Consider the following 72,089-nt stretch of genomic DNA (forward strand, 5'->3'; position numbering starts at 1 on the left):
TTCCGAGGAGAGGTATATTTTGGCTTGCCAACTTGTTGGTGCTGCTGTGGCTCTGCCCAGGGTATTTAAAAGATTAGGGTTTAGTCATTTTGCAATTGGATGTCTCCTAAGCCAAATGGTATAGCTCGTGACCGCTTCAATTAAATTTTTGGATCTAATTTAATAATCAGTTTCTATGAATATCAGAATCGCAGGTAAGACTGATTGCGAGATTTAGAAATTCCTATTTCTATCTTTGTTAAGCTATAGGCAACAAAGCGCCTTCACAGCTGTCTGAAGCTTAAACTTAGCTGTCTAGTGTGCGAAGGGACTTTTACAACGTTTACTAGAAATCACTTCACTAAATCCATTCTAAGTTTTCCTTTGTCACTCTTACAGTGATTAATTTTTTTAAATTCAATAACTAAATGAACGTCGGTATTAAACTATTTCTAAAATTTAGCATTTTAATATGATATATTTATTCTTAAATTTTTTCCCCGTAAATTTCACTTACCTCAAATTTAACTTTAGAAATTTTTATCTTCCACGAGACACAAAGAAAAGCTTGCACATGACGTAGAGTGTCTGCAATTAAAATACCTCTGAATGTAACGTAGCGACGTCACCAGGGTTGGACATAAGGCACTAGTCATGTGATAATAAACTCCTTTTTTAATTCTGACGGGTAAAGCAGAATGTTGGCGGTCCTTATTGTTTTTATACCCCCTTTTTACCCCCACTACTCAGTGAATACTAAAATAAATTAAGATAGGAGGCTTACTAGTCAGACTGCCTACTAAAAAAATATCCTTATGTCCAACCCTGGTCGTCACTGCATCGTGAAAGCATGGCTGCCGGCCTCAGTGCTTCGTGAATTCAATATTTTCTGAGGTTATTTCTGCGGTTTTCGACGTCTATAATGTTTCTGTTCAACGAATAATTTGCACCTTAATTTAACGAGTTCAGAATTATAGCTTAATTTATAATTAAACGGACATTTTGTCACGCCTATATTTCCAAAATAACTATTTTACTTAGATGGCGTCACGTGATCCATAATAAAAAGTGTCTGCGCGCACTCAAATATAACCATTCAGCTGTTCAGCTAACAGCGACGGTTAAAAATTGCAACCCCATTTTTTTAGCGTCTATTACAACTTCGCGAGAGTACAGAATTTACATTAAAATTGAAAATTGATGACGTCACAACTTGGAAAAATGAACCTTAATTATCGGGTTTTTAATATTTATTAGATCCGGTTATGCAAATAAAGCAATAACAAAGACTGACGCGCCATCTACAATCAAACTAGCTTCCCGTTGTTGTATTTCTGCGTCGTGCTCTTTCGGTGAGTTTCAGCCGCAGCGGGATTGAAGTGGATAACGTGATGCCCATTGAGAACACCAGCTTGTCTCGCTGGTCCAAGGATTCGATCCAATAAACTCGCAGTATTGCGCTGATCATGGTTAGCATAGCTTTCATGGCGTAAGCAGACCCTGAAACAATATAATATTAATTAATAATAATATGAATCAGGAATCCATAGCTCTACTTGGAATGCTTATCGTGGCCGATTTTCATATCGATGTGGCTGACGGTTTTTTTGACGTCACTATGTTAACTCAAATAACAAGAACGTGAGAGGGGAGCGCGCGCATAGGGGATTTTCTCTCTCGTAGGCGGGGCCAAAGCCGTCAGAGTGATCTCACCATACGCGATACGGAAAGATAAGATTTCCAAATAGAGGTATGGATTCCTGCTTGAATCAATTTAACCCATGAATATTCAACTGGAATACACTAGGTCACCTCCAGCGAGGCATTAGGCCGGGTCAATTTAGTGGAAATAGAACTCAGTTGTTATTTATAAGCAAACGAAGCCTTATTTCCGAAAATATGATTAGGTTTCCTTTTTGCAGTATTTATCATGAATTTAAATAGATACATGTATTTATTTCATATAATTATAAGAATAGTTATTATTATAATAAAATTATAACAGAGCATTTATTATTAGCCTTTCAGACAGAATTATTATGTTGAAATTGTTAAAAATCTCACAGGCACCCTATAGAATCGCTTTCAAAAGATCGGAGTTACCTACATTCCTTAATTTTTTTTTATTCGAGATTCTAGAAATATTTATAATTGTTAACCTTATTTTTAACAAAATACCGCGAACCGTCCTTGACAAGTTATTTCTAGGCTATTAGTGTTATCGTAAACTATCTTTCCGTAAAATTACATCATTTCCGAATTCGTTCTCATTGGCGTAAATAAATCCGTTCCGCCCCACGATCTCTCAGAGTATACCGTAGCTAATGATAGAGTGTAATGATGGACACTATCTCTAACCGGACGGGAAAAGCAACCTAAAAGAGGTGCCCCTCACTGTCCGTTTGTCGACCACGTGACGAATTATATGGCCTTGACAGCCCGAAACTTTCAAAATTCTTGAACCTCCCCCTTTACAGAGAGACAGTGGCGGCGGCAGGTAATTTAGGTGGAAGCTACAGCTTTTCCCGTCCGGCTAGAGATACAGTGTCCATGGTGTAATATTCACGGGTTAAATAAAGTCATTATAATAAAAATCAATTAAGCTTATACCTAAGGAACTACAAGTTAATCGCGAGAAAGGGACACACGGCATATACGATCCTACAATGGCATTTGAATTATAATAGTGGCTTCCCCACTAACGTGGCGCCATACCAATGTTCATTGCTGAGCTATTAATTATAAAAAGCTAGCTTGATTATAGAAATTGTCGTTTCCCTACTTACGTAGTGGTCTAATCGCCAAATTTCGTCTACTACGACAGGAAATTACCGTAGGCTAAATCTTACCATAGATTGGTAGTGGGACATATGTCGTAAGCATTTCTTACCAATGCAACTTCTGGGACCGCTCGCAAATGGTATAAAGGCGTAAGGATGCATGTTCTTCCGGTTTTCGGGGAGAAATCTTTCAGGAATGAATTTCTCTGGCTCTGGGTGGTGCTTTGGGTTCTTGTGGATGGCCGAGATGATAATGGCCACTTCCGTTCCTTTCGGCAAACGGTGACCTTCTACAATAGTTAACGGAAACATTTTCACCATCGTCAACCTCAATTTGACTAGCTATTAGCAAATAGGTCTTTATTTCTACTTCGGGAGGATGATATTGTTGAGGCCATTCTAAGCTTTGTTCCCAATTCCCCCTCATGCTCCCCCAGAAAGCTCCTTCCCCTTAAAACCAATCAAATCTGTGCGGTCTGTCATTGGCTCCCTAAATCTGTTTCTGAAGCGATTGGAGCGCACGCCAGTGACGCTTTCCCGTCCCCCCATTTCGTGTCGGGGGTTAATTCAACCATGATGGCCGCGGGTTCCCTACACCGGCATTCGAACTATAAATAAAAACCTTTTGGCTAAATAACATTTGTTCGAATTTCAGTCTAATTCAAAACATGTGTTAAGACAAATACTAATCCAAATGTTCGATCATCAATTATTAATTATTTTATAAGTCGAAATAATTTCTGGTTGCATATTCAACATAATCACTCGTAATTTTTAGATAGAAAATATTTCAATGGGACCTTGATTCACACGTAACATACTAGAGTTGTTAATTTTCCGGATAAATATAATGCGGAAAATATTCCGGAAATCGGAAAAAATAAAAAATTAACTAGACTAAATGCTTAGTTTTACTTTTGGATGCGAAACAATTCCGCGAAATTTAAATTGGGGAACAATATTTATCTAATCAAGGAATGAAAACCTTGTGTTATTGAAAAGGTCGTGTTCTGTATTGTGTTTCTATTTCCTATCCCCTAAGCCATAAACACCAATAATAATAATAATAATAATAATAATAATAATAATAATAATAAGGCTTTATTTGGATATCCAGTTCAGTCAAAGAACGATTTCCAACTGGGTCCATAGATTAATATTATTTACAAATAACAAAAAGTTATAAGGTATTTACAAAATTAAATATTTCGCGTTTAAATTTAGATAATGTTAGGTTATCTTGAAACAATCGCGAAGGAAGGGAATTCCACAAAGAAATACCCCTCGATCGCGGACTTTGTTTACGAATCGTCACGGTGAGATTTTCAAGATAAAATGAAACCGCGCTTAAGCGAGTTGGAAAATCATGAACGGTAGAGACTGGTTTAAAATGGTTGATGACATACGGCGGTACTTGGTTAGTATGAACCTTGAACATGAACAATAAGAGATGAAAAATATATCGTTGGTTAAGTGTGAGCCACTTTACGGCATTACGGGCTTGCGTAGCGGAATACCGCCGATTAGTACCAAGGATAGTTTTGGCAGCTCTGTTTTGAAGAACCTGAAGAGGTTTAAGGCGATGTTCTGGCGCAACATGATAGAATATATCGAAATAGTCGAACAGCAGTTGCACCAAAGTCTTGTACAGTGTGTTGAGCAATGGCACATCCAAGGTTGGTTTCATAGTACGAATGCACCATAGGCGTTGATTCACTTTTTTCGATACATAATCGGCGTGGGTGGCAAAGTTAAGCCCTTCGTCAAGATGAACTCCCAAATATTTCACGGAAGTTACGCGAGGAACTCCACTTTCAGGTAGCTCTTGAATATTTTGAAATGGGGAAAGTCGACGAGGGGAGCCAAACAACATAAACACTGATTTGTTCTTTTGGAGAGATAAATGTAAACCCTCATATGCACTGTCCATATTTAAGACATCACAATCCATCTTCCGTATCAGCTCAGTTGGCGAATTGGATATCGTTACTGTCGCATCATCATCAGCGAAGAGATGTGCGACGCTATTTTCAAGGTGCCGAGATATATTGTTAATGTGCAGTGAAAACAATAATGGACCAAGAACACTTCCCTGAAGAACACCAACCATCGATTCCGCTTGGTCAGAGGAATGGCCATCAACTGTTACAAATTGTTATCGACCAGTTAAATAAGAATCGAACCATAATATTGTTGTTGAAGAGAAGCCTAGTCGTTGTAAAGTATGTAGAAGAATTTTATGATCAACAGAATCAAATGCCTTGGCGACTTCTAGGAAAACAACACCAACGTACATGTCATGTGATAGGGCATGCAAAATATCTTCAACGAGGTTAAAGATGCAAGTTATTGTGGAATGATGTGGACGAAATCCCGATTGAAGCGGGTAAAACAATTTGTGTTCCATTAAAAAATCTACGACCTATTGTTGAACTAAACGTTCAGGCACTTTGGAAACCGTCTGTAAAATAGCAATTTGTCGGTACATATTCGGATCTGACTTGTCACCTTTTCCCTTGTACAGAGGACAAATACGGGCATTTTTCCACTCGGCCGGAAAATACCCAGTCGAGAAACTCAAATTAATCAATTTTGTCAAAGGCTAGGCTATTAAAATGGATGTCCCCTTTAACAGCTTTGAAGAAAATCCATCCGACCCTGTGGCCTTATTTGGAGAAAGCTTCTTCAACAAATCAAACACCTGCTTAACCGTTACTGGTTGTAGTTGAAATGTGTGATCCGTTTCAATGTTTTGCAATGGAATAACGCTAGGCCAAGGTCTAATATCTGTAAAATGTTGATTAAATGTGCAAGCAATATCATGAGGATCATTGAAAATACTATTTCCAACCGATAACTGCGATATTGGTAGTAAGGGAGTTTTAAGATGTTTTTTGAACGTCTTCCATAAGAGACGAGAGTTTCCTTCGCAGCGCTCTATTTCACATCTTATATAAGAATTTTTTGAAGATTTGAGATGGTTATTAACCAAATTTCTATAATATCGATATTGTTCGTTGTGAAATCCCGCATTCACTCCATTACGGCGCGATCTATGGTGATCACGATGGTAAGACAATCTCCGGATTGACGAAGTGAACCAAGGTGGATTATTTAGAGTACAACGTCGCGATACAATTGGAGCGTATTGATCAAGTGTGAAAATCAAGCAGCGTTGAATAAAGAGCCACAGCTCAACCACTGAATCATCAGTTATTACGGTTAGTGCCTTCGCGAGAGCTGTAGCAAAAGATTCCGAGTCGAAGTTTCGATAAGTCCGGGTGAGACAAAATTTCGTGACTCGTCTATTTAGATGCCCTTCGAACACAGAGTATAAGATCGTGATCCGATAAACCAAGTGGAATTACGCAACTAAAACAGATCTTGCTTGGAAGGCTTACATAAATATCATCAATAAGAGACGCATTAGATAGAGTGATTCGGGTTGCTTGTTTTATGAGTTTGAATTGCTTTCCTCTAGCATCAAGAGGACGGAAAAGATCTGTATTGAAGTCACCCATCAATATTAAATCGCCTCCTTGTTTACAATAACGTAAATCGTCCTTTTATCTGACCCTATTGTTATATTCTGGGAATAACGTGACAAGCGAAAAAGCGGGACGAAAAAGGTCAGAGATAGCAGCATTCTAGATGTAGCTAGATACTATTTTAATAAAGTTGCTATTTTATATGTTATGAATCGAATCATTAATATAAGAAGCTAACACTACATTTGGCGACGGAGATGTTATCGTTTCCGTGTGGGAATAACACAGGAATTTACAACCGTAAATCGTATGTAACCAATCTCTGCGCTCGTTCAACCGCCAAAGGCTTAGATTTTGCTTTTGTCTACCACCATCATCATTTTCACCGGATAATTTGTCGTTTCTCCCAAGTATGGCATTATCATTTCCGCCGATTTTGCCTTGCAATATTACCAGCAATAATGAAAATCTTAACGCTGCCTGGACCAGATGGTGCGTTAAATTTGAAAACTATCTTGTTGTTTCTGGAATAAAAGAAGTGGGTCGAAAAAGCAGTTTTCACCGTCATTCGAACTATAAATAAAAACCTTTTGGCTAAATAACATTTGTTCGAATTTCAGTCTAATTCAAAACGTGTGTCAAGGCAAATAATAATTTCTGGTTGCATATTTAACATAATCACTCTTTATGTTTAGATAGAAAATATTTCAATGGGACCTTGATTCACACGTAACATACTAGAGTTGTTAATTTTCCGGATAAATATAATGCGGAAAATATTCCGGAAATCGGAAAAAAATAAAAAATTAACTAGACTAAATGCTTAGTTTTACTTTTGCGTTGGCGAACCTGTACAAGGCGTATTTTACGCTCTTCCTGGGAATGAATCTACTCGTAATTATTCGGATGCTCAAGCATTACTATAACTGATCATTTCGTTCCAAAACAAAACGTTGACTATGAGATTTTCAAATTTAGAGAGGCGAAACAGCTTGACCAAGAAAACATTGATGCATATCACATTCGTCTTCATACTCTGTCTAAATTTTGCGATTTTGATGACGTGGACTTGGAAATCAAACGGCACATCGTGCAAGCCTGTTTACTGAAGAAGTTGAGACGTAATGGATTACAAGATCAGTCTCTAAACCTGGATAAACTTTTACAAATGGCTCGCCTACTGGAAATGTCTGAAACACAGGCTTGCACCATCGAACAAACTAACCAAATACCTGATACCAAAGCGTCTCTATTTTATCTGAAGAAACCTTAGTCTCGACCATCATTCCAACCGACCCCACAGCTTACCTCGTCGCATCGTAGTCCGCACCAAAGAAATAAGGGTGTTCCTAAAACCAAGTGTGGGTTGTGTGGAGGCACCTGTCCACGACCAACCCAGTATCCATGTCCAGCTAATGGAAAAAAAATGTAATAACTACGGAAAGCTCAATAATTTCAGCAGTGTTTGTCGCTCTTCATTTACTTCGTCACAATCGTCCAAGAAAAAAGCTAATCATTTCCCTAAGAATAACTCTACCAAATCAAAAAGTACGTAACGTACAAGAACTGGACGAAGATAAAGATGAATCAGTATTTCTTTTTGCGTTGGCAAGCACGAAGAAATCGACTACTTTTTAACCTCGTGTAAGCATTCGCATTGGACAAAGCGTAGTGAAACTCCTTATGGATACCCGATCCGACGTCAATATCTTAAATAGCTCTTTTTCTCGCTCTTTGCTTCACAAACCACAGCTACAACCGACATTACATATTCGAGAAATATAATATAGAGATATTGGTGTCTACACATAACAAATTGTCGTTAAGAATCATAGTACCAATGGAACATTATATGTAACGAGTGACGAAGGTCAAATAACGCCGTCCTTACTTGGGTATCCAACACTCCGAGAGTTAAATATATTACCATCGCATGAAGAACTCAATCACACCATTAAACTTGTACGCTATCCAGAAATCACTGACAGGTATCAAGACCTCTTTCGTAGCATCCCCAAAGTAAAAAATCTTCAAATTAATCTTGCTATAGATGAGTCTGTTACACCTGTTATTCAACCTTACCGACGGGTACCTTTCCATCTGAGAAACGTTTTAGAAGGAGAACTTGATCGTCTTCTTCCCTCCGACATTATCGAACCTGTATCCGGTCCAACCCTTTGGGCATCATCTCTCTTTCTTGTAATGAAGGGTACCAAGATTCGTGTTTGTGTATAGACATGCGGATAGCAACCAAAGCCATTATTCGAGTAAGGAACGTGTTGCCTACCATAGATGACATCACACATAAACTCAATGGCACTACTGTGTTTTCCAAATTGCACCTGAACAAAGGTTATCACCAATGGGAATTAAATTAAAGTTCAAGACCAATAACCACTTTCAGTACACATAGAGGTCTTTATCGACACAAACGGTTGAGTTTCGGAGTAAGCTCAGCGGCAGAAATATTTTACCATACTATTTACAGCCTTATACAATACACAGAGCCTTAACATCTCGGATGATATTTTAATCTATGGCTCCGACGTTCAAGCTCATGATATCGCACTAGAGAAACTCTTAAGGCCCCCTTCAAGAAAACAACATCACCCTCAATCCGGACCTTCTTTGGCCACACATTTAGTAAATCTAGGTTGTCAATTACCAAGGACAAACTCAAGGCTATGCAAACCATCAACCAACCGTCTACACCTGACGAAGTCAGAAGTCTTGTAGGACTAGCCACATCCTGCTCACGGTTTATTACACGCTTTTCTGATGTAACTTTTTTCACTTCAAGTTTTAACATGGAATAGGGGTGACGAACAAGAGACCGCTATGTCAACCTTGAAAACATATCTATCTAAAGAAACCACTATCTCTTACTTTGACCGTAACAAGAAAACGAAAGTCTTTGTGAATGCTAGTCCCACAGGACTGGGCGCTATCTTATCACAAGTGGATTCTCAGAAAAATGTGGAGATTATATCATTGGCAAGTACGGCCCTCACTGAGGTCGAATATCGATATTCGCAAACAGAACGCGAAGCATTCGCGTTGTCTGGAGTTGTGAACATTATCACCTTTATCTATATGGCTCCACATTCACAGTCGTTACGAACCGTTTGCCCCTCCTTACGCTTCTTGGAAACCCCAAAGCTAGGACCTCAGCTAGGATTGAAAGATGGAATTTGCGTCTCGCACCTTATGATTTATCTCTAGAATATAAACCTGGGAAGTCTAAACCAGCTGACTATCTATCACGTAAACTTCTCGCTACTAACATTTAAACTCTTGGCATACCACCTGCCACTGAATGTCATGACAGTATGATCCTCCGACACGCTACACCTAAACTAACTAACTAACTTATGAAGAAATTGTTTAAACCTCGAAAAATGATCCGACTGTTAAACGCCTTTTTGACTGTTTTCTCACCAGCCGCTGGCAAGTCAGTTCAATTGATGTCAACCACGAGACCATTAAAGCTTTCGCAGTGCATAAGAATGAACTTTCGGTAATTGACGGAGTTATTCTTAGACAACATCCCATTTAATACCACCGGTTCTTCAAGACCGTGTACTTGCAATCGCGCACGAAGGATATGTAAGCTTAGTGAAAACGAAACAACTTTTACGCACTAAAGTCTAGTTCCCAAAGATGGACGCCCATGTGGGCCAACTACTCAAACCTTGCATTCCTTGCTTGGCCGTCACACCACATTCCAACAGACAACAGCTACGAATGACCCCCCTACCAAAAAACCGTTGGTCAGAAATAGCGGTTGATCACTTAGGTCCTTTTCGGAATGGCAACTATCATTCGTAATGATGGATGAATCCTCGCGCTTTCCTCTAGCGGAAATGATTTCTTCTACATCGGTCGAACCATAGACGAAAAACGGGTAAACCCTGGACACGCGACGGACGCCTCTCTCCGCGAAAAAAATGTTAGTGCCGTCAGAGGCGCAGCTTGTTTGTTTGCTGGTGCGCTCGCGCTCCACCCTCCTCTCTAATCAATTTCCGGTTTCGAATCACATGAGTCGTGGAGATCCCACACGTTTAAACTAAGGCTCAAGGCAATTGGACTTGAATAAACGATGAATTCAAACGATAACGATGAATTTATTGATGAAATGTTTAATGGTGAGAACTATTAACATTTCTGTATTTCACTCTTCCTAACTGCCTCAATATTATATTTTGTTTGTAATTTAGACTGTGATGGCTTTAGGCATTGTAATGATGTTAGGTGACACAGGCCTATTAGTAGAAAATCATGCGATTATAAAATTAATCACTTTCTACAATCAACACAGGATAAATATAAAAACAGTCTTAAAATGATAAATTCACGATGTTTTATTGCTTTAGGGAAAACACACGGTAAATGGTCGATTATTTCTAATAATCAATTTACAAATAACAAACTAAATGCAAGACTGATTCAAACTGACAGGATGATGCTAACAAAACGGCGCCACTAACCTCGAGTTCTCGACTAGGACCCCGAGACTGGAAAAAAATTAGAGAGAAACAAAAGTTCGCGCTTGCGAAGTAGCCGTTATTTTGATGACGGCCATTAGAGGCGCCAGCGTCGCGCACCAGCAAATTCCTAACAATTTTCAATATCTCTCTACTGTGAAAGGCGTACGTCGCGTGTCCAGGGTTTACCTGTTCTTCGTCTATGGTCGAACCAAACCTCCAAATTTTGCACCATTTAATTATTCCGTGTTCACCGCCCACTTAACTTACCTGGGTATTAAGCACCGCAAGATCACGCCTAGATGGCCTCGAGCAAATGGCTCCTCCGAGAAATTTATGGTCTCGCTTAATAAAGCTATCCGTGGAAATAAGTGGAACCGAGTGGAAAGTTGAAGCGCAGAATTTCTTCCGCAATTATAGCAATACTCCGCATTGCACTACCAACTTTGCTCCCTCGACCCTTATGTTTGGACGATTCGTTCGCGAGTAACTTCCTTCTAGTGGACGGACACTTCCACCGGCCTTCTAAGAAATTGAACAACAAAACACCCCTGCAAAGGCACAAATGAAAGTCTATCAAGATAAACGCAATCATGCCACGTCTCATTCGTTAAACATCGGTGATACCGTTCTAGTCAAAACCCAACGTCCAAATAAACTTTCGCTCCATTTCAGTCCTCTTCCATACAACATCACAACGATAAAAGACCCAACTGTACGTGATGGGCATTCCATTACTAAAAATTCGTAGTTCTATAAACCAGTAATGGAACCCGAACTTTCGGCTGCTACGCCGATTAAACCAAACTCGAATTATCTCCAGGATGGTCACCAGTCTTCATCTCCCATGTCACCTTCTACGCCACAAGAACCACAACCCTTTCAGAGTCGTTATAACTTACGAGACACTCGTGTAAAACCAAGACGACTCAGAGAAGAAATGTAGTTTTAACCTAAACGAATGTCATTTCTCAAAGATAAGGTAGATGTCGTGTTCTATATTGTGTTTCTATTTTCTATCCCCTAAGCCATAAGCACCAATAACGTAAATCGTCCTTATATCTGACCCTTTTGATATATTCTGTGAAAAACGTGACGAGCGAAAAAGCGGAACGAAAAAGGTCAGAGATAAACACCCGAGGGGTCCGTCACTTCGATGAATCGTGTACGAGATTCCGAATCAAGGAATCTGGAATCAAGATTCTTGATTCTGCTAAGATTCTAGATTCTAGCCAGATTCCGTGATTCCACCACGATTCCTTAATATTCCGTGATTACACTCTTGATTCTTTGATTCTTATTTGATTCCGTGATTCTTGTTTGATTCCGTGATTCTTGTTCGGTTACACACTTGTACAAGGTTCCTTGATTTATCTATTCTCAACCAAAACCAATCTAGCCGTTCGAATATTATAGAAAAGGCGGTGTGACTACACAAATGACCAGTTAAAAATTGTCTAGGTCAGTTTAAAAATTAAATCGAAGGTGGTCAGTTGAGGGGTAAGTGGTTCACTGGCGCACTTAATAAAAGGGCCTCTATGGTGTTTGAAAAATCCAGCCCGAAAATCGAGTAGCAGGTGACTTTTCATTCCCTACATCATAGTTTCGCACCGGAAATTGTAATAATTAGAAGGCTGGTGTGGCCTTTAATTCAACTTGGTCTACGGATACATTGTGGATTAGCTCAGGTATTTCAGGGCACGGGGTCGTAGGCTAAGTCGATGGTCACTGCCACTCACTGGTTCACTTTAAAAAGTTCCTTATTTCCCACCCTGTAAAGGGGCTCACTTTATTTTCCGTCTGCTTGAGATTCAAACCTCGCCTTCAAAGTTCCAAATTCAAGCCAACGCCGGGAGAAGTGGCTCACTCCTGTAATCCCAAGTGTCAGGGAGGCAGAGTTTGTGGATGGCCGTGTGAGGACGACCACCAACGGGTGGTCGGCATACTTCCGCCACTGGTGTCCCCACCCTTGTTTCCACATATCCCCCGTTAGCGTGGCCGTTACACATACCTCGCCCTGATTAATCAAATGGACGAGAGGACTGAACTGTCCCACACGTTACAATCGCAAAAAAGAAAATCCGAGCCAAGCAAATGGTAATCGATTGTAATACCCCTGAGAATACGACGAGTTAAAACCGAGGCTAATACGCTCGGTAATACGAATATGATTCAACTATAGCCACGTTCACACATACGCGATACGTCTAAAAAGGTTTCGAAGCTCTTCAAATCGTTTTCGACCAAAGTATGAAACTAGTTAAATCAGAGAAAATTTATAATATAATATTGTAAATTATCTCTGGTTAAATCGCTTAAAACCGTTTGAAATCACTAAGAAACCGTTTTCGGGCCTTAAAGCAAGTGTCGGCTCGACATCAAGTAGCTCTTTTTTCAACAGATGTCGCTATCGTTGACACCAAAACAAGATACTTAAGTGACATTTTGACCCAAAAGGTGATAATTATAGGTACAACTCGCGTTGATTGGATCGTTTGTAAATTGGTGAATAACATAAATTACAGCAATTACAAACAATAATAATAATTTAGGTTAAAGTCCACTAAATAGAGTATAAAATGTCTAAATATATTACTCAACAACGGCTCTCTGACGACGTTATCATGGGGGGGGGGCAGAATAACGTGTAAAAGGTTGGTGTATATGGCTGGAAGCCTTCACACCATGCACACAGGAGAGGGACTCATTCACTACAATACCATGAAGTAATCCAAAAGGCCCAAACAAACAAAAGAGTTATAGTTAAGCTTGAATGGTTTTTCGTAAAATGTCACAGGTGGCCGCAACGACGTCGGAGAATCCGGCGTGTACGGCACTGAGGACGTCTACTAGATTGCTCAGCAGAGCCCTAGACGTAAGTGCCCGAAGAAGAAAATCCCGAGCCGTCCGTCGCGATGGGCAAGCGAATAAGGCGTGGGAAGTGTCATCCACTGCGGCTCCACAATGAGCGCGGGAGGCCGTGGGACTTAAATTACAGCGATGGAGAACCGCCCTAGTGGGAAGTCTGCCACAGCCGAGGCGTTAGTAGCGTGTCATCCCGCCGCGTTAACGTTATCCGCATAATGGCTTGAGAGACAGCAAAAGACTTCGCGTCCAGAAGAGGCCATTGTATCCTAGTTACTAACCACTCTTGAGTCTATGCTGATGAAATTGCCCTGCGGCAGGCGCTTTTTTCCCCTGCGAGGAGGAAGTCCACCTTTGGTGAGTCTAGAAGCTACTCTAGAAGTAACTCCCGCCAGACGGTCCGCCATTTCATTGCCCGGAACTCCATGAGCCAGACACCACAGGAGAGTTATGGGTGACTGGTATCCATAACAGAGGTCGTGAATGGTGCTGACCACCGGGTCCGTAGAACGAGAGTGAAGCTGCGTGAGAACGCTTTTCGAATCCGAGCAAATAACCAAAGTGCCTTGGAGGTTGACCGACGCGTAAGACAGAGCCATTTGAATAGCGAAGAGTTCGATCCTATTTATGGGATGACCGAAATCCGCATGACCCGTCGCGCCGATATTGATAGCCGGGATCACGAAAGCCGCACCCGCCACACCCGAGCCCTCAGCCAACGAGCCGTCGGTAAAGATGACTGTAGCGTTCTTTCCGTGAGGTTCTAGAGCCGCGAGGAAAAGTTGTCGCAGCATATCCGAACTGTTGTCCTCCTTAGCGGTATAGTGAGCCAAGTCGAGAGAATCATCGTGGCGGGCAGTTACCAGGACGGCGAATCCTGGAAAGACAAATGGCCACTCAACCCAGAAGAAGGTGCAGCAATGGATGGACCATTTGCCACTTCGCACACAGCAGTGGGATTAAGAGTGGATGCTGTAGCAAATCCAGCTAACACCCCACCTACGTAGGTAAGTAGGTAAAGAGTCAAACCCTTTGGAGAGATCCTAAAGGGGAACGACGAGCACACAGCAGTCCCAGTAACCCGGCAGAGCTGGCACCGGAGATCCCGGTGTGACTCCAAAAGGCCGGGAAACAGGACCACCGTGCCCTCATACGGAGGCCCGCCGCCCCACAGCAGGCTACCCAATCCGCCAAGGTGGACAGTTTGCACGAACCCTCTCCGTTAGCCTGAGGCGAAACTCAGTTTCCAGCCCCTACCTGACCGAAGTCGGAGGTGGAGATAGGACGATTTGACCATGTGTAGTAAGCAGGAGTGTCCGCCGCGCCGCACGGTGCGAGGTTGAGGAGGTCCAACAAATTGCGTCTGAAGCGCAATGGTGGAAGCGCTGCTTCCGCCAGGCCCGTCTCGAAACCTTTTGGGGCCCTGGGCTAAATTATTTCTTAATACCTATGCGATCCCCAATGGTTCAGCCTTTGCATGTCCGTTGTTTAAATTCAACTACTCAAGAAATTGTTTGTTCCGTATGATACGCGATGTGGCGATGAGTTAAATTACTTTAGAGGTAACTAAAAGATACATAATATTAAATGAGCATTAATAATATTTAACCAACTAAACCCTTAACCTTAGAGTAGAATCTGTATGGCTGCCCATGAAAGACCATTGTCTATAGTAACCCCTAGATATCTGAATGACGTCACCCTCAACAGGATATTGCGTCCTAGCTGAAGTTGCAGAGCGTCTAGAATCTGTTTGATCTTGGATAGAACCATGTATTTGCATTTCAGCGGCTGGAAGTTTAGGTCCCATCTTACGCCATAGGACGAAACATTGTCCAGGGTGACCTGCATGGTCGTATATAAACGCTCAAAGTTCCGACCGCATATCCAGGCGGCGATATCATCTGCTTGTTCCCCTTGGTCGACCGCCCTGGGACCTACCAAGGGAATCCCATCCAGCATGATTCTGAAGAGGAGCGGACTTACCAAGCTGCCCTGAGGGACGCCCTGCTTAACCGTAAAAGGTGCCGATATCTCTCTGTTGACTCTCACTTGCGAGGTATGACCTGTTAAGAAGCTTTCCACCCAGCTGAGAAGGTTGCCCTCGAGGCTGCAACGTTGGAGCTAATAGAGGAGCGCTTGGTGATGAACACCGCCGAAGGCGTCTTATAGATCCAGGAACACAGCTAGACAAAATTGGTTGGTTGCTAGGGCGCACTGTGCCGTCGTAGTCAACCGGAAAGCATTATTCGTCGCCCGCCGACCCTTCCGGAAACCCGATTGGTCTTGGGGGAGAACATGATTTTCTCCAGGAACCAAACCAGACGGTCCAGTACAGTTTCTCATAAAGTTTTCCCAGGTTCAGGAGGAGAGAGATATCTCTGTATGAATCAGCAGAAGTAGGGGACTTACCCGGCTTGAAGATCGGATGGAGGGTGGCTTGCTTCCACCTCACCAGCTTGATGCTCGCCTCCCACAGGCTGTTGTAGAAAAACCGAAGTGCTGTGCGGAACGCCGGAGTAGTATTTTTGATAATAAGGTTAGAAATGTTGTCCACGCCCAGAGCCGTATTGCGTAACCCGGAGAGGACCCCATATTGTTCCTCTGCCGAGAATGGGCCATTGGCGAGGGATGTATGTCAGCGCCAGCTGAGGATGCCATACACTCCACAACCTTTTTCTGGTTAGTGAGTATTTCAGCCCCATTATGGAGCGTTAGGAGCTTCATGGGGTGGATCCCTGTTTTGAACCACCTAACCTTGAGGCCGGAGCGAGTGTGCATGTAGCCTGTCGCAATAGGCCCTCAAACAAGCACGCTTCTTGTCACTAATCAGTAGTTTATAGACAGCCTTCTCCTTATGTAAGCAACCTGGTCCAACATGATGCCCGACCGCTGGGCCCTGCGACGGGTCTGACGGACTTCCTTGGTCTTGTTAGAATAGCGTTCATCCCACCATGGAGGCTGACGAGGAGACGATCCTCCCCCACCCTTTTTGATAGGAATCGCAGCCAGGGCCGTCTGGCGGAGAAGATTTTCCGCAGAGTATCCAAATAACGGAGCGTCCTCCAGTGTGTCATCCAAAAGGATTCTAAAATGTTTCCAGTTGACCGCTGGATAGTGCCAATGAATACCACTTGCCATATAACTTGTAGTGTGTGCTGGGTTGCCTATAAAAATAGGGAGATGATCATTTGTTCCTCGGTTAAAGACTGTCCAGGGGAGGGAGTGAGCGAATGTGGAGCTTACGAAAGTCAGATCAAGGGCAGCCTCCGGGCCCCGAGTTGTGCGGCGGGTGGCGTCTCCAGTGTTGAGGAGGACCAGACGGTCCTGGGCTTCTAGCTAACTCTGGATGAGGTGGCCTTGCTGATCCGTATGACTACTACCCCAGAGTGTGTTGTGGGCGTTGACAGCGCCTAGGATAATAGCTGGTGTGTCAACTCCTAGGAGAAGATCGTCGAAAAATTGTCTGGAGGCTACACCACCCGAGTCATTGATGTTAAAAAGCGTAATCCAGCCAGTGGTAAATCGGATCTTAAGAGCCAGCACTTCCATCCCGACACATCCTGGGGAAGGAAGCTGTACCGTCGGAAGAGACCTAGCAACCAGAATCCCAACGCCACCTCTGGTGCCTTTCGTCGCGGGTGGGAGAGAAACGCGGTCCGCGCGGAACACATAATAAAATCCAAATTTAACTCCACTCGAGCCGGTTTTTTTCGAAGAATAAGATAGATTCACACGAGATTCCGTGATTCACACGAGATTCCGTGATTCACATGAGATTCCGTGATTCACATGAGATTCCGTGATTCACACGAGATTCCGTGATTCACACGAGATTCCGTGATTCACACGAGATTCCGTGATTCGCACGAGATTCCGTGATCCACACGAGATTTCGTGATTCACACGAGATTCCGTGATTCGCACGAGATTCCGTGATTCACACGAGATTCCGTGATTCACACGAGATTCCGTGATTCGTATGTGATTCATCGATTCGAGTAGGATTCCAAGATTCCGAAGATTCGAATATTCTAGAGATTCCTGATTAGATTCCTAACGTTGTTATTTAATATTTTATGAATCGAATCATTAATCTAAATTAAGTTAACACTACAGTTACCATGGTAATTATGATGTTCATTTTCTCGGATTAACTGGGTAAACTCTATTGACTACGTGCGAAGCAGTTATTTCGAATCTAGGGTACGAGGTTTATTTTATCTTTGATACGAGCTAAAGAACAGATTACGAAGGACGCTCGAGGAATTTTTCAGTGTTTCCGACGACATATTTTTCGCTACGGAGTTCATAGTGACGTAATTTACGTCATTTTCCGCGAACAAGGTAAATTCTTATGGTAGCGATGTGTAGAGTGTCGTTAAATTGACATTTGTTATGATACCCAAAAAGGTAAACGCTTCTAGCGAGAATAATACGCCAATTACAAACTATCACGACGAGACAAGCCGTGCGTATTAGGCCTTATGACTAATGAAGTCCACCAAAAAACCAATTTGATGGAAAACAATGAACTGACACAATTATACGTAAAATGTAATTACAAACTTATGATTAAACGATTTGAACCAATTCTAACAAATAAATGATCATGAACTAACTTATTTCAAAATCAGATTTTAATTTTCTGGCAATCATTGGAATGACGGAGTAAATTCGCATGGATTCCTAAACAATGACGCAAAAAATTAGTGTCATTTTCAATAAACTTTAAAATAAAGGAGCTTCTGAAAGCCGAAATGGAAAATAAATTTGACCTTCACGACGCAAGAAAGATAGGTCATTCTCGAAACGTCTTCCGAAGTAATTTGCCTGTCCGTCTCCATGCCAAAGATCTCGTCCAGTTCTTCGTGGATCTTGTTTTGCACCTCGGGGTGATGGCCGATCAGAAACAGCGCTCCAGATGCGGCCACGGCCGTCGTTTCGTACCCCTGGAAACAGTGTACAAGGATAAACATTTCACGTGCTTAAGCCCTATTATGTTTTTGCCGTTGCGGTTTCAAAATAACGGTACCTTCACACTGCGTGAATTTGATCGTGCAACTCGTCTGGCAACCCTGTTAACAGTTTATTGCATAGTGTGCCTTGCTTGCCCCTTTTTATCATTGTAACGTTTTTATAACTAACAACTTATCGAAGTGCCAAACAAAAAGCAATTTGAAGAACTTAATAGGTGTTTCAATGAAAAATTGCCCCCCTACTAAAGCGTGGTAGGAAAATACAGACATAAGGCGACTGAACTGCGCGTGCGTCTTTGACGTTTCAAGGGATGAGGTTGTACCGACGCCTGAGAGCAAAATCCATGTAACTATATACACAAATCTTAAAAGGATACATGGATTTTGCTCTCAGGCCACGCGGCGTCGGAGCTTGAATTAATAATAGAAGCCAGGTCTTTCCTGTGTTTACTATTTACATGTTTTAAAGTCCAAAAGGTAAAAATATTTTTTATTTAATGACTAATAACTTACGTGATTTCGAGATACGAAACGTATTCTCCTAACCCACTCATCTCTTATCATATTTTCTTTAGGAAACTAGTGAAAGCTTATATTTTTTGAAGTTATTGTATTGCTAAAACAATTTGGAATACAACAAGTAATACCTATCGGTCTCTTTTGTTTTTATCCATATTAAAAACAAACTTAATCGCCTAACAATAATAAAAACGCTAGGCCTAGGCACTTCGACTGCTTTGTAGAGTAAGTAAACTACGACAAAGTCACGATATTATCGCCTGGTAGCCCTGGCAAAAATACGAAAGAATAAAAATCCAAAGACTAAATAGGAGTTTAGAGTGGTATGTCCCGTTGCCTAACGTATAACACCTCCATGTCGGAAAAGCAGTCATATTTTTTATTGAAACACCTATTGCCTAAATTAATGACATTATTCCGCAATCTGGTGAATAATCAAAAACTAACAGAAATATGACTTTTCGATCATTTTCGTTGCAGTGTGCGTAGATTAGCGCTTCCAATCGCTAACTGATCTGGTAATTCAGGTAGTAATTTTCAGATACCTAAAAGTAACCAGCTAGTCAGTTCAGATAAATCATTTATATTCCTTTCACCCAACAATCTGATTTCAAATGTATCTGTTCAATTGTGTTAAGTATATATCTGGCCTATTCATCTACATGTATAATAAATATCGCCAGAAATTAGCTGAACAGTTATCTGAAATCTACATGTAGTATACATACAATTTCGTAAGGAACTTGATTGAGGGGTAAGTAAAATCGATAACTACCTGGCATTTAAAAAACTGCTCACGTTCTGTCTTTCGGATTACGTTGAATTCAAATAATTAGTTTCGGTTTTAAGCTATCTGGTTGGCATCTTGACCAGTATCAACTGATCTGATAAAATTGGAGCGTTCACGCGGATTGCATGTTATCTGATCTATCGTAATGTTGTCTAACATAAACCGAATTTACCGAAAGAAATTCCCTAAATCTTTCCAGATGGCGGTAACAGTCTGAAACGTAAATATTTTTAATTTTAAAATATTATTTTGGTTAAAAATAAAAACAAAAAAAAATTAACCATGAAGTATCTTGGCTTTTAAAATACTGTTGTTTTTATGATTAAATTCTTACGCCATGGTTTTTTCAAACATTTAAAATTAATGATTATTTTGGTTACTTTTCATTTCGAATTTTCTACGAAGTTGACTTTCGTTTATAGTTTTTACATAAAACAAATGCTTAACAATAGTGCTAGAAGTATTTTTTTTAATTATTTATTCTTTACCCGCCCAAAGGGTTTAAATTGGCGCCATCTAGTGTAAGTAAAAGCATTAAATGTAACCTCTAAGGGCTCCCAATAGATGTTTGTTTCCCTGTACGATATTTGTTCCAGTCGACAAATATTACGTAGTGTGAACGTAGCTTTAGACTGCAGAAATAAAATATTTGAATATCTTAATCCTACCGCCGTGATGACTGTGAAAGCTTCGCCGTAGATTTCTTTGTCCGTGAATGAGCCTTTGTTGATCATTTGCTGATGGAGTAGAGCTTCGATCAGACACGGCCGTTCCGAGCAATCCTCGTAAATCTCGCCAGACTTGGTGCGATCGATTCGGTCCATAACCACTTTTCTCCGCTCATTCAGCGCCTAAGGAAAATACCGTATCTTCTTCAAAATTGGGTCAGTATTAATATACCCGCGCACCTGGGATATCAATCATCCTACATCGACCAGAACCATGCCAACCACGGGGGCAGCGGGGGCGATTTGCCCCAGCTACTTTTTCAAAGGGCAGACTTGGCGCAGAGTTGTAGTTCACTTAGGATGCCATAAGTCTATCATAAGGTCCCCATAAGTAAAGGTCTAGCATAGAGCCCCATGCTTACGGCATTGTCCATGCGAGAGGAAAATTATCGTAAGACAGTAGGGAATGAGGAACATTTTTTCAAAATTTCTACATCTTAAATATTAGGCCAAAACTATTCGCTAGCTTTGGGATGAAAAGAGTACACCATTTACCCCAAACTACCAACTTCTTCCATAGAATAACCGCTAAACTGTATTTTGAAGTTGCTCGCTATTTGCTAAAAATTACTTCAAAACTAGCGAATAGTTGTCGCCTAGTATCTTACTTGGTAGAGCAGCCACGCTCGGGTTGATAAATTCCACACAAAAAGCGTCGAAATCTCAAATTTGAAAAATAAATACCTTCAGAAACGCAACTCTTATTTCTAACAGCCGGTTTTAGGTTCTGATTAATCATTTTGCAAAGATAAGTGTTAATTTTAAGTTTTAAAGCGATAAAATTGTGAATAAGTCTTGCCGTGGTTATAAATTTAAAAACGTTTGCGCACGGCTTGTACGTTTGATTAATGCATTTCGCGAAATTTATTTCAGAAACGCATAGTTGAGGACGTAGCCACTAGGAGGTGCAGATTTTATAACGGGTATGTGATCGTCCAAAATTTGGTCTTATGAGGATACTCATAAGGGCGGACTCTTACTGTGTGCTAGTTTAGTTTACCTGACAGGTTGACCAAACATGCGACACCGTTGTATTTGGTTTTCTATATCTCTGAATTGTTTCGGACGCAGCCTATTTAACAAGGTATGTTCTTATAATATTGTTTTGCCCCTACTCTCGCAAAACGTTGACACACCCCTAACATCGACCCAAAAGTGGCATAATTACCAAAAGTGTGTTAATCTAATCGATTTTGACTAGATTTTGCAATGAATGTTACACGCAAAGGAAGAGATGGGAGGGGGAGAAGGGAGGGAATGCTGTTTTAAAGGTGAAATAGTGTCGCCCAGTGAGAGTTTCGATTACTAAGGAAGCACTTTAGACGGTTAATTGTTTTATTGATTTTTTAGCCACTCGACGGAAACGCTACCGCCATCTATCTACGTTTTAATACCAAACACCAAAGAACAAACCAGGAAAGCGTGCATCGTTAATGCCAGCCTAGCCTGCTATGTGGTCTAGCAGCATTCAGTAAATCTTTAGCCATTGGAAAGTTAAGGAATTTGCACACTTTTGGTAATTACATCACTTTTGATCATCGGTAGTCTTATCATAATACCACACGAATGACCAACAGCCATGACCAGCAAGATAACCCTACCGCTGACAGTGGCACCTTGACGCGAGCGAAAGGCGCAGCAATGAGACAACCACTCCCAACTTCGCGCAAAGCCTTGGGAATAATGAAAGATAGCACCACCGACAAACACCCAACACACAAAAGAACGGGAGTCAAACCCCGGAAGTGAAGGTACCAATAGGCGGACAACTGGCACACTGCGTCCTCACACAGCCGGAGTATGGTAACCCACTCCATAAGAGCGCCGGCAATGCCAAGTTGGACCCAGTGCGCCATCGCGCTTATGGCTTACAACTTAAAAATGCCGGACCCCAACACCCCGGTATATCCTCCAGTTATGGCGCCCCTTGGGACGTTAAGCGCCCTTTTGTTTAAAATAGAAATACTTTACTCTTGGACGAATTAACTAATGCACTCGAATCTAAATTGTTTTTTTTAGAGCAGCGCCACGGTGTCCGTTATTGGAATGATTTCCACCAACGCGATATTGTGTTTATCTCGTTGGAGCATTGTTCTTCTGCGAATATAACTTGGAGGAATTTCTCAATATGTTTTGAAAAAGGCAATAAGCCTATATATATTAATACAATATTTAATATTGATTCGGGTCCTTAGTTTATTCGTCCAAGGTTATATGTTTTCAAATGACCCAAAAAAAATTTTGTTATTTTATTAAATAATATTGTCTTCTAGAGGCTTTTTGTGAAGAATTTGAGGCCTACATGATATTTTTTTAAAACAATTTCTGTATTTGATTAGTTTTAACAAGTATATTTCCGGGTTAGCAGAGAATATGCAGCAGCCGGACATCTCGCTTCTAGCTACTACCTAAAATCCACAAACCTCACAACCCGGGTCGTCCAATTGTCTACGCCTGTTCCTGTCCTACGGAGTACATTTCGAGTTTCTTGGATAGTGAAATGCAGTCGCTTGTGACCTCTCTTCCGAGTTACATTAAAGACACAAGTGATGCTCTCCGCCGTTTCTCTTCTTTCTCCTTTACATGTACTAACAGGTGGTTAATTTCTATGGATATTAAATCTTTGTACACGGTGATTCCTCACGCTCATGGTCTTCGTACCCTCCAACACTTTTTGCACAAACGGACCGACAAGTACCTTCCCACCGATCCCCTCGTTCGTCTCGCTGAACTGGTGTTGACGCTGAACGCTTTCTCTTTTGACGGCAAGTTCTACAGGTTAGCGGTGTTGCTATGGGTACTAAGATGGGACCAAGTTACGCGAATTTGTTCGTTGGCTGGGCTGAGGAGCAATTCTTTTCAGGTTACGCTGGCCCTACTCTGGATTTACATGGTCGTTTCATCGATGACGTCTTGACCTAGAAACATTCCTCGCATCATTTTGCGCCATGCATCCTACCCTGGAGTTCACGGTTGAAGTCTCCGAGAAAATTATCAACTTCTTGGTTTTGTGTATTTCGGTTTCCGGTGATGGCGTGTCCACTACGTTATATCGCAAGCCAACTGACTCTCGTTCATACCTTTTGCCGACATCTTCTCATCCTCGGCACACCACTAATTCAATTCCAATTTCCCAGTTTCTTCGCTTAAGCAGAATTTGCTCTTCAGATAATGACTTCAACAACAAGGCCATCGAAATGCGCGATTGTTTTTCGGCAAGAGGTTACTCTACCAAGGTTCTACAGCTTGCTCTTACCAAGGCCTCTTCTGTTACAACTTTCTGTTTTTCCTGTAGGATAACAAAGTTATTATCTATCACACTAGATGGCGACCCCTTCTCTGTAAACGCTATATATATATATATATATATATATATATATATATATATATATCTATATATATATATATATATCTATATATATATCTATATATCTATATATATATCTATATATATATATATATATCTATATATATATATATCTATATATATATATATATATATATATCTATATATCTATATATATATATATATATATATCTATATATCTATATATATATATATATATATATATATATATATATATATCTATATATATATATCTATATATCTATATATATATATATATATATATCTATATATATATATATATATATATATTTTGTCTATACGTGGAATTTGAACTCTGTTGTTTTTCTTTTGTATTTTTTAGTAGACAATAAAACTCTGCGAGGAAAGAGCTTCTCTCTTTCCATAATAATATTTTCTCGTTTCATTTTCGGTTTAGTTACAGTTACAATTAATTTCCAATAGGTTATGGGCCTATTATGCTTTTAATTGCGTTATTAAGAAACGAAAGGACGATGCTGGGATGAGTTCACATTGTTCAAAGTTACTAGCCAGCCCAGCGGTAACGATTGGTACATTGATTTCGGCGCTACGTGTCATATGACAAATGACAAATCATTTTTTACACAACTGGACGAAACTTTTAAAAGGTAACGGTAAACTACGTTGTGTTCTCAAGAACGGTACAGAAACTACAGCGGAAGTCCAAGACGTTTTATACGTACCGCAGCTAACTGCTAGTTTATTATCCGTGCGCAAATTAGTGAAAAATGGGCTAAAAATAATTTTTGTTGGAGAGAATTGCAAGTTTATTCAACTGGATGGAAAAATTATCGCAACCGCAACTTGCGATGGAGATTTACACAAATTAGATCAACCAATAGAAGCTGTCTTGACGTGCAATGCGACAATGAAGACTTGTATTCATCTTTCGCATCGAAGAATGGGACACCGTGACCCAGATGCTGTTACGCAACTCGTTAAGAAACAGCTTGGAAATGGGATAAAATTATCAAATTGTGGGGAGTCAAGCATATGCGAAACCTGTTTAGAGGGAAAGATCGGAATCCGAATTCATATTAGATCTGATCCACACGGATTTATGCGGACCGATGCAAACAGTCACTCCAAGCGGGAAGAAGTACATTCTTACTTTAATTGACGATCACAGTCGATACACCATCGTGTCACTTCTCAAGACGAAAGATGAAGTTGCTGAGCACATTCGAAGTTTCGTGCGACTTTGCGAAACAAAATATTCTCGCAAGCCGAAGAAATTCCGTTCCGATCCAGGTGGAGAGTATCTCAATAGAGAAGTAAAGACGTTTCTAAAGAAAGAAGGAATTGAATGGGAATTAACTGCCCCATAAACGCCACAACAAAATGGCGTGGCTGAACGAAAGAACCGCACTTAAACTGAAATGGCGCGATGCATGCTTACAGATGCAAAGCTTCCAAATCGCTATTGGGGCGAAGCTGCAATCACCGCCTGCTACTTACAAAATCGGTTGCCTAGCAGAACGATCGAGAAAACGCCTTATGAACACTGGTATGGTAAAGCACCTGAATTAAGTCATATTCGAACCTTCGGTTGCGTAGCCTTCGCTCACATTCCTGATGAAAAACGTCGGAAACTCGACGGCAAAGCGAACAAATTGACTTTCGTTGGTTACGAGGATGGCTCAAAGGCTTACAGATTAGTTGACACGAAGACCGATCTCATCACAATAAGTAGAGATATCAAGTTCGTGGTAGAATATTGTAGTTCAGAACAAACTAAACGTGACAAAGAAGAGTGCTGGTTACCTTTAAAGAATGAGGTGAAAGATCAAAAGGAGCTAGCAAGCGACCATGAAACCGAAAGCATCGATACGAGTGAGTCGGAAGATGACGCTGTAAGGAACCAAGACAAAAGAAGCTCTGCAAGGGTGAACAAAGGGAAGCCCCCGACTCGATTAATTGAAACCATGATTGCATGCAAGATTGATGCAACAACCGATGACCCCTGTAGTATCGATGAAGCTATATCCGGTCCTAAACAGGCAGAATGGAGGGCAGCAATGACTGAGGAACTCAGGTCCCTAGAAGCTACCAAGACATGGACTCTTACGGAACTACCACCCAACAAGAAGGCCAGCGGGTGTAAATGGTTGTTCAAAACAAAAAGAGATGCGAAAGGAAAGTTCAGTCGGTACAGGGCTCGTCTATTCGCACAGGGATTTTCTCAAAAATTTGGTTCAGATTATGATGAAGTTTTCGCGCCTGTCGGTAAACAAGCAACTTTTCGCGCGCTACTCACCGTACGTGCTGGACATAGAAAGTTGAAAGTACGTCACTACAGCATTTCTTAATGGTAAACTAGAAGAGGAACTTTATATGAAACAACCACCGGGGTTCGCTACAAAAGAAACCGAGCATTTAGTGTGTAAATTACACAGAAGCATTTAAGGTTTGAAACAATCAGCTCGTGTTTGGAATGAAGAATTGAATGATGCTCTCGAAAAAAACGGGTTTAGGAGAGGGACTGCTGACAAATGTCTGTACACCAAGAAAGTTGAAAATGAATGGTGTTACGTGTTCGTGTACGTAGACGACATTATTGCAGTCGGGTCAGACATAGGCCTATTCATAGATAATTTTTCTAGCTTGTTGACGGAACATTTTTCAATAACAGATCTCGGAGAACTTCAATTATACTTAGGTCAAGAAATAAAACGCGATGCAGATGGACAATTTATCATTCACCAGTCCGGATACATTTCACGCATTCTCAAACGCTTTGGGATGCAAGACGCAAAACCCACGAAAACACCAATGGATACCGGATATATTAAAATGAAAACAGAAGAAAAAGGTGAAAATATGCCTAATAATGATATGTACCGCCAAGCCATCGGCTGCTTACTATATGTAGCTACCTGCACTCGTCCCGACATTGCAGCTGCAGTATCGATTTTAAGTCGAAATATTTCAGATCCAATGCAAATGGATTGGATTGCGCTAAAGCGTGTCTTACGATGTTTAAAAGGAACTCAGGATCTGAAACTGAAACTGGGATCTGAGACAACCCAAGGAAATACACTAACCGGATTCGTAGATGCGGACTGGGCCGGAGATGTGAATGACCGAAAATCAAATTCTGGATTGATTTTTCAATGGCTGGGCGGAACTACGTATAAGTTGGGCAAGCCGTAAACAAACGATTGTCGCTCTCTGATCAACTGAAGCGGAGTATGTGGCACTCGCTGAAACGTGTCGTGAAGCACTTTGGCTTAAAAGGTTGCTCGAAGACGATTTACAACAAGAAGTGCTACAAATCAAGATATTTGAGGACAATCAAAGTTGTCTAAAAATGATCAAAAACGATGGTGTAACTCAGCGAACGAAGCATATAGATACGCGACATCATTTTGTTAAAGATTTAAAAAAGGTATTTGATTTCGAATATTGTCCAACGGAAACAATGCTGGCAGATTTGTTAACCAAACCACTGGAAAAACTAAAGACGCAAGAATTAACATCGTTGATTGGACTATGTAAATAGACATCGAACGGGAACTTTGAGAGAGGGTGTAGGATAGCAAAGTTATTATCTATCACACTAGATGGCGACCCCTTCTCTATAAACGCTATATTGTCTATACGTGGAATTTGAACTCTGTTGTTTTTCTTTTGTATATTTTTAGTAGACAATAAAACTGTGCTTCTCTCTTTCCATAATAATATTTTATCGTTTCATTTTCAGTTTAGTTACAGTTACAATTAATTTCCAATATTTCCCGCCCGCGTTCGACATTGCTCGGTTGTCGTCTTTTTCGAACGAGGACGGTTTTTTAGTTGTCGGGTAGGGGTTTGTTCGCAAGCATTTGATGTTTGGTTCCCTCGCCTCTCGTCTTTCTTCCGTCGATTTTTTCCCCTTTAATTGTTCATCAAACTTATGGCGAACATTCTCCTTTTAAGACATAAGTATATGTATTTGTACCCCGCTGCTCCGCCTTAAGCACTACAGCGGCCACCAAAACAACCAGCCCCGGACAAAAGTGCGCTTTGCGAAACAACGTTCGGCCAGTGAGACAGCCATTTTGACCGCCTCACATATAGCAAACAAACGCCCTCATCACGGCCCAACAAAAGGCGACACCATGGGCTGCCCGAGACCCACCCTCGCACAGCTGAGGACTAGAGTGGCTTCCTCTTCCACTGCAAACTACCCTCCTTAGTAGGTCACAGAATGACGAGTGTGGAACACCCATGAGGTTCCAGTGACCCAGCGCCCCGATCACATGACCTTGAGAGCCGGGTATGGAGCCCCCCACAGGCTCCAGTGACCCCATCACACCACTAGATAGGGACAGTGGGAACTCCTTTTAAGACAGTCCATTTTAGCTTTTCTAGTCCCCCTCCCCCCTTTTTGTCGCGTGTTTGTTTTCTCCTTTTGTTGTCGCGTGTTATCGTCACGCGCCTCGAGTCTTTAATATTTTTAAACATTTTCAAATTGTCGGTTACTCTTAATTAAGTTTTTCGCCTTGAAGGCCTATCGGCCGAAGTACCGCATATTTTTCCCCAATAAAGCTTAGTTTTCTCCCCACTTCTTGGTCTCTTTACTTGTTCGCGTTTTTACTCCTCACTCTCTAGACCATTGGTGGTTCTCGTGTTTTTGCTCTATAGTTGCTATTCTTTGTTAAAGGCCGACTACATATATCTTCGGTTTACTCTGTATTTAACTGGAAGTACATGTAGGCTGACTGCAATACACGTGTGCCATGCAGTCAGCCTACTTCCACTGAAAAGATAGAGTTAACCAAAGATTTATGTAGTCGGCCTTAAACCAGATTTTAAAATTAAATAGAAATAACTATGTAAAAAATGAAACGTAATTTGGTTTTGCCTTATGTAAGCCTCAAAAACGATAATAAATAGCTTCGATTTTTTATAGATAGGAGTGTTCGGCGCCCCCTACATAAAAGACAGCTAAGCGCCCGGTTCAAAATTAACCGCCTGAACTCCTTAAACGCAGGTACAAGGAAAAATAGTTTTTCCGCACGAAATAGCTCGTTCATTTTCAGTGATCAGCTTTCGAGAAACTGCCATAGATGGCGCTACAATTAACACTAAAGTGCTGTATAGGTAACTCACTTCTCGATAGTAATTCCTGAGATCCGTCACGGTATTTTGCAATTCTTTTCCTACTTTGGTCAGGGGTGTCAAAAATGCCATGTCCATTTTAAGCCAGACGTCGAACATACTCTCAACCCACATTTCCAGAAAACTGTCAAATACGAAACACAATAATTACGACCTTATTCGTGACCAAAAGTAACATAATAACTCGTAAGTACGCCTTTAATGTATTTTTTAACGAAACTTTGTTCGCGGCAAGAAAATTACGTCAATTCCGACAACGTGACGAAACCGCGTCATTAACTTTGCAGATGGGAAACGGAAGTTAGTTAATCGGATTTGGAAAACGCCCAGAATTCATCGCGAGTTTCAGGCTTTGATTGCGAATGACATTTGAAAATAAACAGAATACTTTTTAACCGATGGTTAGGTTTGTACGAATTAAAACTATGTTAAAAACTCAAAGATGAATTAAGGGTATATAGTAAATTTACTATATTTAAGGCCTACAGGAATAATTATTTCGAAAACAATGCTAGCCACTTTTTAAGTTAATCACATAAGATTGTTTCTATAGTGATGTATAAAAAAATAAAATTTTGGTTCCAATATCAAAATTTTCCAAAAGGGAAATTTCATCTCCGTGGACTAGCATTACTGAGACTACCAAGCAAATTAAAGGTGATGTAACCCTTCAGGTTCACCTTCCCCCGCATACCTACATTATTTTGTTTGTCTGTTGGTCATTGTGTTATTTACTTATTTTATTTTCTATTCCCTGCTCTCTTAACCAATATTTAATAAGCCTTCGAAGAGTGGAAACGAACTGGTCTTGATCATTTTGCTGTATGTCCTAATTAAGCTATTTACTGATAGTTATTCCTAAATATCCCTTAAGTTCAATATATCAGACGTCTTAAAATTCGAAAGTCTAGTAAATAAAACCCATCCCACACAATTTAAATTATTTAAAATTAACGTTATCTTAAAACTTAAATAACTTTTGAAAGCCACATGAGAAAAGAATGTATTTTATACTGATCATTGCAATTGTTCTACCCTCGTTTTACAATGTAAAATTATAAAATTAAGTTAATTAATTAAACAATTATCTTAACTTAAATTAAAAATTAAATCCCTGCTTTCAGAAAGGCTATAACTAAATCCCTCGCATGATATTGCTAATGAAAGTGTTTTTCTGTCTGTCATATAACACGAGGTATGCGTGGGACAAAGGACAAGACCAGGTAAAGATACTCCAACAAAAAGCGTGATTTTCCAATGCTTCATCCTGCAAGGTCAAAGGTGCGCCCAGACGTTCCCGATACGAAAAGAAACTAAAAGTAACATCCAGACCACCTACGCCCCGCAACCACGTAGAGCCAACAACGAACGAAATTCGTGTGTGTGTGTGTGTGTGTGTGTGTGTGTGTGTGTGTGTGTGTGTGTGTGTGTGTGTCTGTGTGTCTGTGTGTCTGTGTGTCTGTGTGTCTGTGTGTCTGTGTGTATGTGTGTCTGTGTGTCTGTGTGTGTGTGTGTGTGTGTGTGTGTGCGCGTGTGCGCGTGTGCGCGCGTGCGCGTGTGCGTGTGTGCGTGCGTGTGTGCGTGTGTGCGTGCGTGTGCGCGTGTGCGCGTGTGCGCGCGTGTGTGTGTGTGTGTGTGTTTGTGTCTTGACGATTAAGCTTGTAAGAAGTTCGTTGTCGTCATCCGGACATCCGCGCCGTAACACGAGTCGAACTGTCATCGCGAAAAAGGAATATCCCATTGAAACCCTCCGAGGAAATGCTTGTGTGTGTGAGTGTGTCTTGATGGTTAAGCTTGTAAGAAGTTCGTCGTCGTCATCAGGACATCCGCGCCGTAACACGAGACGAACTGTCATCGCGAAAAAGGAATATCCCACTGAAACCCTCCGAGGAAATGCTTGTGTGTGTGAGTGTGTCTTGACGGTTAAGCTTGTAAGAAGTTCGTCGTCGTCATCCGGACATCCGCGCCGTAACACGAGACGAACTGTCATCGCGAAAAAGGAATATCCCACTGAAACCCTCCGAGGAAATGCTTGTGTGTGTGAGTGTGTCTTGACGGTTAAGCTTGTAAGAAGTTCGTCGTCGTCATCAGGACATCCGCGCCGTAACACGAGACGAACTGTCATCGCGAAAAAGGAATATCCCACTGAAACCCTCCGAGGAAATGCTTGTGTGTGTGAGTGTGTCTTGACGGTTAAGCTTGTAAGAAGTTCGTCGTTGTCATCAGGACATCCGCGCCGTAACACGAGACGAACTGTCATCGCGAAACAAGAATATACTGCCGAAACCCTCCAAGGAAATGCTTGTGTGTGTGTGTGTCCGTCAAGCTAAGCTTGTAAGAAGTTCATCGTCGTCATCCGGACATCCGCGCCTTAACACGAGAACAATTGTCATCGCGAAAAAAGAATATCCCGCCGAAAACCTCTATGACGGCTACGTCGCTCTTAAAGGGAATATAACTTCCGGTATTCGGTGTGGAACACCAACGTTTGCAGCTTTGGCCGTAGAAATTTTTGGCACCTTTGTAGAGAGTAATTTGAAAAATTGAAGGGGTCTTCCAATAAAGATTGCTTTGCAGGTTATATTCCCTTTAAGAATATTATTACGAAATTTGGATAGTATGAAATAATTCCAAAGTTATTTTGTGCATAATTAAAGAATAATAATTACCGTTTGGAAGATCGAATAAATTTCAAGTTTGGATTTTTTTGGGCATTTAAATTCATTCCATTAATTGTTTCTGTAACAAAAATGAGCGTTAATGAAATAGGAAATAAATGAAAGAATAAAATAAATACGTCACCCATCGAGACGTCGAACGAGCATAGATCAATGTAAGGCGATATTAATAAAGGTTGATTTTTGTCAACGGAAGCCAATATTTCGCATAAGACCGCCGCCTTTTCAGCCATGATGACCTGATATCGGTCCAACATTTTCCGGCTGAAATTTGGTCCGATGACTTTACGATGAAATTTCCACACCGAGTCCCCACTAATTCGAAAAAATTGTCGTCATTCAATTCTATTCATCGGGATTGTCTAATTTGCTGAATTTCTGGACGCCTGGTCCGCTGAATTTTGAAGGATTCCTCCTACATAGAAGCTACTATCTTATAAACCGTCTGGACAAAATTTACTAATTTGCTGAAGTGCTAAATTCCTGGACCAAAAAAATTTTACTTTATTTTCGAATAGTTTCCTTAATTTTCAAACCGTCTGGACCAAATTGACCAATTTGCTGAAGTGCTGAAATTCTGAACCCGAAAACTTTACTTTATTTTCAAACCATCTGGACAAAATTGACTAATTTGCTGAAATTCTGAATTTCTGGACCCGAAAATTTAGTTTTATTTTCAAACCGTCTGGACAAAATTGACTAATTTGCTGAAGTGCTGAATTTCTGGACCGAAAAATTTAACTTTATTTTCGAATAGTTTCTTTAGTTTTGAAACTGTCTAGTCTGGACCAAATTGACTAATTTGCTGAAGTGCTGAAATTCTGAACCCGAAAACTTTACTTTATTTTCAAACCGTCTGGACCAAATTGACTAATTTGCTGAAGTGCTGAATTTCTGGACCCGAAAATTAAAGAAACTATTCGCAAATAAAGTAAAATTTTCGGGTCCAGAAATTCAGCACTTCAGCCAATTAGTCAATTTGGTCCAGACGGTTTGAAAATTAACGAACCTATTCGAAAATAAAGTAAATTTTTGGGTCCAGAAATTCAGCACTTCAGCAAATTAGTCAATTTTGTCCAGACGGTTTCAAAATAAAACTAAATTTTCGGGTCCAGAAATTCAGAATTTCAGCAAATTAGTCAATTTTGTCCAGATGGTTTGAAAATAAAGTAAAGTTTTCGGGTTCAGAATTTCAGCACTTCAGAAAATTAGTCAATTTGGTCCAGACGGTATGAAAATTAAAGAAACTATTCGAAAATGAAGTAAAATTTTTCGGTCCAGAAAGTCAGTACTTCAGCCAATTAGTCAATTTTGTGCAGACGGTTTGAAAATAAAACTAAATTTTCGGGTCCAGAAATTCAGAATTTCAGCAAATTAGTCAATTTTGTCCAGATGGTTTGAAAATAAAGTAAAGTTTTCGGGTTCAGAATTTCAGCACTTCAGCCAATTAGTCAATTTGGTCCAGACGGTTTGAAAATTAACGAACCTATTCGAAAATAAAGTAAATTTTAGGGTCCAGAAATTCAGCACTTCAGCAAATTAGTCAATTTTGTCCAGACGGTTTATAAGATAGTAGCTTCTATCAAAAGTCTGATAGACTTTTGCTTCTATGTAGGAGGAATCGTTCAAAATTCAGCGGTCCAGACGTCCAGAAATTCAGCAAATTAGACAATCCCCATTTCATCGCCAAAACATTTAAAAGCTGTTTTATCTCGAGTAAAAACGACACTACGACGAGTGGACGCTAAAATTCCAGTTAGGCCTAATGCCTGTCATGAAACGTACTCTGAGGTGACGAGACCATTTCCAAACATCAATTTGCCGGTTTCGTAAATAGACGATTTTTTCAATTCATATTTATCGGACAAAATTACCTGAAACAAAAATATAAATTTTATTCACGACTGGCCGGAAACTACGGCTACGCCCTCTTTTGATTGCCGTAGGATAGGTTTAGCAGATGCTATTTGGAATTTTTACGCTATCCAATTGCGTATTAGAGGGCTATTGTGAGTGAAATAGAAACTATAGATCGTTAATATTTGCATTTATTTATCATTTTACCCTTTTTGCATTTCCTCCGTGGTAACGCAGAGCAATGGACTTTATTCCTATTTCCTCCAAGTGTCGGATTTTGGAATCTGGAAAGCTGACGATATTTGAACAGGTTTACATGCATTTTTTGCTCTAATTTATTTACTCCGAACATTTTAGGGTCATTGAGAAATAGCCAGTGGCCTAGCTAGGATGGATGACACCCAGGCCGGATATCATGGTGTGCTACTTACTAGAAAAAACGCATTATCACGAGTTTCATCGTTAATAACAGAGTAAAAGCTACCGATTTCTTAACTTCTTGGACAATGGTTTTCCTAGCTTAACTATAATTAATATAAATTAGTTCGTTACACCTGGGGCACACCCTTCCCCCCCGGTAGCTACGCCACTAAGAATATCAGCATTTGGTGTTAAAACACGATAAGTGCATGGAAACCCGGTTAAAATATCGTCTACTTCGCGAATTCCATTCATCAGCTTCCAAAATCCGCCCTTTGGAGGAAATAGGAATGACGTCCATTGCGACGCCCAGATTTAGGTATTTTTCTCTAATTTGACTGTAGCAGATGCTAGTTCACAGGTAGACATCCGAAGAGCATGTCGCCGCAGCACCACCACCACCTACACTTATTTCGGTTGATAAGAAATCTTTTCAACAAGCACTTGTTAAAGATAAGGAGTGCGCTAACTCCGAGTCTAGCTCCTTGCTAGGAACTAACGTAAATAACGAATGGCTCGTATGATTAATCCTATTTTGCCAATGATAATTAACGTGTTCACACGCTTTTTACTTATGTGAAATGTTATTACTCACCTCGGCTGTCTCGGGAGAATGGACGAGCACGACATCTGTGAAGAAGACCTTGATGTAAACCAGTCCTTCTTCGGAGAAGAGCACTGATAGTCCTTCGGCAGCGGCGAATATGTCTGAAATTTAAAATCATCAAATGCTCTTTACATTTTTAGTATTTCTGAAATAAAGTTATTTTTGCTCGATTAAAAGTAAACAAACCCGTCGCGGAGATTATAATTGGTTTAGAAGGACCTGCAACTGGGATCACGTGTGATTTAAAAAAATCCAATCTTTTGGGTTGCCTAGCTGGGGCGCGTCAAAATTGTAAGAAGAAATTCTTCTCTTGAGAAGAGTTCTTCGTGAAATTTTTCTCCCCGTGAGAACTCGCTGAAAAGCTTCAAATGTAAAAATGTTCTCCTAAAGATGGCGGCTTACGAGAATGCCAAATATAATGTCTATTTCCATGAACTACTAATTAATTGAAATCAGCCTAATAACTAACGGAGTTTGGGAAAAACTCCTAAACCTTACGAAATTAAGACAATAAATAATTTAATGTAGAATAAAGATACAAATCAAAGTATTCCTTTCTAGTAAAAATATTTTTTTTATGAGTTTACCTAATGCTTTGTAAAATGCCACGTTTAAGTGACTGTGCGAAAACACTGGTTCCGGTTAGTAAATACCAACGTTATTTAGCTTCTGACCATGATCCTTGTTATTATATAGATACTCGTGGTCCCAGCTAAGTTTTTGATCGTATAAATCGTATAGCCCTTACACCCTGGGGTGCGTTTACATCACTGGACGCCCTAGAACCCTAATTAAGTAAATTTAAACTAATTTTAAGTAATCGCAATTTCGCAAATGATCAGACTTATTTTTATTACGTTTTTTAAAGTTACACTTAATTTGACTATTTAAAACGAAACCCTATTTTGCCAAAAGAGCGTACTTATTTCATTAGGCTACTTATGGTAACACTCAACTTGACATTTTAAACAATGGAATGATAAGGACTCGCGAAGCGATGTTTAGCTATTCAAAAATATAAATTTCATGAAAATAGGACTTAATTTAACGTTATGTAGAGTTTTACGCAAAAAGGGAAAATCTCTAAAATGGGGGTCCCGTGCGTTAGCCCCAAAACCTTAATTAAAATTAATATTTACCGATATAATCGAAGTTATAAGTAGCGATGGTCCTGACCTAACCAAAAATATATTTATCGGACCTGAAAACAATTCACACAAATCCCCTGGATTGTGTTTAAAAACCTGTATACCCGATAAAGTTATTTATTTTAATTCAGAATTTTTATTAGGAAATAATTTTTGTTTAAATCTAGTAGTCACAAGCCACATGCCTAGGGCAAAAATGCCAAAATACAAAAAATACAAGTTGATCCATCCGCCATTTTGTCGGAGTTCTGTGAGCATCAGGTCCAAGGCTTACAGATATTTATCTCACTTTGATTTTTTTTATCACAGATCCGGTATTCTGAACAAACTAGGTTATTCTTTAGAAGTAACGATTTTAAAACGCTCCAAACAACACACCATCGCCATTTTAAAAATAGGCCAAGGTTATACGCGAAAATGTCGTCAACCGGCGACTATCGTAAGAGGAAAGATACATCTTTCTTTTTGACCAATGGAATCGCCCGGAGCCAATATTTTCCAAAAACGTGACGTCATTATCGAGCTATCTTGCTAAACTACCACGCAAAATTAAGTAAACATCGAAAATCGCAATATGTATATACCGGAGGGCCGCTACACTCACAACGTCAGTTTTGACCATATATTTCGTCCGGGGCCGCGAGACCTCTAAGCACGGCCCTGCCATGGATCTAATATTGAACACTAGCCGAGAAGCCCGCCTTACAGGCGGACCCTCAGCTAGTTGTGTGTTTTGAGGCGCTCAACTCCAGTACGCCCCCCCCAACCCCTTTTTCCCATGGGATAATTTCCTTGGCACCCTTTTCCACATAGTCGATCCACTGCAGTAAGGCACCCTCCCCCTTTTACCCATGCGAGAATTTCCGTGACACCCTTTACCCAATAGTCGAACCACCGCAGTAAGGCCCTTCCTCCCCTTTTTTCCATGTGAAAGTTAATGGGATACCTCTTCCCCATTTTTTTCCATGTGATAATTACCGTTCCCCCCCTTTTTTCCCATGTTATAATTACTGTGGTGCTCTTTTACCCATAGTAAAACCACCGCAGTAAGGCCCTTCCTCCCCCTTTTCCCCATGAGATAATTACCGGGGTACCCCTCCCCCTTTTTCCCATGTGATAATTACTGCGGTACCCTCTCCCCCTTTTCTCCATGCTAGAATTTCCGTAGTACTCCCCTCCCCCTTTTACCCATGCAAGAATTTCCGTGGCACCCTTTACCCCATAGTCGAACCACCGCTGCAAGGCCCTTCCTCCCCTTTTTTCCCATGTGAAAATTACCGGGGTACCCCATCCCCATTTTTCCCATGTGATAATTACCGTGGTACCCCCTCTCTGCTTTTCACATGTGATAATTTCCGTGGTACCCTTTTTCCCGCAAAAATAACTCAAACTCGCAGTCGTTCCAAACCTCCCTGTACCCTTTTAAACCCAATGTATCCAATGGCTGATGCATAAAGACCACGGGACTAACGTACGCCGAGAGACCACGGGACTTTTAAATCGGAACGAACCCGAAACCACCCCTCCCTCCCCGCCCCGTTTCCGAAATTCGCGGCTGCAAGAGAGAAAAGTTTCGCGGGTGTTACGTGTTGGGACAAACAGGGCCCAACTCTCAGGGGCGACAGATTTTGACCATTTTTAGAAACTGACATTTGCGTCACTTTAGAAAATTTGTAATAAAAAAACTAAAAACCAAATTGGAAATCGAAGCCGACTCGATGCGAAAACGCGAATCGTAGCGTACGTAAAAAAATGCCACGCGACGCTCGCGCCCGTAACGCGCGCGCGAAAAGCGTCAGAAAATCGAGAAATAAGTCGCCAAAATATGTTGACGAACCTACCTAAAACCCAACCAACAGCTTTTTATTACCTGTATCTAAAATGAAACCTAACACCCTGGATCTAATATTAAAAATAAACCCTGTATCTAAAATTTAACCCGACACCCTTGATCTAAAATTGAACATAAGACCCTGTATTTAAAATTGAACATAAAACTCTGTAACTTAAATTGAACTTAACACCGTGGATCTAGAATTGAACAAAAATCCCTGGATTTGAAAATGAACAGAACACACTGCATTTAAAATTGTAAATTGACATATATTTTAAGTAAAATCTCTGTAAAATCTGAAGAATTTCTTAAAGATACAAATTACTTACAAACTCTAATTGACAAGACGAATTTAAAGATGTTATTGTGGTTCAACATCCCCAGAGGGAACACTATCCCGAACGAAGGGACACCTTTAATGAGCGTCAACTTCCATTTGGCGTAAGCGAACAAAATAGCCGAGAGAATGGCGACCAGCAATAGCAACGGCGTTAACAACAAATCCATCGGAAATAAATGATTTGCGAACCTCTTCTCAAACTCGTCTAGCGTCTTATGTTTCACGGATACGTTTTTCTTCACTTATATCTCGTTGATAACCTTGAAAGAGTTTCAATTCTTTACCAGGAACCGTAATTAGCCATAGAAAAATAACCCTTTTTAGCAGGACACTTTCCTCATGTTTTTATCGTAATCTCTACACGGTGCTTGCCCCAACTATCCTGGGCTCATTTCCAGGGTCGTGGCGATGTAATGGAAAATCAAAAGCTGATGTTCAACTAGAAAATTAATTAATTTCAAATTGTTACGTGATAACATTTTAGCAATAACAAAAGTGTCCATGTTGCATTTTGCGTTAGAAGAAATATTTTTCGTTTTGAGTTTCTACGAAACTATTTAGAATTTTGTGGGTTTGATATGTGGAAAAAACTTTTTCAAAATGTTTTTGCTCTAGTACCATCATCGCAGCTCTTGTAGAGAATGTTCGTCTACTATTTACTCCCAAGTGATAATAGATGGCGATACTCGATCCGTAACAGTTTGCGTTCTTTAACCCATAGGCTTACAGAAGGCAGGAATCAAGTCTAGGAATAAACCGTTAACCTTAATAAGAAAAAGGATAATAAAGCTAAACCTTAAACAAATTTGAAGAAATTTCAAAACTTACTAATAGCTCGTACCGATAGGTGTTCGAGCAAAAGAAAAGGCGCGAAACTCGGACCAAATGGATCTTCGAGTGACAAACTAAATTAAATTAAATAAAATAGCCAGAAATTCTAACGGTAGACCGGTTTTGTCCTATTTTGGACTCATTAGTACCGTGCGGAAAATCTGGCTTGCGACTATAACACCGAAAAGAGAAACTAAGCCTAAATATTAAAAATTTCAAAACGATTTGCATAGCAACGGAAAGCCGAATAGCTAATTTTACGAATATTAATTTTCACCAAATAATTCGATCGAATATCAAATCGAATAGAGCCAGAATTAATTCGCGAATAACCGATTTTCCAGTTCAAATAGTCGAATATTCGAAAAGGCAGGTTGAAGTATTACTATTTCGAATAGTTTGAAAACTGGTCGAATAGCCACCGGATTTTTTGTTATTTTTCAGGTTCAGGGCCATCAAAGGAGATCTCGATGTAATTTTCCAAAATAATTACGCATGGTATGGCGCTGCAATCGCCAAAAATTGGGTACCTGTATTCAGTTTCCTTTTTGAAGCAGATGGCTGTACCTGTATACAATCAGCTGTTTGGTCTCTTATATTGGCTTTATTATTTATATTTAATCGTTTTGTGTTTTGAAAGTTTCTAGAAACGTAAACTAAAAATTAAACCAACTCTAACCAGTGTGGCCATATTGTGGAAATTTCCCATATTGTATGAATTTTTGGGGTTTATTTTAGCTCGGTGGGGAAAAAAAAAAGGTCATTTTAATTTTTTTTTAAAAATTATGGCATGTTTTCCGTTGTTTTCGTCGGGGGCAGGGCTAAATAGGGGTGATTGAACTCGGGGGAAATTTACTATTCATTAATGAGAACTTCAAATTTCTAACATTGGCAACACAGACTTAAACATCAAGCTGCGAGAACGGTTGAAACAAATCGTCATAAACGGTCAAATGTTATTATTTGAAAGATGGCAGCTTATTATTAACGTAGTTGGTAGTTTAGGAAAAAGCATTTTCTATCAGAGTTCACCAAATTAATTAGTACAGTTTTTACCAAAGTGACTAAAGTTTTCTAATGTATTTCTATTTTTTAAATAATGGGTTTTGTTTTTTTACAAATTTGCAAACTATTTGGTTTTTAACCGATGTTTAAAAAGCAAATACGACCAATTATTTGGTGTTCGAAATACTATTTGGTATTTGATCGGTTAATTGGCCCTATTTTCTTCATCTGAAGTATTCGATTAAACTATTTGACGTTTTAAATATTCGATTTGATATGGCTAGAATAAAAAAATTATTTGCACATCTCTAGTAATTTAAAGTTCATTACTATAAAATAAATAACTTTTAAATAAATAACTATAAAATAAATTACTATAAAATAAAATAAATAAATATACTTCACAATAATAAAACCCCGGGCGAAGCCGGGTATTAAAGCTAGTATACTGTAAAATAATGAAATTACTATAAAATAAATTACTATAAAAGAAATTATTATAAAAAAAATAACTAAAAAAGAAATTATTATAAAATAAAATACTATAAAAGAAATTATTATAAAATAAAATACTATAAAAGAAATTATTATAAAAGAAAATATTATAAAAGAAAAAACTATAATAGAAATAACTAAAAAAAAATATTTTATTAGAAATTATTATAAATGGAATTACTATAAAATAAATTATTATATTATTAGAAATTAATATAAAATAAAATATTATAAAAGAAAAATCTATAATAGAAATTACTATAAAAGAAATTATTATATTAGAAATTATTATAAAATAAATTATTATAAATGAAATTACTATTAAAGAAATTATTATATTAGAAATTATTATATATGAAATGAAGAAGAACACATTGGACTAAATCCCACTGCTTATTCATTCGTTCCTAGTTCTGCCACATCTGTAAAACAACCATATTCTTATAAGGTTTCGACAAATCAAAATAAGCCCCTCAGTAGTGGTAATGGTAGAGATACCCTGGCAATAATGTTCCCGAATACTATAAAACAAATTACCATAAAAGAAAATACTATAAAAGAAATTATTATAAAAAAATTATTATAAAATAAATTATTATAACTGAAATTACTACAAAAGAAAATACTATAAAAGAAAATACTATAAAATAAATTACTATAAAAGAAATTACTATAAAAGAAATTATTGCATTAGAAATTATTATATAAGAAAATACTATACAAGAAAATACTATAAAAGAAAATCCTAAGAAAAGAAAATATTATAAAAGGAAAAACTATAAAAGCAATTACTATAAAAGCAATTACTATAAAAGAAATTATATTAGAAATTATTATAAATGAAATTACTATAAAAGAAATTATATTAGAAATTATTATAAATGAAATTACTATAAAAGAAATTACTTAAGGCAAAAGTCAGAATTTATAGCCCGGTGTACCTAGTAACAGAGACCATACCACCGGAGGCCTATCATCATAGTGCCCTACGCCAGCGTCCCCCTAGCCCGGACAGGTGACAAATCCAGCATGGGTAACAGAACCCTACTACTGATGGTCGCACCTTTGACGCAAGCCACTCAACCCAGCAGAAGGTGCAGCAACGGGTGGACCAATTCCCACTTCGCACACAGCAGTGGGATTAAGAGTGGATGCTATAGCAACTCCAGCCGACACATTACCAATGAAGGTATAGAGTCAAGCCCTTTGGAGAGAGCTCCTAAAGGGGAACGACGAGCACACAGCAGCCCGCATAACCCGTCACAGCTGGCACCGGAGATCCCGGTGGGAGTCCAAAAGGCCGGGAGATGGGCCCGCCGTGCCCTCATACGGAGGCTCGCCGCCCCACAGCAGGCTACCCAATCCACCGAGGCGACCAGTTTGCCTGGACCGTCTCCGTTAGCCTGAACCGAAGTTCAGTATCCAGCCCAAATCTGACCGAAGTAGGAGGTGGAGATAGGACCATTTGATCAGAGCTAACATCTCCCAGTGCGCCACCGCCCTTATGGGTTACAAGAGCCGGACCCCGACTCCCCGGTAAAGCCACCAGTTATTATTATAAATAATTATAATTGAAAAATACAGCAATTCCAAAATTCTTAGTTATTTTTTTTTTGTAACGAGATGGGGTTGGGAGCCAAAAATGAATTAAAATGACAAGATAATTAATTCGAGGAATTTAAGTAATATAAATTATTTGATATAAAAAGCAGATAAAATGTTCAAACTGAAAATAAAATTAACAGAAAAAAAATTATCTAAAATATATGCGGAAGCGAGATTTGAACTCACGCCCGGTAGATTGTCAGAGTGCGCCCTTAACCATTCCACGGCCTATTCAGTGAGAGAACTTGCCACAAAGAAAAATATGTATAGATGTAAAAGCATCCAAGTCTTAGCGATGAATTGACAACGAAATAGCCAGAAATAACCGAATTACAATTACATACAGGTCAAATCGCTAATTATTTTATTGCACAAACTCAATTTGCAACTAGATTTTGTATTATTTATGAATTATCTTTAATTTTGACTAGAAACTAAACCCGTTTTGCCTGAATGCTCGTATTTTCTCGACGACGTTCGGCCATCTTTTTATATTTCATTTCTAGCCGGGAAGCCGAAAAACGCATGCGCGCAGTCGTGAAACGAATATACTTCAACCTGTGTTGTCAAGTCAATTTGCCGTTGTATAGGGCTCTTGATGATCTACACAACGCAAACTAAGAGGAATTTCCCCCGCTTGGCTACGTTTTTTCGCGTTCCCAGTCATACCCGATCACAAACACACACACACACATGGACGACACCAGCCTATAATGACTCGTTTACTATATATAGTACACGATTCATAAAAATGGCTAAAGAAAAGTTGTTCGTGTTCGTATAATTATTATAAAAGAAAAAACCATTATAGAAATTACTAGAAAAGAAATAATTATATTAGAAATTATTATAAAAGAAATTATTATAAATGAAATTACTATAAAAGATAATACTATAAAAGAAAATGCTATAAAAGAAAATACTATAAAATAAATAATTATATTAGAAATTACTATAAAAGAAAATACTATAAAAGAAATTATTATAAAAGAAAAAACTATTATAGAAATTACTATAAAAGAAATTATTATAAATGAAATTACTATAAAAGATATTACTATAAAAGAAATGACTCAATAAGAAATTACTATAAAAGAAATTACTTTAAAAGAATTACTATAAAATAAAATACTGTAAAAGAAAATACTATAAAAGAAAATACTATAAATGAAAAAATTATAAAAGAAAAAAGTATAAAAGAAATTACTATAAAAGAAATTACTATAAAAGAAATTACTATAAAAGGAATTACTATAAAGAAATTACTATAAAAGAATTTACTATAAAAGAAATTACTATAAAAGAAATTACTATAAAATAAATTATTATAAAAGGAATTACTATAAAGAAATTACTGTAAAAAAATTTACTATAAAAGAAATTACTATAAAAGAAATTACTTAAAAAAGAAATTACTATTAAAGAAATTACTATTAAAGAAATTACTATTAAAGAAATTACTATAAAAGAAATTACTATAAAAGAAATTACTATACAAGAAATTACTATACAAGAAATTACTATACAAGAAATTACTATAAAATAAATTACTATAAAATAAATTACTATAAAAGAAATTACTTAAAAAAGAAATTACTATTAAAGAAATTACTTTAGTGTCGTGAACAGCGAAATAAAAGACGCGAACTTTTCCGAGATTAAAACCGGTAAAACTTTTTTTTTATTTCTGGTTTCAAAACAGAACTGGCCGTTAATTTATTTTTACACGCATAAAAAAACCTTTTTAACAGCAACCAAAAATTCGCGTGCGTGCGATACAAACATTTGAAAACGAATATAGGTACTATGAAAAATTATGCTGTGTACAACCGAACATTTAGAATAAATTATTGTGAAATAAAATACTGAGATGGGCGAAACTCTAATCGCTTTCAAGCGTAGTACTCTCCCTCTAGAGTGTTCGTCGAAAGAAGGCAGGGTTACCAGATAAAAATTTCATGACCCGCCCAAAAATATATGCAAACCGCCCAATTTTCCACCCAAAATAAATAATTTTTCTAAAACAAGCCCAATTTCCGTCAAAAAAAATAAGAAAAAATACTATTTTTAAAAGCACTTTTATTGAGGTTAAAGATTTACTCATCGTAAATGGCGCTATTGATGGAGTCTACATTTTCTATTCCTAAAAATATGGTTTGTAAATTAGAGATATCTAAATTTCCCAAGGTGTCGTTTTTCAATTGAAACAATTTCGTTAATCGGTTTAGTTCTTTTAGAATTGGATTTAAAAATTCTAAATACAGCTTAATGGTGGGGTCTTGGTACATTTCATGGAGCATCCTCGCTTCCATGCATTTTTCTTTATCAACGACAACAGAAAAATGGAGTTTGAGGGCATCATATAATTTGTACTTAGCCCACTTTCCCATAGTTTAGGTGAAATTGAACTCGTTATAAAGCAAACGACTCCACAAAAATTAAATTAGATTATGAACCTAAGAATTATGCGCACTAATATTTCGAAATGCGTTTTTATCCTTTATATAGCGTTTTGTTTATTTTTTAAATAAGAGAAATGTCTTTTAAAAAATATGGAACCATGACACGCTTTAAATATTATACGCTTTTTTTCCCCCAAAATGACCGTCGAAAACCGCCCAAATAGGAGGGAAACCGCCCAACTGGCAACCCTGAAAGAGGGGATTTTTTTCCCACTTTCGACACTCCCCGCTGTGCCTCTTTCGAAAGAGGGGATTTTTCCGTTTTTAGACACTCTTCCCGCTCTCCCTCTTACGAAAGAGGGGATTTTTCCCTCTTTCGACACACTCTCTCTTTAATCGCTGTAAGGACAAGGCTACATCTGTTGCATCTAGGGCTTCTAACTGTGATCTGTTATCGGTTGCTTTCACAGATAAATTTGATAATTTTTAATCCGAAACCTTTCGCAGATTTCTACCTTTTTAATCTAACGGCAGTACTCAAGGGCGTATCCAGGATTTTATTTCAGGGGGGGTTTGGAGGGTAAATTTCAAGAGGGGGGGTGCTGACGAAAGTTTAACTGATTTTAATTAGGCACCCCCCCGTCATCAGCATTTCGGGGGGGGGGGTTGAACCACCAAACCATCCCCCCTTAAATACGCCCTTGGCAGTACTAGAGGCTTTCGCCGCCGCCACCGCCGATACAAAGAACGGCGCGCCCCCTTTTCTTTTTTTTCTTTCTTTTTTGGTTTTCAGACTTCGGTCGACGCAGAGTAATAGCATTTTCACTTAGCGTCAGTAGATTCCAGCAGTATTATCTTGGCTATTGAGAGAGTCGCTAATATAACCAAGGCTTATCCACATTTTAATTCCCTTTAAATTTAAATGTTGTTTGGTTTATCGATATGTTCCCTCCCCCTTTCCTTCTTCCCCGGTTGACCCTAGTTTTCCGTTAGTTCCTAACTCCGCCGCCAGAGCGCACATTTAACAATCGCCAGAAGCAAATATTCGGGAACATTGCGTCCCTGTGCGAAGTATATTAATTAGTCCATGGAAGGACTAGTACGAGTTGGTATTTGCCCTTGTCCTTCTGGTCGCGTGTTTTTTAAACTGTCGCTACAAAAAATAGCTCTAAAATTTATACAAACGCCGGCGTACGCAGCCGCCGCCGGTATATTTTGGGTCAAACGCCGCCGCCAACCCATATCAGATCGGCGCAGGCCTCTAGGCAGTACGCATATACGCTTGACGCTTATCTGACTAACCTAAATAGCTTTCACGGGTTACATATTTTTATGTTGTTTCTTTAATCCTCGATATCTTCATATATAATTAATTAGGGTGGCCTTATATTGACTTGGTGTAACTAGGCCAATTTTTGGGTCGTAAACACACATTTAAAACGATAAAAAAACATATAATTATATGTCTGAAGGTATTCAACATTCTGTTCGTTGTTTGACGTCTACTGAAGTATGCGTTCTTAGCTATGCATTATCTTAGTTTCATGTTATGTAACACGTAGTCGGTCGAGACTACGAGTCACTTTCTAAAAGGATCACAACCAGTTCACTGTCGGCAATTATCGACACATATAGGTTCAACCGTTGTGAAATTTGGAACCATTTTACGAAGGAGAATGTTGTCCAACCGGATGGTTCATTTAAATGTTTTGCTAAATGTGTTCATTGCTTAGGGTATGTGTTTAAAAATATTAAGTTTAAATAAATAATACAATTCCGGTTAAATGAGGAATGTATTATCATCCTAGTTTATGGACACCGACAGCGGTAGATATTGTCAGGCTTCGAAGGCTAACAGAAGTACGGGAAATATGAGAGTGTACCCGAGGTGTTAATCACCGATTTTGATGAAACTCGGGGGCTATGTAGACCTTGGAGTAACTTGAATTTTCACCAGGGTAAAAGTTACGCTGGGCTTCCGTTTTGCTATGGCAACCGAAAATGTTTTTGACAACTTAAAATAAAAAAATTGCATTAAAAAAAAGCATGGGATTTTTTCGGTTTCACAGAAAAATCAAAGAAAATAAAATTTTCAAATCTCAACTAAAATGCTAAATTTGAGCTATTTTGGGTAAAATTCATCAAGTTTGGGTAAAATTGAGAAAATTTCAATGAATTTGATAAATAAAGGAATATTTGCAAAATTTTACTTAAATAGGGTTTTGTCAAATAATTTTTTGAAATCGTCAAAAATTGGATAAATTGACCAAAATTTGGTAAAAAGACCAAAATTGGGGTAAAATAATCAAAATTCTTTCAAATGTCAAAAATTGGGTATAATTGTGTTAAAACAACTAATTTTGGCTACAATTGGGTAAATAAAGAAAATTTAGGTAAAACAGCCAAAAAAGTGGTTAAAAATGTTTAAAATTGAATAAAATGAAAGAAATTTGGTTAAACAAATGAAATTGACTAGAATCGTGTTGAACTATACTAATTGTATTGACTAAAATGAATGAAATTGGATAAAAAGAGCAGTATTTACTTAAAATAAATAAGTTTCGACTACAATCGTCTTAAATCAATTGAAATTGATTAAAATAAATCTTTCAAACTACCAAAAGTGATGAAGGACCAAAAGTAGATAAACTGAAGAAAACCTACAAAATAAGGTAAAGTACAATCTTAAAAGATATCAATTTCGTTGTTATTTCGTAAACACTAATTAATAATGAAAGCTACTATTACTTAAAGATTTTTCGTTAAAAACCACCCTTTCGTTCACATCCAAAATACCCAAAATTTGAAAAAACGTTTTCCATAATATTGTTCGTTAATAACAAATTGCAAAAAAAGGTCCCTCTCTAGCGAGTTAAATGTCTGTATGTCTGTAACGCTGTTTCTCAGAAACTACCCCACCTATTGAAATGAAATTTCACAAACCTAAAGATCTAGGCGGCTTTGACAAGGCGTCATTTTCATGGATTTTGGCGGTAAAACGACGATAAGATTCAGTGAAAAATGAACTGGTCACAGCCGAGGCTGCCCCTAAGAAGGTTAAATTGAACCTATCACACATTATAGATGATATAAAATGAATCTTTTGCTAGTGTTGATACTTATGGGAGCTTGGTATTACAAAAGGTAAAAATAAAATTCGGAAGCATTTATTGTACCATGTGTTTCTTAATATATTTTCCAAGCTAACCAAAATGGTGGATTAGAAAACATCAATACTGATGGGTATAAGGTTTTTTCTAGTTATTTATCGATTAGGTTTAGTTTTCAGTTACAACAAACATTACAGGCGATACTAAAAAGTTCAATGCCTCTATTTAACACGCAATTATTTTCATTTAAATATTTTATCAATTTACTACTCAAAATTAAGGGTTGAAAAATATATACATAAGTTAACAGTCTGTCATGGCCTAAGCGGGACGACAAATGCCATGTACCTCTTAACTTGATTTTGCGAGTAATATCAACGCCTACAGCGACTTCTACCAGGGCTAGATCCTTTATTCTTAAAGATTATGATTTAGAAAATATTCGAGCATTATTTATCACACATCGTTAAATACGTAGTAATAATTTCTAAAAGATTTAAAAAATTTTTTGTATGATATCAAAAATAAAAAATTTCAAAAGTGTTAAACTTCAAGAAAATGGTTATTGATTTATCAAATAAAAACAAGGAAAATACCCCATTTTTAAGAGCTTATTTTAAAGCTCTTTTATAGATCTATCTAATAGTGTATTTATATTTCGTGTTTTCAATCGCCCACATGACCGTTTAACCCCTCGAATGAGACCCCCTAAAAATAAAAATGTACATTTTGACATCCAATAACCTGGTATCAATTCTAGTTAGGACTATATAAACTCCACCATTGAATTGGCCTTGCCAAAATGTGTAAGATTTTGTTATTTTGTTAAAATAAAATATATTTATAAAAAGTTATTAAACTTAAAGCGAAGGGGTACCGAAATCGAGGTACGATATACCAAAAAAATGGGGGGTTTCGGTTAAACTGTGTTTATTCTAAAACTTCTCGATATTTTCAGCTAAAACTTTGGATATCACCATTTTTTAGACAGATCTATCTGTGTTTAAAATTTAAAAAAAAAGTGATTGACCCATGGTGACATGAGTGGTCGAAATCGTATGGAATGACCCTACTTGAAAATGGCATTCTTTAGTTAACGGCCAATAACTCTAAAACTATTAACCAAATTTTTTCATAAAGGGGTCATTCTTTTTCGATTTGCAAAATCCACGGTATAATCCTAAACTCAAAACGAAGATATTGTTAAAAAGGCAAACGCCAAGGAGTAAATAAGCTAATTATTTTATTTTTTTTATCAAGCATTATAATGGCATTTTCCGGCATTTAGATGGTGAAATCAGCTTATTTACTTATCGGTGTTTGACCTTTTTACAATATCTTCAGTTTATAGCATGGGTAACGTAGACCTACGTTATCCTGGAATTACTCTATACCGAACCGTGAATTTGTCGTGAAGAAACCGCCGAATACATTAGTTCTATGGGAGAGTCTAACTTATTAAAATTATTAGCTTACGATATTAATCAAAACGAATTAAATTGGATAAAGCGACCAAATTCAATAGTCGGGAATATTAAAATTAGTACTCGGAATTGATTATTCAGTATTGACGAATTTTCCGATAAATAAATTTCGTAAAAATTAAGAACACATAGGATATATATATATATATATATATATCTCTCTATCAGAGAATATAACCTGGGCATAGATAAGCCGATTATAGGCCTCTAGTATGGATAAGTAGAATTATAGATACTTATCCATAATCCTCATATCCTTAACCGACGTATTTATAGATCCAAAAATTATGGAGCCCTGAATTTATAAATCCAAAACTATGGAGCCCTCTAACCTCGTTTGCCTTTTTACACCGCGAATTTTATCCGTATTAACTTCGCCTCTCTTACCTTTCTCTAGTGATGTAAATTTACCGGTAAAAATAAAAACGGTAAATTTACTGGTAAAATTACCGGTAAATTTACCATTAGCTTTTATATTTAATCAAAATAATGGTTTGATGTCACAATAATTATAAAAATAGTATTTTAATCTTACCAGAGTCTTAGGTTACGTTAAACTTAGAGAAACCTCCTAGATAACCCCTTAGAAATACATTTAAATGTATGGAACGTAAATCACTGTGCCGGGAATTCGGAGTCCTTAACGGGGCCGCTGAATAGTCTCGCAAATGATTAGTCTCGAATGTGAATAACACCGAAAGATTGTAAAAAGTGTCCTAGCCTCGAATCGGAATAGTCTCGAAAATGAATAACGATGAAACTGATTAGCGTCAAAACTGACTAGTCTCGAAAGCTCAATGTGCGGTACTGGAATAGACTCGAAACTGATCAGATCCACTCTAATCTGAATAGTTTCGAAACTCATTTAACACAAATCTGACTTCACTCGAAACTGAACAGACTTGAATCGGAATAGTTTCGAAATTGATTTTAGTCGAATCGGAATAGTTCCGCCACATGCACATAAGGAACAGGGCTGAAGGGCGCCGGTCCACCCAAGTGAAAAGTATCATTCCCGACAATATTTGGTGCGTAAGGCTAGGTACTGTCCCCTATGTCGCGTTACAGAAGGCCCATCGTGGGGTTGGGTGGCGCCTCGTGTGCGGGGCTCCGTCAGTCGCCAATGTATAGAATCTTTGGATCCCAGGGGGCGGTTACACTTTTTTTTCAAGTAACCATAACTTCTTTTAAAATAATGATTTGCGGGGAATAAATTCAGCACCATTGAAACCCTATAATGCCTGGAATGTTTCCCTTCCAACAGATTCGATTGAAATCAGTTTCGAAACTATTCTGATTCGAGGGAAGTCAGATTCGAGTGAAGTTATTTTCGAGGGAAGTCAGTTTCGACGCTAATCAGTTTCATGTTTAATCTTATTCGACATTATTCAGATTTGAGACTAGTACACTTTGTACAATATTTCGGTGTTATTCACATTCGAGACTATTCAGGCGTCTCTCTTTAACAGGAAAATGATTTGGTTTTCTGGTCCAATGTAAAATGCAATTATTTCTTTTTTTATTTGAAGTTTAACAAAATATTTTTGGGTGTTTTTGCTTCATGAAAATAATTGGTAGATTTACCGGTAAATTTACCTTAATTTTACCATTACCGGTAAATTTACCGGCTCACATCTCTACCTATATCATTATATGGATACCTCGATCTTCACTTACCTATCGAGATAGTAGACAAAGAGGCAAGTTTAGTGTTAAAAATGGATGCGGTGGTTATAGCGCATGGCGCGGAAATGGAGAATGAGTCGAAAAGGCGTAGGCACTGCGAAACTCGAAAACAGATAACCTTTTCCGGCAAGGAGACGAGCGCGAGACCCCCGGTCCCGCGAGGCAGGACGCAAGTGTCTCGCGCGACCGAATGCACCAGGTCCCAAAAGAAATCGGTTAGGAGACGTTGGCAGCGACGGATAAAAGAAATTGGCGGTTCGAGTACTTGGAGCCGGTGCCAAAGCACGGATGCGGCGAGGCTATTGGCGATTAGAACTCTGCCGAATAGGGAACAGTGAACTTTTAATGGGCGCCATCTAGCTAACACTCGAGAAAGCTTTTCCTCAAGGTCGGTCCAGTTGCGATTCAAGAATGCCGAGTTATTTCCCAGAAAAACGCCGAGAAAGCGACAGCTGCCTGAGTTGAAAGTTAGGCCGAGTGGATAATCGCTCCTGCCGATCCATGAACCGCACTGCAGTCCGGTGGACTTGGTTTTATAGACGCGCGCAACCGAAACTCGGGAATAAGCATTGACGAATTCTCGTAAAACGGCGAATTCGGGGTCCGACGTGATTAAGGCGGTGAGGTCGTCGGCGAAGGTGGAATTGGTTAAATTGTGCTGCGGTTTGGGAGAGGGAGGTCGTGAGAGGCGTCTATCTAAAAGACGGAGAAGAGGTTCCAACGCTATAACGTAGAGTAGGCTCGACAGGGGGTAACCATGTCGAATGCCTCGTCCGAAAGGGACGCCAGTTTTTAGGCAGTCATTAACGCGAACGTGAACGCGAATTCGTGTAAAGCGTGGTAATCACGTGTATGAAAAAAGAAGGGAACCCCATTGTAGAGAGCTCGCGGCGGAAATAGGCGTGATCGACGCAATCGAACGCTTTTTCCTGATCGATATTGACCAAAGCCAATGGTTCGTCATTGGAGGCGACCAAATCGATGACATCGCGTAGGACGTGGATGTTATCGGAAATGCGACGACCTGGTATGGAGCACGTTTGTGAGGGGGAAATAACTTCTTGGAGAGTCGGTCCTAAACGGATGGAAAAACACTAATTTATAGTCGGAGTTAGGCAGCGATATGGGGCGTTTGTTGCGCAGAGATCGCTGATCGCCCGTTTTCGGAAGAAGGCACACTACCGAGATTGTAAAAAGGTAACGACGGTCTTCGGAATTTCAAAGCAGTTCGCGATAAATTGAAACAAAACTGGGCCGATGAGGTCTCATAACTTTGAGTAAAACTCTGTGAGGATTCCGTCCATGCTGGGGGCGCGACCATGCGGCAGCGTGGATAGAGCGTGGGTAATTTCATCGAGTGGTAAGGCTTGGCCGCGAGAATCGACCGAAGCTTCCGAAAGACGGGGATAAATTATCGAGAATTTCGCTGATTAGGGTGGGTGGCGAGTCGACGGTAGGGCTGTAAAGGTCCTCGTAATAAGAGGCGACAATGCCGTGCGTGGCCGCTGGGGACGTCACGACATCGCCGTTGTCGTCGTAAAGCGAGTCGATCGTCGTAGATTGCGCCGAGCGGGAGCACCAGCGAAAAAATTCTTTCAATGGCGAATCGACGTGACGCGTGAAAAATACCCTGGAGTTGAGAAGGGCTAAGCGCTCTCTGCAATCGACGATATCGGCGAGCTCGCGACGTAAAACAGCTGAGCGAGCGGGGTTTGAATCAGAAATGATGACAGATTGTTAACTTATGTATATATTTTTCAACCCTTAATTTTGAGTAGTAAATTGATAAAATATTTAAATGAAAATAATTGCGTGTTAAATAGAGGCATTGAACTTTTTAGTATCGCCTGTAATGTTTGTTGTAACTGAAAACTAAACCTAATCTATAAATAACTAGAAAAAACCTTATACCCTTCAGTATTGATGTTTTCAAATCCACCATTTTGGTTAGCTTGGAAAATATATTAAGAAACACATGGTACAATAAATGCTTCCGAATTTTATTTTTACCTTTTGTAATACCAAGCTCCCATAAGTATCAACACTAGCAAAAGATTCATTTTATATCATCTATAATAATTCATTTTAAACGGCACCCACGAAATTATCCATGTTGATATCGGAGTATTGACTAACCACGGAATGCCCGTCGGATTGGGCCTGGGCTTTAGGTGTGAGGACAGTGAATTCGGATGGAGCGGATTTCTTGTGCGACGGACTGTCGGACTGGCAGTTTTGAAGAATTTTTTTAGTGGAATTGGTCGGAGAGTCGACGATCATTGGTTTTCAAAGTATGGTGGAACGTCCGAAACGGTCAGGCGCGCGCGCGACAGAGAGAGGGAGAGAGAGAGAGAGAGAGGGAGAGAGAGAGAGAGAGAGAGAGAGAGAGAGTTTTTTTGTTTTCAAACATGGCCTTTATTATGGCGGCAACAGCATTTACATTAAATCAAATACTACACATACAATTGTTAAATTTTACACAAAAAATCGTTCACTTTACATTTTGGGTACGTCCCATAAAGATTTAAAAAAAGTTTATTTGTTCATTAAAATCGCAAAAGCTTTCTGCGACCGGTATCGGACAAGTACATACTCTTATTTTACATTTATAAAATAGCCATTTACAAAAGAAATTATAGATATTACATGGACTAACAAAACGTAAGGACGATTTCCAGAGCAAAGTTTGCGGCTTACGATCGTTAAATGTGCGCTCTGGCGGCGTTTCTCGGCATTACCAACAAACTGAGTCAAGGGGATAATGAAATCGTTGGAAGGGGAAGGAAAAAAAGTTGAGAAACGTCAAACGTGTGAAAAATGTATCCCCTTAGTCCATGCCTTAATTAAGCTGCCGTGATTCAAGTTATTTCATGGAGTAATTTTTTTAAATAATGAATTTTTCGTCCCATACATTTGAAGCTTTGTTAAAATATCCCCGAAAAAAAAAGAGGAGTAAAAACGATGAATTAACTGACTCTAATAATTGTAAGTGAATGTTTAAACCAAGGCTTAGTTCACTTTGTTAAGTTTCTATATTTTAAATTTATTGTACCCATAGCAGTGTTATAAAAGGCCATCTTAACGCTTAGGTAACATTGATTTAAAGTATAATAAACTGCTGTTGTCTTAGTTATTTATATTGTAACTCAATTTTAAAGAAAGCCAGCCTAAAAAAGCCGTTAGAACTCGACTATTTGTCTCGACTTAAAAAATATATATATTTTTGCCGCGGAAAGATGGCAGTACCTCGGCTACCTTCAGTCGCGGAGGGGTAAAAAGGGGGTCGACTTTTAACGGAACTCTGACGAGCCTTTCTAAAGGAGATTGCCGCCTGCGAACCGTCCTTACGTTTTGTTAGTCCATGGTTATTACTAGAAAAATTAATATTGGATAAATGGAATTACCTATCCTGGAGAATGCTTTTAGCGACCACGAATACAAAGTTACACAAACAATGATTACCTGGGGTACTTACCAGGTAGAAAAATTCGCTAGGGTGGTGCTGATGACCGGTGTGATATAACACCCACTTTAAAACAGCGTTTATAAATTGAAATAAAATAGGACATTCAAAGTAATTATGACAGAAAGAACCGATTGTGGGACATAAGGGACAATGTGGAGTAATTATATCGGGTACAATATGAAAAAGCCTTGATGGTCACGGAAGATAACCATGTAGCGTCCGCCCCTGAACACCATTTCCAAGTCTCGTAGAAAAAGGAGATAGCTTCGAAATTCTCCAGGAAGCGGAACACTCGTGAATTGTCACAGGAGCGACAGCTACCGGGCGAATCACCGAGTGAGAGCGGGACACGAGAGAAAGGTAGACCAGTCTCGTGGAGGCATCGTCATCGTAGGACACTCGCGTAACACCATTGAGTGATGCAGTTTCGAGTACGTATGAATGGGAGGTACACATACCAAAGGTAAACGTACCGACGACCCCGGAATAGTCAAAAGCACCGGGAAAGGAGCGTATAATTGCAGCCCGAATTCCGTGCATAGCTAGAACTTGACCACGAGATGGACGCGAGTCTTTGAACAACGCGTGGGCGGAGATCCACTTCCGAGGAGATACACTGAGGCACGTGTAGCCCGACCGTGAGAAGAACGCATGAGAAACCGTGGCATGGTGGCCCCAGTACCGTTGGATAGTGAGATGGTTTCGGTAAAGCGAAAAGCCTTGATCTTGAGGGCGACTTCTGAGAGTCCGAGGCCCCCGGAGTATTTGGCAAGGTAGTGAGTGGATGATGGCATCCAGTGGATTCCATCCCATAAGAAATTAACAAGCGCCTTTTGAGCGGCAGAGACGAAGTCGGGAAGTCAGGAGGTAACTGAAGAACTTTAAGTCTGTGCCATAGGACGCTTGCCGCGAGCTAGTTGGCAGTTATGGTACTTCCTTCGAGAGAGCATAGATGTCGGTATATAGACCACCGACCAAAGACGTTATGAAGACGAGTTAGAAGATCTGGCCAGTTCGTGGCTTCGACTATTTAGAGTTTCCTAAGTTAGTCCCTAGAAACCGCCATCCGAACCAGACGGGATACCGAGGGGAGTATCGATACGCCCCTTCCACGAACCGCACCAAAGGGTGAATGATTTGTGAAATTAACCACCGCGCCCGAAGCGTCGCAGTATTTATCCAAACAGTCCTTGAGCGTAACGAATTCTTCGTCATTTGGTAGAAAATTGTTGGAGTCATCAGCAAACGTACCATTGATAATTCGAAAATGATTAGGCCCAATCCGGCCTCCAATTCGGGAACGAAGAAGACTCAAAAGGGGTTCCAATGCCAGGGCGAAAAGCAACCCGGACAAGGGACAACCTTGGGGAATTCCTCGACGAAACGGTATAAGGTCGGTCACAGTATTTTTGAAACGCACGCGAAAATCCAAGTTAGTGTAGATCACCTTCAGCGAGTCAATAAAACACTTCGGAAAACCGAAGCGATTTTGTGTCGTCACTTTTGTCTTGCCCTGCAAGTTCAGCAGGTATTGAAAGATAGTTCTCTATGTATGGACTTGCTTGGACCAATTTGAGAAATAGATAAAGATATGTAAAAGTAGAAAAACTTGTGAAGATAAAGAGGTATCTTAATACTCAGAATACTGAAAAATTAATATTGATTACTGACACAATTAGCGATAGTTCCATAGACTAAACTGTTTGTTTCCTCCAATAAAGTTTCTTATTGATTTTTCAACGTGGATTAATCCGGTTTAAATCACGTGGCTAAATCTTGACTGGTTACCACCGTGCCAACCCTGCTTGTTGTTGACCTAAATACGTAATCAAAGACCCGATGACAAAAACAATATTGGCCTTTGAAACATGTGTAAATACTACGATAAACTTTCTATATCGGCAAACAACTAATTATGTAACTAATAGTATACCTCTTCATAAGTAAATAAACCATTAGTTTAATGTCATATGTACACTAGTCCCTTTCAATTACCGATAACCCACAAGCACAATAAATGGCTACGGAGATGGGATTGAAAATTAATATTTAAAAGGTATTCCTCTATCACCATGATACGGGTACGACTGAACATATCAACCCATTTATTGGGATCAACTCTGATGACCAATTCGTCAACCGTCGAGTTATGGTGACAATTGGGATTACTTCCTTGCGAATGGCGTTACTGATCTTGTGAATCGACCTACATTTCTGACGGTAATTGGAAAATAGACTTACGGGTTACAAACAAATATTTTAAATACAAAACTGATTGAAGTCTTAACGAATCATCCGAGCCCAACACCATCTCAAATCATGGAGACCTACCGGTTCCATAAACGAGACCAGAAACCGGGAGAGTCAGTTACGGCTTACATCGACGAACTTAGGAAGATGAATGAAGGTGCCTGAACATTGCAATTTTCATGCTGCGCTGGAACGAATGCCCCGGTATAGACCTGTCTGTGGTATCAGATGCGAAGCGACACAGAAGATTCTTCTGGAAGAAGAAACCTTAACTCTGAAAACGGCTATTTCAACAGCAGTCTATGGAAACGGCATCGAGAAACGCTACGGACTTGAAAGGTCAGCAAATACCTTGTACCGATTGTTGAACGTCTGCAAATATGTTTCCGTTCATTGCTGTAACGGTTCACTGGGTGGATGAGCTTTGGAATTAACATGACGCCTTGTTAGGTTTTATATATTTTCCCGGACGTCATACAGGGTTAAATATTGGTAACGAATTTTACTACTAAGCGACCGTGAAATAAAAAAGTAATATCCTAAAAAACATTTTCCACTTACAAAATGATCTATTATTGTCACTTATCACTATTTAGATGCTAGCCGTGACCACGGATAATGCGGCGAATAAAGACACGTTTACCACAGAATTATCAACCCGATCCATTGAGTTGGGTTTCCGATTTACGTCTGAAAATCGCATTCGATGTTTCGCACACGTGTTGAACATAGTCGTTCAAGATATTCAAAAATTCTTGAAGTCCGATGCCAAACACGACACCGACTTCGATTCGTCGTTACCAGACTCGAATGAACCACCTAAAGCCCATGACAATTCACAATTTTTTAAAGGGGCCGCCGTAGCTAAAGTAATGAATTACTTTTTTTATTCAACATGCAGGTTGAAGTCTCCCACCAGGAAAAAAACCTCGTGAGGTGGAATAGTTTCATGTGAGAAGCCAAGAATGTAACAATGTCTGTAAACGTATTCCACGGAAGAACTACGCGAGATGTAGACTCAATGTTAGCCACAACTGTTCGGGTACCACAAGTTAGAGTCGAGAAAATTGCCTTTACGACAATGTCGGTATCCTGTAATTCATCTGCCACTTCCACTGGAAGAGTATGACGGGAGTCAAGAATAACAAGAAGGGCACCACCTCCACGCGTAGGATAGTCGCAACGAAAATAACATAGTCTGGAGAAAATATTTATGAGTCCAGAACAGAAGCTTCTTGTTGTAGCATTTGCAGAGTGAGGTCGAAAAAGTTTGCATAAAGGAAATACTGCATGGTCTACAGACAGATAGCAATGATCTTTCGACGTTCGGCGAGTTTAAACTTGGATAAAATCCATTTACGTCCACAAAGCGTCGGCCCTTGCCCTACGTACAATTTGAAGAAGAATATATATATTTTTTAAATATACGGTTACTTGCGCTTGCTCTATCATCTGGATTTAGTCCCGAGAACGAGGTTAAGCGTTGCTGAAACGGATTTAGAGTTGTGGCATTTTTCATTTTTGAAAACGTTGTTGTTGGCATCAGCGAAAACGCCGAACCAGTATCTAGTTCCATTCGTATTGCTTCCCCATTGATGGTGCAATATACGTGAATCGGTTTCGTGCTTTTTCGTTCTCCGTTCTGGATATGGAATAGCCTGTATTCAGACTGGCAACTCGGATCAGAAACGACACTGTGCGCGTTCCTTTTCTTAGGTTGTGAACTTTTGGCTTTCTTCTTGCAGGCTTCGGCGATATTACCAGTTTTTAGAGGTGTGCAAATACCATTTTTTGGGGATCGAATCGAATATCAAATATTTTTTTTTAAGGCACGTCAAATACCAAATCGAATATTATTTATAACGTCAAATAATTAGGTCGAATATTTTTAGAGCAAAATTTTAGCCAGTTAACTGATCAAATACCAAATAATTCGACGTATTTGGTTTTGAAATAACCAAAAAGTTTGAATATTTGTAAAAAAAATCAAAAAGTACTTGAAATCCCTGTTCAATTTACTTGCAATAGTAAAATACTAAACCAAATGTATAATTTATATTTCATTTTATTTAATAAATTTAAACTAAAATACTCCGACTATGACGCCGTTCATTGTGTCTTTATTGATAATGTAGGCATTCCGCGACGGGCTCCTTTCTGGCGCCTTGCTCCGGCAATGCTTCTTGACCCTGACTTTGCCACGAGAGTTCGAACCGCGATCTTAGCTCTTGCCCGCGACCACCCTCACCATGTAACCTGGAGCTATTGGTGGTTTCGTATTTTCAAGCCATCCATTAAGTCTTTTCTTATTACGCTCGCCCACGAGTTTCGCGTCAGAAACGATATTTCTACGAAAAATCTGGAAATGGCTCTCGCGTCTCACACCCTCCGGATTCACTGGCTTATATTCAGTGTACGGAAGAACTAAATTCCTTGCTACTGAAGAAAGCGCGTGACACCCTCGTTCACTCGAGAAATGAATTCTCGGCCGCTGTAGATACCCCTTCCAAGCAATTCTATAGACTAGAAAAGAAGGCGCGGACCTGTTCCGTGATTCATGGCCTTTACGATGAGTCGGACGTTCTTATTCGTGACGCCGAGTCTATTCGTGACTGTAGTGACGCGCTATCGCCATCTATCGCGAGAGTAAGGAAGCGAAGAGGGCATCATCGCGGAGCTAGACAACAAACGATCCTTATGTAAATCTCTCTTAATAAAAGTTATTAGTTCCAATATAAAGTGTGTCTCAATCCACCAATCGAAGACATCACAGTGACCACTAGTTAATTACTACTCGTCTCTATATTCTTCCTTCTGCCCGTCCCCGTCTGTCAACCCCTCGCAGACTGACAAGGAGACTACCCGAGGTGTTACACACCGATTTTGGTCAAACTCGGGGGATTGGTAGACCTTCATGTACTTCGAAAATTCCTAAAGGGATTTTATTCAATGGGTTACGGTTTTGCCATGGCAACGAAAAATTTTTAGTTATAAAACAACCACATTCTTTTTCAATGGCAAGTATTAACTATTGCGATTGTAATTATTCAATTTAACAGACAATTTGTCTTATGGGCTGCTTAAATTTAAAAAATAAACACTTTCTCGTTAAGCCTGGCCAGTAAGGGAAATAATAGAGAACCATACATTATATATACAGAAAGTTTAACCATGCCATGGTATTTCATTTCGGATAATTATGAAGAGACAAAAACTGTTATAAATAAAACTTTTAACGAGTTAAAAAATTATCTTCCTAGTGAATACGTTGATGAGGTGATGAGAAATAAAACTAAACAGTTTCTCGAAGAATTCCATAGCAATTCAACAATTATCAATGAGTTCGAACAAATTTTGTTTCAACACTTGAAATGCCACAACTTGAATTGCCAAAGTACAAGAGAAAGTTATTTAAAGGGGCTTCACAGTTCGGTGGCAATAAAAAAGAAAATTGAGCATGCTTTTCCTTCCCCCCAAACCCCTCAGAGGCGGGCAGAGTTAACCGGAAATTTCGCACTTTACTGACTTTACACACATTTGCCACCGAAATTTATAGCCCCTTTAACTGTAGTTAATATGATTTGTCACTAGGAGAGGAAAAATTATGCAGTAATAATTCTTGTTGAAAAACAACTTAATAGTTTTGAAGAAATGGACGTTCAGCATCAAAGATCTGTTTTGAATACTATTTATAAGAGGTTCATTACCTCGGGTATTAAGAATACTGTAATCCTGCCACTACCTACAACTAAAAGCCATTATGATATTCCGAAGAAAATTGATCCTTCCCATGGCATAACCCAGATTTTAAATTTATAAAATCAAAATGTGATATTTGACCAAAATGAAGTGAGTGAGATATATTACATAATTAGTTTAATTACCTAAAATATGTAAAACAAATGTTTAAATTTTATTTTTTTAAAGAATAAAAGTGGATGTTAAAACACTTTTAAGTTTCTTTTGTGTTGCCTCCAACGGCTTCTAGAATAAATCCTTTTAAAGACTTGAGTTTATTGATGTTGGCTTCGTATAACCAAACTGACGGATCGGTGTTCCTTCACATGCAGATCGATGACGCCCAAAACTTTGCTCCAACGGGTTTTGGTTCAAATGCTGTGTAAGAACGCAAGGCGCACCTTTATTTAGAAGGAAACGTACAATTTTTACAGTTGAATGGACTGAAATAAAATCAAAATTTCAGAAAATTTTAATAATTGTTCAAATATGCATGCATTATAATTTACTAGTTATTTTCAGCCCTTCGATAGTTTCTCGGCTGAGCATCATATTATCTCGCTCGAACTTTGAAAAGTCACCTGGTCTTGCTCGGACATCTCTCTCCCATTCATCCAAATATGCAATAAAATCACCTTCTAGCCACTGTAATTAAATTTTATTTCATTAAGGAATAAATGAAAACTAAGTTGCCGTTAAAAAACCCACGGTTAATCGCTCATCGTCAATTGAAGTGTATGGTTTTGTAACTTGGTTGAGGGTTCGATTAGCTTCACTAGAACTTTAAACATTGCAAAGATCAAAGAACTTGTTGAATGTTCCAATGAACTGCACAGTTTCTGTATATCGATGCATCTCTTTCCCAAATAAAACTTAAATTGCCGATGCAACCGTTTCGCTTAAAATTTGCACTGCAAGGGAGACACGCATTCTTGAGTAAGATTGTAGGAAAACGTGCGAGTACGTTAACTTGGGAACGTGTTTGAATTTTCCCTTGGCTATGACTTTCTGGTAATATAACCTCATGATCACATTCCATAATATTTCTTCAACATTTTTCCATAATTATCTACATTTGGAATTATGACAGCTGTGACTAAAGCAGTTTCGACAAGTTTTTATTAAATGAGGAGCATCAGTATGATCGCTCTTCATCAGTCGCATAAAGGTTATCTGTGTAGTACGGAATTCTACTGTCATCAGTATCCAAAGGAAAGCACATGCGGAAAAACTTTATGTTGCTTGTTGCTCCATCGGCTACGACTCCTAGAATCCCAAATCCAGCATTTTCGCATCGCCTTATGGCTTCCCATATTATATTATAAAGGATGGCACCGGTTGCTGTTTTGCTTGAAAAATGGGCAAATGGAATGCGAATATCAGATGTAATACCTCGTAGCATAAGCTGCAGGACTTGAGTGGCCAATGGTGGAGTATTTTTTCCTGTAATTTCTCGCTCAATATCATCTAATTCATTATGCTCTTTTGTTAAATTTGTAAAACCAGTTAAAAGTCTAGTGTCTTTGTAACAAACTAAGTTTTCCTTGACTTTCATTTCATCGAGCATAATTATGAAATACTTTTGGTGTTCCGGGAGATTTGCAACTCCTTTATCATCACACATTTGTTTGAAAACTTTATAGTGAAATCCAGATGAGTTCGTAGTAGTGTGCATGTGGTTATATAATATGCTAGTAGTAGGGATATGTATGGTTCTTGATTTTCTAAAAGCTTCGAAAGTCGACTTGGATTTATTTTCCAGGTAGCAGCACCATTTAAGAAATAGGGGGTCCCATTTCATGCCATATTTTGAAGTGGTCATAGCTTTTATTTGTTGTTCAAGTTAACTGATAAAAATGAACATGGCTTTTCTTTATTTAGTCGTCCTTTACATATCTGTATCATTTTCTCAGTGATATTCCTGGATTTCTTAAGTCTGGACAACATCTCTTTGGAATTAAAACCACTAGTTTGGCTTTTTCTGATTTTGTGGTACTTGGCTTTGGTTTTTTAAACGCTTCAAGCTTCGGGCCTTCATAGCTCTTAAGGTACAACGGTATTGCGAACACTTGTGACAAAGGGGAGTGTTGGATGGTTTTGGGGACAATCCGGAACAACTTCTGCTATATACCGAATCTAGGTTCGGGCACAAATAACATTTTCCTGTAGGTGCTTTTCGAGATTGCTTGTACAATGCTATTAAGTCACTGTCATCATTGCCCGGGCATACCGGAAATTCATCCAATTTAATCAAGAAAATGTCATTGGCTGATTTTACTATGAGATTTGGACAAATTCTTTCCGGATAAATTATTTTATCTAAAACTTTCACTGATGCAGAAGTAGCCTTGCTTGATATTGTAACTTCAATGACTTTATAATTTTTTTGAAGCTTAATGAAAGTAAAAAATTCCTTATCTAGTTTTAAAGCCCATCCTTTTGGTATATGCATATTTTTAAAGTCTACTTTAGATGGTAAAGCCAAATAGGATAGTTCTCGTGGGCAAACACTTTTAGGTACTTTGGGCATTTCAGATGCCTGCAACAAAATAACATTTAAATCAAAGCTATCAAATTAATGGAAGCTGAAATTGACTTACTACTTCAAAGTGTGTTTTGCTTGTGAAATTGGCTCAGCGGTGTAATAACGTTAATAGAAATAGGATCAGGGTGTTCTGGGGTAGGACCTTGAAATCCGTGGAAATGTCTTGAACATATGTAACTTCATTTATTTAGGTTTTTAATAGATAAATTATCACGCTGAAATCCATTTTCTACATTTTTCCACGTCGATTTTTAGTGATTTGAATTTAATGAAGAACACTCCATCACCACCTTTCACTTTATATTTTAGAATTTTAATTCGCGATTTACACGCCACATACGAACATTGGAAGCCCATCACCACGACTATTTTGAAACTCGTTAGCTGATAAATTCAGATAAAAAAACTTATTTACAAAGTTAAAAACTCTTAACATTAACAAACCTAGATGCTAAGCCTTTGATTCTATGTTAGCCGACCGCGAAAATCTCTTAACAGATCCCAAAATGACAGCCAATGAGAGACAACCGGAACCGAACAGAGAACCCGAAAGTGGGGGTAAAACGTGGGTGCGCCCGTGGCATTTTCGTAAAGCCTGTACAAAGGGGGGACCTTCTATTCCTCTTGTAGTTTCTATGTTGGCAACGAAGTTTGAGGGATTTTTCCAGAGCTGAATATGACTTGATGGATACTATAGGAAATTATCAAATATAGGATTATGGGATACACAAACGAAAAACACAATCTTCACATTAATATTCATAAACATTTCATTTACACGCGAAATCATGCCACCAGCCTTCCCAAAAAGTAAGTGCTCTATCAACATTAATTCACCGCGCTTTCACCATTTCCTTCAATTCTTCCTTCCTCTCCTCCGAATTAAAATTAGTTAAATCAACAGCTTTAAATCATTCCTTTTTCGGAATCCCAGATAGATCACATAATAATAAAAATATCAAAATAATTATCTATTACCCTCAGTTTTCAGAACGTAAAAAATATTTGGTCCCAGCATGTATCCCCTTTTATCCTGGCTTCTCTCAAAAAATAGGCAAAAATCTTAAATCAGTAGGTCTCGATCCTATTTATCTCCCACCACCCAAATTGTCAGCTTTATTATGTAATAACAAAGAACCAACTGCCCTCCTCGATAAGGCCATCATTTATAAAATCTCCTGTGAATGTGGTGATTTTTACATTGGGCAATGCCGTCGCCCATTTTATCAAAGGCTTAAAGAACACCAAAATATAAACAACCCATACAATAATTCTCCCCTTAGCGAACACATTCGTGTTTTTGGCCATAATGCTAGGTGGGACTCAATAGACATACTAGCTCAACCTAAATTACATAAAACTCATTTTAATGTACGCGAATCTATCGAAATTTAAAAAAATAAATCTGCGCTATGTTTAAACCGTGACGATGGTCCCTTTAACTTATCCACGTTATCTCCACTTTTTAAATGTTTTTATGGTCCTCAGACTCCTCACCCTCTCCCACACAACAAACCAATTCCTCCTCTCGCAGAATCCCCCATTCCGACAATAGTAGCCTCGCGCGCGAACGAAGATATCGAGCGCGTTGCTCATATAACCCTTCGACGGTCGACTCGCCTTCGGGAAAAAACGCTCACGGCTAAAGAACAGTAGCCACTATATGTATAAAGCGCATAAATGTTTTTTCGTTCCAAAATTTTACCATTATACTGTAAGACTTGTAAAAATCCCTGAAGAAGGAGGAAGAGTTCCTCCGAAACGTTGGATTTTTAAATAAATAAATTGTGAATTTTAAAACTTTTTTTAAGTCTCTTTTCATTTAGTTTTTCACAATGTGCCAGTGCCGTCTTTCCCATTGGGCAAATAGGGCACTGCCCTAGGGCCCCAAGATTCTGGAGGGCCCCATTTTCAACTTTTGTAAGGTGAAAAAGACGAATCTTACAAATATTGTTTTTCACATTTTTTAAATTGTAGTATTGTCTATTTACATTTTACAAATTTTTAAACTATCTAAAACATGTCTTTTCGTGATATAGACGGTGTAGACCGTCGCATTTTTTTATTTGAACCAATATTTGAAGATTCGGGCGACGATGGACTTTGCATTGGAGGTTAAAAGCCTAGTTTTTCTTCTGCCTGCCCCCCCTTTAAATTAGGCCAACATGTTCAGCGGTTGGCCTACCACCGGGGTATTTGTGCTCCAATAAGTTAATTTAAAGGGGGACAGGCAGAAAAAAACCTAGGCCTTTAAGAAATTGTCTGGAATTATTAGGGGCCCCGCGTATCGCTTTGCCCAGGGGCCCCCAATCACGTAAAGACGGCCCTGCAATGTGCTTCTCTTCTTTTCCATAAACAAACAAACAATATTCACGACTATGATTTTATAGGTTTACAACTGGGGGTTTTAATTGTTTATATTATTTAAATAGGATATATATATATCTATACTATATTCCTAAGTGTCTTCTGTCTGTCTGTCTGTCTTGCGTCTGTTCCTCTATCGACGTCCGAGCCGTTCAACCTAGGACTTCCAAATTTCTCACAGCTATTCTTATGGCGCAAAGGCAGCGAGTCGTGCTATTTTAAGTTAAGTAATTAAATAATGTTAAAAAGCAAGTCGAAATCTATGTATTTTTGCCCCTGGAAAGGTGCCGTGAATCCTGCAACCTACATACACCTATACAACCAATATTTTTCTGCCTCAGTCAATTTCGCGGCTGCGTCAATGTCACTTGGAGAATGGAGACGGGGGGGGGGGGAGTGATAGGGTTTTGTTTATGACGCAGTCTTCACGAGATTTTAGTTCTATCGATTTCCAATTAAGTTAAGTAATTAAATCATGTATTTTTGTGTATTTTTGCCCCTGGATAGGTGACGTGAATTCTGCAACCTACATACACCTATACAACCAATATTTTTCTGCCTCAGTCAATTTCGCGGGGGGGGGAGGAGAAGGGGTTTGTTTATGGCTCAGTCTTCACGAGATATTAGTTCTAGCTGGTGTAACATTTAAATTTCATGCATAACTTAACTTGCGCCATCTACTTTCAAATATTTAGATCATGTGCCTTCCGAAATATAACCTGTACACTATGGCAATCAGAGTGCGGGTTATGGAACGAACCAAGTAGTATTTTTGTAACCAAGCTAATAAAAAGAATTTGTATATCGTTGCACCGTAGACCTTTTTAATTGAAGTAAGACATTACATTAATGGCGACGGATTTGTGAACCGATCTCACGTTTGTTTATGGAACCGACCGTGTTTCTTTGACCGTAGTTTATTTGTACAACTATCGCGCTCGACCGAGGCTTAGCTTGAAACAATGGCTACGACGTCGCTCGTTTCTCTCCCTCACTATGAGCCATTTCTTTTTCATGGCGCATCACCTGAAACTGCCTCACGTTGAAAAAAATGGTTACGGCGATTTGATAATCTATTAACGGCTATGGCTGTCACCGACGACGCCAGAAAAAAAGCTTTATTGCTACATTATGCTGGGGCTGATGTAGAGGAAATTTTTGAAAACATCAACGTTTCAACCGACCCGCAAACCTACGATCATGCCAAATTAAAGCTAAGTAACCATTTTGCTCCTGCGTGTAATACCGATTACGAAACTTTGGTTTTTCTTGATGCCAAACAAAGGGTGGAAGAAACTATGGATCAATACTGCACTCGACTTCACCGCTTGTCCTCAACTTGTGGTTTTTCGGATGCCGACAAGGAAATTAAAATACAAATCATTCATGGCTGTTTATCTTCTTCACTTGACCTGTTAGTAGGCCAACGACCAACCTGATATTAGATTTGGAAAGCGAGAGCAGCTCCTTAGCTCTCTGCCTAGAGGGGCCCGAGATAAACTCTTTAGCCTGCCTTTGGCCATCCATCTCAAGCCAAAGCTTGATTTGACGGTCAGTCATGGAGTTAGAGATAAGGCCGCGAACTATGCTAGAGGGGATAGGAACGGCAGGTTCAGGACCAAAGAACCCAGCCTCTGCCCCCTTCTTGGCTAAGACATCGGCCCTCTCATTACCATAGTACCCCCGATGGCCAGGAACCCAATAGAGCTGAACTTTATTGTTGTTGCCTAGCTCCGAGAGGATTTTCAAACAGCTGTAAACCAGTTTAGAAGAGACCTGAAACTGGTTGAGAGCCTTTAGGGCTGCTTGACTATCCGAATAAATTTGGATAACCTTGCCATAAAGCTTCTTTTTAAGACAAAAGTCAACACTAGCTTAGACACCAAGGCTTTCAGAGAAGCCGAGATTGCTAGTAAGACAATACATCCCCGAACCAGAGCCAGAGCGGATCTTAGACCCATCGGTAAACCAGACGATTTAACCTCTGGCCCCGAGGGAACTATGATTGGCCCACTCTGTACGGCTTGGAAAATAAGTATTGAAAGACTTACTAAAAGCTATCTGGGTTCGAATACTGGCGTCGCCAATAATATAAATATATATAAATTGTTATATAAATTACTTTTCGCAGCTCCATCTACCATGTCATCGCTTTCCACGACAAACAAACAAATTACAACACTTAACGACATTCCGTCCATAGCAATAATCCCACTTCGATATATATATATAAAATCTGGTAGCCCTGTTAAAAAATATTATAAACCATCAGCGGCGTACCGTGCAAAATTGTTCGGCGGCGGCGCAAAAAAACGATCGGCGTCGGAGTCTATTAAACGCACAGTTGGTGTCACGTGTTAATCGGAACGTGCCACCGAGGGTGTGTCTCGCGCTGATATTACGTAGAATCGAGAAAGTCGCTAGTGTACTGTAGCGCATAGTCACGGCCCCTGGAGATTGCTCGCGCTGCTGCTCGCGCCCATAGCGGCCGGGACAAAGAATTCCTTTCCCGTGTATTTCGCCGACCACCGCTTCATGCCGCTAGAGGCACTCGCAGCACCGGCGTTTCTGTGAGTAAAGGCTGGAAAATTTAAATATTTTTAAACTGAAAAGACGGCGGTACAGTGAGGCATTTCGAAACGTTTTTCAATTCTTTTTCTAATAATTTTATGTAGTTTACCAAACAAAACGTAGGATTTCACCACGAATATGTTTTCACTTTTTACATTTTTTATTACAGAAATATTGCTTATATTTGTAGTATCAGTATCTTAATAATAAGCCTAGGCGTAAAATCTAAGTCAACAAGTGTTATCCATTGTTAGCCCATATTTTTTTTTAAATATCACCTTATTTCATTTTTAGATATACATGTAGACGCTTGGATTTCATCAACTTTGGAAATCATTGGCAGTTAAATTGCGGAATATTTGTTGTGTTCCAGTCTGTCCATCTGTTACTGGTCAAAAGAACAATGTACCATTTCATCAATTTCCATCCGACAAGAATTTATGCAAATTTTGGCTTAAGATCATTTCTAGGAAAGACTTTGACACTAAAGAAGCTTACAAAACAAGCAAAGTATTGGTTTGTAGTTTACATTTTCAAGAATCCGTTTACTCCGAAGGTCTCAAAATCCGTAAGCTAAAAAACGGAGCGATTCCCACCATATTCACTGGTTATCTAAAATATATGCAACCGAAACAATCGCATACCAGGAAGACTAACAGAGACAAAAATCTAGAAACTCCCCCATCTAAGATCTTTAAAGGGGCATCGACTTCAACTTTAAAAGAAGCCAAAGATTATCACAATACTTCTAACAATGAAGATCATTTAGTACACGATGAATCCTTAGCAGAAAGAGACGAGGAAGTTTCTGCAAACGAAAAGGACAATCAACAGGTTAAGCTGTCAAGTGTACCGTCAAAATAGTAAACGGCAGGATCTCCAAGACAAAATAAACTCTCTGCAGACAGAACTTAAGGAGCTCAAGAATTAATGGCTTATGCTGATGAAGAAAACAAAGAGGCTATTTTCTTGCTAAACATAATATATAATTACCGGAAAAATCATCCTTCGTGGAGTGATGCTGTTGTGAGACAATGGGCTTTATGGAACTTTTCATCTCCTAAAGGGTATAACTATCCCCGAAGAAATGGAATCCTTTTTTGCGGAGATTTGTAGGGGGTATCAACGGTGCAACAGGTGTCTCGCCACCCATCAAAGAACGACTCAGATTAGAAGCGAGCCATCTTGATGCTCATCAAAGATTTGTCTCCTTGATTATTGATGAAATGTCTACCAAGCCCCAACTTATTTTTTACAGAAAGTTAGAAAGAATCTTTGGCTTGAAAGATACTACAAAACACAGCGAAGCGACAACTTCTGCAGCTGCTTGTACATCCGATGATCTCCAGATAAAGAAACCAACTAACCCCGTGGTTGCAAATCAACTGTTGTGTTTCTTAATAAGTGTTTTGTCAATCTCCTTTAATATATCAGCGGCGTATTTTTTTCAAAACAACTCACAGGTGATGATTTCCACAAATTAACCCTTTTGGTCATCAAAGAAGTTGAAAATTGCGGTTTTTTTATCATCAGAGTTGTAACTGACAACCACAAGACGAACTGCACAATGAGGCGTTTAATGGGTGATGGCTCACGTGCCAAACTTAAGCCAGTAGTACCACACCCTTATGATGAAAACAGAGTCTTGCATCTGAGTTTCGACGCTAGTTATATATTGAAGAATAACAAAAACAAGTTTCTAGAAACTGAGAGTGCAGAAGGTTCCTCAGACGTCTCTGGGAAATATGTCTTGTACCTGTACGAGCTTCAAAAGAATGAAAAAATAAAACCAGTTCGATGCTGTTTACCCAAGAAATATTGAGAAGATTAGCGTAAGCCGGGCCAAATTGTTTTTTTTTCATCTCAAATTATAGCAGCTCTGGAATATCTAATGACCTATTAAGTAAGTCATCCAGCAACACACAAATTTAAAACCGGCGGACCAACGATCACGTATATGAAGGCAATTCAAAAGTGGTACGACGTTCACAATATGTAGCAACGATGAATCTTGAATATGAGTCCAGAAAAACCAACAAGTACCCGTTATTCTCCGCAGACGATGAGCGATTAGACTGGCTTAAAAATTATTCTCTACAGTATCTGAAAATCGTTCAGTTGGAAAGCAAAACACAAGTTTTGACAGCGGAAACTTATGAAGCTATCAAAATTACATCCCTTTCAACAGTATCTTGCGTCATACCTCCTTGATAATGGTATTCAATTTGTATTGACAAGAAAGTTAACAAGCGATTCCATCGAAATGTTTTTCAGAATTTTGAGGCAAATGTCGGGAGCCAATGATTTAAAAGATGCCAGAGCGACAATTTTCAGCTTGCAATCAATCCTTAAGAAAGGCATTCTTGAGTTCAGAAAACCAAAAACTTCCAACGTGCCACAAGACAGCATCGTTGACCTACTAGCCAGCGCTGATGCAAACCTAGACGACTTTACAAATATATTAAATACAAACAAAATACAACTACCGTCTGAAGTTACCGATATATTAAACGCTCTAGATGAGCGCTCAGAAACACGGAGGACAACCTTACGGCTAGCAAGCATCGCGTACTTGGCTGGTTACGTCGTGCAAAACCTGGACGAAAATACATTTTGTCAGCAATGTTTGGAAAATGTGTCACAAGGCGAGCCTAATTCACCCTTAGTCGGACTAAAAAAGTTGGCAGACAGAGGAAACCTGATGTATCCCCAGCTAGACTTGTGCTAATGGCAAAAGTAGTTACATTTGTTGAAAGAACAGGGTGACCATTCTTCCTTTATTTTACAATTTTTCCTATATTTAGTTAATATTTTGTATTTCGCGCGGTTTTTTAGAATTTCCGGCGTACCTAATTAACTTTTCGTAATACAGATGGCGCTCAATGTACTAAATCCCTTTGATGAAATGTAAACTGCTACTACAAAGAACTGCACTGAACTGAATTAAGAATATCATCGTCTGCTTATTGATCTGACTTCACTATATTGAAACAAATATAAATTTTATTTATGCAAATTTTCCCATATGTTCCTATATTATCAAAGATAATACTCCTATATTTTTTCCTATAAATCGACTGTTGAATTTCCTTTATTCCTATAAATTTTTAGGGGTTTTTTCCGGGACTCACCTGGGATATGTAAACACCTCGTAAATCACTTGTTTCCCAAAATTGCCCCATGCCCTTACATCCAGTGCGATTTTAGTAACGACCACTCCGATCAGCTTGCCGAAATAATTTGCCGAAAGGTTGTGCCTCCAATTATTTCTAAATTCTAATATATGAAACACTCAATCCACGCGATTTGAGAAGGTGAAAGAACTTGTTCACAAGTCTTTATCTCGAATGGTTTTAATATTTTAAGGGGCACCGTTTTTTTCTGCACCTTTTTAAGTCATGAAACATTTCAATTCCAATTAATTTCATTCCATGTTTTTTAAATGTAACATTTCAATTCCAATTAATTTCATTCCATGTTTGTTAAATGTATCAAATCAATTTAATTTATGAATTCAATATGCATCAAACAATAATTGCAAATCCAATATATTAACACATACATTTTTGCCAAATTAATATACGATAAACGACTGATTATAAATATTGAATTTCAGTAATATTAAAAAAAACCTGATGAAATTCCGGGATAAACGTACGTAGTCGTCGAGATGACCCATTGTTCTTCATTAATATACCGCAGTTGCAACTTTCACACTAAAATATTTATTTATGTTATTGATATATTTAAAATATATTTAAATAATAAATATTACTAACTTACCATGAACAAAACAAGCTTTAACAATCATGGTCAATGAAATACCTATCAATCCAAAAGAAAAATCTTAAGAAACAGCCGATAAAAGCAACCACGTGTTATTTGTTTACCTACAAGGTAAAAAGCGAACAATTTAAAGTTTTTCCAACACTTACCTTTAAATTATTTGGTTTTAAAAATCACGAAACGTGTTTTTCGCTTTCATAACAATCACTTTCACGATTACCGTCATAAATTTCCACTCTTAAATTAGCAAAATAATTAGTAATAAACAAATTAATCACGAATTACCAACGTCAAGTGTCTACGCGTAGCTTTCTCTTTGATGCATTGTTCCTTTGGTCTGCCAGTGTTGCGAGCGCCAGCAGCGATGTGAGATAAATTGGAACTACATTTCAAATGTCGGGCTCCATTCTAAGTTTTCCTTTGCCACTCTTACAGAAATTACATTTTTTTATTTGAAAATCCATCTAGTTGAAAGGAAAAGTCAAACCTTTTTTCAATATCTAAATGAACGTCGGTATTTTAATATGAGATATTTATTCATAAAATTTTTATCTTCCACGAGACACAAAGAAAAGATTGCACATGACGTAGAGTGTCTACAATTAAAACGCCTCTGAACGTAACCTAGCGACGTCACCAGGGTTGGACATAAGGCACTAGTCATGGCAGAATCTCTATCTGAAACTAATGCGTCATTTGATGATATTATGTCACGTAACTCAACTAATTATAAACTTATATTCTAATTCTGACGGGTAAAG

The 72,089-nt window shown here is 38.9% G+C and overlaps 1 protein-coding gene across 3 annotated transcripts; it reads right to left on the reverse strand.

Moving 5' to 3' along the window:
* Positions 1 to 1,220: 1,220 nt before the first annotated feature.
* Positions 1,221 to 43,692, reverse strand: LOC149925437 (cytochrome P450 4V2-like). 3 transcript variants are annotated; one of them, XM_090160184.1, is made up of 14 exons: positions 43,536 to 43,692; positions 38,816 to 38,892; positions 38,606 to 38,732; positions 37,977 to 38,426; positions 34,654 to 34,766; positions 33,567 to 33,655; positions 31,906 to 32,096; positions 31,773 to 31,842; positions 29,095 to 29,227; positions 20,553 to 20,735; positions 18,375 to 18,548; positions 18,219 to 18,285; positions 2,870 to 3,049; positions 1,221 to 1,479 (listed from the first exon to the last, which is right to left on the reverse strand). In XM_090160184.1, the coding sequence occupies exons 4-14, from the start codon at positions 38,152 to 38,154 to the stop codon at positions 1,292 to 1,294; spliced, it is 1,566 nt and encodes a 521-aa protein (XP_090016310.1). In that variant the 5' UTR covers positions 38,155 to 38,426; positions 38,606 to 38,732; positions 38,816 to 38,892; positions 43,536 to 43,692; the 3' UTR covers positions 1,221 to 1,291. The 3 variants fall into 3 exon arrangements, with proteins under 3 accessions (XP_090016310.1, XP_090016311.1, XP_090016312.1); XM_090160185.1 differs by lacking the exon at positions 43,536 to 43,692 and having other exon boundaries at positions 38,816 to 38,920; XM_090160186.1 differs by lacking the exons at positions 38,606 to 38,732; positions 38,816 to 38,892 and having other exon boundaries at positions 43,536 to 43,559.
* Positions 43,693 to 72,089: the final 28,397 nt, after the last annotated feature.

The sequence above is a fragment of the Leiobunum rupestre genome, chromosome 10, assembly GCF_980474605.1.
Source record: "Leiobunum rupestre chromosome 10, qqLeiRupe1.1.hap1, whole genome shotgun sequence".
NCBI classification, from domain to species: Eukaryota; Metazoa; Arthropoda; class Arachnida; order Opiliones; family Sclerosomatidae; genus Leiobunum; species Leiobunum rupestre.

What these genes read in the sequence shown, in the direction of transcription:
- LOC149925437 (XM_090160184.1), bottom strand. Translation starts at nt 38,154, where the DNA reads ATGGATTTGTTGTTAACGCCGTTGCTATTGCTGGTCGCCATTCTCTCG. An exon ending in TTTATTCGATCTTCCAAACG is followed by an intron (nt 29,228 to 31,772) that starts GTAATTATTATT and finishes CGTATTTGACAG; the next exon opens with TTTTCTGGAAATGTGGGTTG. An exon ending in TCAGGAATTACTATCGAGAA is followed by an intron (nt 20,736 to 29,094) that starts GTGAGTTACCTA and finishes TATTTTCCTTAG; the next exon opens with GCGCTGAATGAGCGGAGAAA.